Below are 72089 nucleotides of genomic sequence, written 5' to 3'. Positions count from 1 at the left end.
TACTAATCTAAGTTTTCTGTGAAGGTTTTTTTTTTTTTTTTTGAGACAGAGTTTCACTAGTTGCCCTGGAGTTGGGTGCTGAGATGTTATAACTCACAGCAACCTCAAATTCTTGGGCTCAAGTGATTCTCTTGTCTCAGCCTCCTGAGTAGCTGCCTGTCACAATGCCTGGCTAGTTTTTGTGACTTTAGTATAGATGGGGGTCTCACTCTTGCTCAGGCTGGTATCAAACTCCTGAGCTCAAGCAATCCACCTGCCTCGGCCTCCCACAGTGTTAGGATTACAGGGATAAGCCACCGTGTGAAGGTATTTTAAAAGTGTGATTAAAGTCTATAATGCATGACTTTATGGATCAAGATTATTCTAGAACATCTGAGTAGACCTGATCTGATGACTTGAAAGGCCTTAAGAGCCTTCCTGAGGCTCCCGTAATGGAGAAGCTATACCTCCTTTGTCCTGCCACTGTAGTGACAGGAGAGTTCCAGGTTGAGGTTGCTGTGAGCTATAACGCCTCAGCACCCAACTCCAAGGCAACTAGTGACATTCTGTCTAAAAAAAAGCCTTCACAAAAGACTTAGATTAGTGGCCTACCCTGTGGATTTCAGACTTGCCTGGCTGGCCCCCACAATTGCATAAGCCCATTATTTGCAATACATCTCTTAACATTTTAACATCTTCCACTGTTTCTGTGGTTGACTCCTGGCAGATATAATGCTCAAGTGCAGACGTTGAGGAGAAAGTAAGATAGGTGAGTCTGGAGTTTAAAGGGAAGAAACTTCAGTTTGTAGATTTTTTTTTCTTTATTTCAGAATATTGCAAGTTTTGGTATACAAATTTTGGTTACATAGTTTACTTTGTACAGATTAAGTCAAAGTTATAAGGATGTCCTTTACCCAGATAGTGTCCATTGTACCTGTGAGGTCTGAATTTACTCATCCTTTTCTCCCACCTGCTGTATTTTTGTTGAGTTTTATTGCCGTATATGTGAGTAAGTGTTGATTGATTAGTTCTAATTTAGTATTGAGTACATGTGTCATTTGTTTTTGCATTATTGCAGCACTTCACTTTGAAGAATGGTCTCCAGTTCCATGCAGGTTGTTACAAAAATTACAGAAGATGGATCACTTTTTTTTTTTTTTTTTTGCAGTTTTTGGCTGGGGCTGGGTTTGAACCCGCCACCTCCAGCAAATGGGGCTGGCGCCCTACCCCTTTGAGCCACAGGCGCCGCCCAGATCACCATTTTTTTAATGGCTGATCACCATTTTTTATACTCCATTGTATACATATAACACATTTTATTAATCCACTCCTGTATTGGTGGGCCCTTGGGATGTTTCCACATCTTTGCAATTATAAACATTATAAACATTTGGATGCAAATGTCTTTTGCTAAAATGACTTTTTTCCCCCCCCTTTGGTAAATACCTAGTAGTGGGACTGCTGGAGCAAATGGTAGATCTACTTTGAGTTCTTTGAGGTATCTCCATGCTACTTTCCACAGGAGCTATACTAGTTTGCTGTGTTATTTTTAGAATAATAATACATTAAAAAGTTATACAATTAGTGGTGATTAACACTAGCAGGGGAGAAATTTTTGTAAGAGCTTCATTCACAAAAGTGCTGGCATAAGTTTCTGCCAGCTTTGGCCACAGGATGAGCATGACTGTCCAGTTCTGGACTTTTTGAGCAAAGTACAGCATTGGGTGAGGTGAAAGTCTGGAATGATGAAGGTGGGAAAGAAAGGAGGGAAAGAGGCCAACCAGGGAGGGAATTCTATTGTCCATATGAGGTGGGTGCCATACAAAAAGACAGCCAGCGGGAAGAGTACAGAATTATATTCTACCTCCTCTAAACTTAGGGTACGTGTATAATTAGCTACCAGAAAGGTTAGACTATCTCTGGTGACCACACAAATTAGCATTGTCTCCCACATGTTGTGAAGTGAAATGGTGGATTGTACTTAGATTTGCTCCTTTGGACTGAATCTCAGCAAGTCAGGAAAATGGGGTTGGAGCTATGAAGTGATGGGAGAGAATGATGCCAATTGACTCTTTGAGACGGAAACAGCTGAATTAGACAACAGATGGTATGTGGAGAGACACTGGGTCTTGTCCTCTCAAGAGCCAAAGGGACATGGACTCATAGAGTGTTGTCCCTGGGAGCAGTCCTAGATCCAGGCTAATGGGAGTAAGTTTGTTGCTGTGAAAACAGGCTTTTGATATCAGGAAGAACTAGGTCAGAAGGGAGACTGCACCTAGGGGCTGAGAGGGGGAAAGCAGCATAAAAGAGCTGAGATTTGAAATCACAGGAGTATGATGCCTCCCAGGTACGACAGTGCAGAGGGGACTCTGGGTTTATGCCAGTGGTGGGCAGGGCAGTTGGCAGAGTTCCTACAGCTGGGGCAGTAGGTTTTCCCTTGGGTGGCCCTTTAGCCGTGGGCCCACACTCTGCTCTGCTGCAGAGGAAAACTAGGCATTCCAGGATCCCCTAGGTGAGACACGGGAAGCAGATTTCCAAGGAGACAGTGAATTTAGTTTTACCTGTGTGCAGTTCAAGGATCCACATGATGCCACGAGGGGAGATAGAAATGTACAACTGGGAAACTGGAGAGCATTTAGGAGTCTTATCAGCATCCCAGTTTCTCCAAGACAATGGGTAAACTGTTCATAATAATTCTATTTAATACATAAAATTTTGCAGCAGCAATAAGTAAAAACTTTACATGACTAGCATCATCTAAAAGACAAATAGAAATAGAAAAACTCCATACGGTTGGAAAACTTAGATGATTATCTGAGTTCTGTAATAAGTTGTGTGGACTTGCTCTAGTCATTTCTATTTTGTGGCCTGAGTTTCCTCCATCATCCTCTCTTCCATAGGAAGCTGTTGATAGGATCACATGATAAAAATCTAAAAGTTAGAAAATGGATTGCAAAAAAAATATTCATTATCATTACTATTTCTTTCTCTGGTTTCACCATTATGTCAGGACAAAACACACATCTTAGAAACAAAACAAAAAATAAAGAAAGTGATACTGGATTGATGTTTCAAATTAGATACCTACTGAATAAATTTATTGAATAATTACTCTAAGACCCCACTTGGTGAATGCTATTTAGAAATTAAAATCCTGTGTTTAACACAGCGGTAACAACTCCACATATTCAAACTTTATTTTTCTATTTTATTTTAACTTTCTCCCCCTAGTTGGTGGGTGGGCTAACTAAACAGAGGTCTTTTACATGGTACTTTGCTGTTTTCTAAACAGAGCTGCTATGTGTGCTTTCTGATTTATATACAATGTATTTGTTTTTTAAAGCAAAGGACTTTTATAAATACCATATTTCAAAGATAAAGCATGGTAGGAAATCATTACATTATTTTACATTTGCATTAAGTTTTCTACTATTTCTCATTTGTGTTTCCATGTTTTTTTTTTTTTAATTAACTATGCCTAGGCCAAAGGTTTGTGAAAATGGAAAAACTGGCTTTGGGCTGTTAAAGGATATTTTGTGTACATTAAATACACTATAAGATCTTCTTGTTTAAGAGGGTTTCAATGAACACTGAAAACAGACAAATAAAACTGCATGATTAAACAGGAATAAATAAGACAACTCTTTGATTAAAATAATAAAGAAATAAAGATTCATTTGCCACTTGGGACCTGCATTTCTTAAGATTAGAACATTATTACTTATTTATGGCAGTTATGGATACAAACAGAGGAGAAATAAGTTGATAGCCCTCAAAGATCACGATCCCTCTTGCATTCTGCTTTAAGAGACAAACCCAACTGAAAACAATTCATGCTTATAAATATCATTAAATCCTTGCTCATATATAGGTATAGTGTTGGCCTTATTTTCAGATGGTTTTAGAACTGTTTTCCTGAAGTTCTGACTTAGTTCACACAGTTTTGCCAAGACATGAAGGTGCCTCATCATACAGGTTAAAATACTGGGTTCCTAGAGCTGGAAAGGGTGTAGTTCAGAAAAGTGTATTTATTTAAAAAGCTGTCCTTGAAACATAAAATCTTTGGAACAAAACTTGGTCCAAATCTGTTAGAAAAAATGTTTTTAATGAGTGGGTAAAGTTTAGATTATACACTAATTGGAAAGAGTTTCATTTTTGCAGTATAAATAATTTTCCTGTCCCTTAGCAACATGAATTATTTAAAGTGACTTTATTCCATAGCGTTCTGATGTCCTAGACTTTGACTCCAATTCCACAAATGAAACCTATGTACAGAAAGAGGGGACCTGGCTTGACAGAAATGCCAGTACCAATGCATATGCTTAAGACAAATCAGTGCTGACAGGAGACTCTATCAATACTCAAAATGAGAGAATCATAGGCTGCACTCAAGACTATATTATCCAGGAATCAGCAGACTACGAAAAACCTACCATGTTCAGTGTTAGGTAGATACAAAGGAAACTCCAAGAGTCTCCTACGGGACTAAATGGGTGCTTTGCCTTGTGCTGCCTGGACTAGTTGCCTCACCTGGGAAGAAGGACCAGGGTAGGCTTGTTGTGGTGCTGATCCACCTTAATCCTATTCCAAGTAACTGACACATGTTGGGAGGAGAAACATCCTAGGGCCCGGTAGCCTAAACATAGGAGGATGTCACATTTTGAGATAAATTCAGAAAAATTCGAATACCTTGAGAAGGAAACAGTGTAAGTAAAGAATTCTGTACTTGATGAAAGAGAAGTCCACTATAGCTGTCCTTCTGCTGTTCAGAACCCAGGTAGTCTTAAAAGAAATCATTCATTCTCTCTGGGTCTCACTTTTCACAGAACATCTATACAACAAAAGAGTGGACTTGATGAATAATTTATAAGAAATTTTTTCAGTCTTAAAATTCCAGCATTTTTGGCAGGACATTTTGAGGTAATAACTAAGGTTTGACCTTCCTGCATTCCTGTCATTGCCCTCCCCCTTGGAGCCACTAGCTTCCACTACTGAGGACAACTGTAGATGCAGAAACAATGAGGTCATTTGAATTTTTGGTATTGCTTTAAACTTATGTTAGCCACAATCATCTTGAAATCCAGAGGCATTGGATTGCAAGTGTGAAACTATTTGATAGAAGGTTCCAAAAGCATTTTGTAGAAATGAGAGCCAAATTTTAAACTATGCCTATGTAAATATTGTGGCATGATTTAAGAGCTAGTTCTCTTCCAAAAAGAGATAAAGTTGACGTACTGGGAGGGGAAGAAAATAGGAGATGGGATCAGACCTTAGATGGTGATGAGCCTTTGAAAAGTAGCCCACTGCTCATCTCTTCAGCCAAGTAGCACAAGTGGAAGGGAACAATGAAAACCTCAAATTATTTTGAGGGTATCCCAGACCACAGAGAAGCACTGGTTAGCTTCCCAAGGAGGTTGCAAGCCTCATAGAGAAACCCAGCATTCATCATGGCATCTGAGCAGCAGAGTAGCAAGGGTACGTAAGCTGTCTAGGCAAAATGCCTGTGGGCAGCCTCACAGAATTTCATACAGCTGAGCAAAAGGGAAAGGAGGTATTGTATTCCTAAGAAGAACATAGAAGTGACTAAGAGAGGGCCAGAAGTGTAGAGATCTTCCACAGGTGGGAGAAGAGGAGAAAGCATGGACCTGTTGCTGGAAAACATGTTCATCCCGATTTGGATGCCATGGAACTAAATGTTGACAAGCAAGAGCGGTGCACTAGAATCCAGTGGCAGTGAGCCAGCTGCATCTCGCTCCATGATAGTAAGACTCCATTAAGTATGGTTCCAAAGAATTTATTGTCCAAGTTCTATGGACTGAACTGTACACTGCACCCCAAATTCATATGTTGAAATTTACCTCCAATGCGATTATATTGGAATATGAGGCTTTTGACAGGTAATAGGATTAGATGAGGTCATGAGGATGGCGCCCTCAGGACGGGATCTGTGCTCTTCTAAGAAGAGGCACCAGAGTGATTGGTGTCTTTCTGCGCCCAATGTGAGGACACAGTGAGAAAGTGGCTATCTGCAATTCAGGAGGAGACCTCTCACCGGGAACAGACCATGCTGGCACTCCAATCTAGATGTTTGCTTGAAGAACTGTGAGAAAATAGATTTCTGTTGTTTAAGCCACCCCGTCTATTATATTTTGTGGTGGTAACTTGAACAGACTAAGACACTAAGCTGAGATACTTTTGAGAATGAAAGTTGACATTAAAATTAATTAGAATTTTAGTCCCAGGCCCCAGTGGCTCATGTGTAATCCTACCTGGGTGGATTACTCTGGGTGGCCAAGTTGGGAGTATCACTGGGTGGCCAAGTTGGGAGGATCACTTGAGGTCAGGAGTTCAAAACCAGCCTAAGGAATGGCAAGACCCTGTCTCTACTAAAAACAAAAAAAAATTAGCTGGGAGAGTGGGTGATGAGAACCTCTAGTTCCAGCTACTCAACAGACTGAGGCAGGAGGATTACTTGAACCCAGGAGTTTTAGGTTGCAGTGAGCTATGATGATGCTCTAGCTCTCTAGCCAGGAGACAAAGCAAGATTCTGCCTCAAAAAATATTTTTTAATTTTATTTTTGAAATATTTGTTCATTTTGAACAAGCAACTGGGTATCTTATTTATATTGGGTGACATATTTTGGGGCAAAAATTATTTTCAAAAATAAAACTGTTTCTAAAAAATAAAATGAATTATTTCCTCATAAATTAAAGCAAAATATAAAAATTATTTATGTGAGACTTTCACCACTTAAAAATAGCACAACCATAACTTTCTCTAAAAATATTTGATATTTTTATATGTATAATAATATATTTTTCAATATGACTTTATTCTGTTTAACTTTATTCTTTTTAATTATTCAAAAATTTCTTGAAATTTCTTAAAGTTACATTTCAAATAGATACACATTTACTTTTATCTGTAGTCTGTAACAATTTAATTGAGAAAAATATTCTATTTATAGTGCCAGTATATCTACTAAGCACAGAGAAAATTCTACTAAGTGGAAGACATTCTCAAATCTGATTTTTATAAAAATGTGTAAATAGCCAGGCAAGGTGGCTCACACCTGTAATCCTAGCAATCTGGAAAGTCAAGGCAAGTAGATTGCTTGAGCTCAGGAATTCAAGACCAGCCTGAGCAAAAGGAAGCCCTGTCTCTACCAAAAATAGAAAAACTAGCCGGGATTTGCCAGGCACCTGTAGTCCCAGCTACTCGGGAGGCTGAGGATTGCTTGAACCCAACAGTTTGAGGTTGCTGTGAGCTATGATGCCAGGGCTCTCTATCCAGGACAACAGAGTGAGACTTTGTCCACAAAAAAAGAAAAAAATGTGTAAATGAATCAGTACATATATTTTTATAGGTACTGTACCTTTCCCCTCAATTTAGAGTTTCTCTTTTCCACAATATTTTATAAGGCAAAACTCATAAAATAAATTCTCTATTCTTAATTCTTTTTAATGTTTTGCCAAATAGATACTACAAAATCATAGGTCTTTTCAGTTTCATTCCATTTCAGTACCTAAATAATCCAATTACCAAAAAAAGGGGGGTTTGATCAAAAGATTTTTTCCTACAAGCCATTTCAAAGGCATTTACTGAATTTTCAAATTAAATCTTGTACATTGCTGGAGATCTCATCATTTAATTTGTTCATCTCCCTGCTTTTGTAGGGATAAATTTGCCTTTGTTTACAGTTATCACAAAACTTGAAGTTATCTGCATTATAATTCATCGAATATTTTGACAAAAGACTTCTAAACAATTAGTTTGTAAATCCAGAGTTATTTAAGAATATGTTTGGTGCCATTATAGGAACTTGCAGATTGATTTAAAAGTAGTTCTTCTGAAGGCTGAAATATTTCTAAAATCTGATTGAAAACATAAAGCAAGCAAGAAAGCATGTATGGCTTTGAAAAAGGTCCACTTGCTTGTTTTGTATTTAATATAAGATTTATCATAAAGCATTTGTAGTTAGTTACTTTAATGTTTATAATCTTGACATCTATAGTTTCTATTTCAACTGATAGATGATTGAAATTTCTTGGGAATAGTTATAACTTACTTGTGTACCACAAGTAAATTTCAGGAATGTTTTTCTCCATAAGTTTCTGAATTTCATAAGACCATTTATCCATGATGTGCTATTTTCCATCAAATTTGTATCCATATTAATATTGGAAAAAAGAATAATCAAAGAGAGACAAGATGGCAGACTAGAAGCAGCCTTCACACTCTGCTCTAAAGGAGAGGATTAAAGTTGCAGATGGTGCTCATCCATGGATGGGCCTTCTTGGAAAGAGAATTGTGAATCACCAGTGAAGTGACTGGGGATAATGAAAGTGATAAGGCAGGTGATGGGGTGAGCCACTTGGCAAGATCAGAAGGTACCTGGGGGATGCATCCACAGATGGGGAAAAACAGGAATAGAGAACCGTCGGGTACCACAATTCCCTGGTGCACTAAGGCCCAAGTTGTGAGGGGGCTCTCACTGTACTACAGATCTCTGGACTGGTCAGGGAACTGCTTGGAGTCTGTGTAACAATCCTGCACCAGAGAGTGGACTCAGAAGGAACCTGGGGCTCCCATTCCAACATTAATGAAACTGATGCCATTCTGAGCTCTAAGGTCTAAAATGCCAAGTCTATACAGAGCTCGGCCTTGATACAACCACTTCTGCTTGGACCTGGCCCATCGGGGTGGGAGCAGGGAGAATGGAAGCTCTCAGGTGCCCTGTGGCAGGCACCCAAGCACCCCTTCCCTCATGGGGAATCTGAATAGATCCGGTGCCAGAGATGCCACCTGAGAAGCCAAGCAGCAGATGCCTCTGTGGGAACCTGGTCAGAAGGAAGAGCTCCAGCAGCTCAACAGCATGGCCCCTCAGCCTTACCCTTGTGATCCCCAAGCTGCCACTCAAACCCACCCTCAAGGTTCCAGAGCCACTATCAGCCACATTCCTTATTCCTAGGCTTCCCTGCTGCCATCCGACCTTGATCTCACTTCCAAAGCTCCAGCACCATGTCCAGAACCTGCAGTTCTGCCCCTGAGGCTCCAACACCATTGCTGGGACCTCTGGCTCTGCCCTCAAGGTTCCAGCATGACACACAGGGTCTACAACCCCAGCTCCTAGGATCCCTTGCTGCCATCAGGCCCCATAGCCCCAACCCTGAGGTTCTAATGCATCTGTTGGGCCCCAAAGCTCTGTTCTGAGGCTTCAGTGCCACCAATAGGCCAAGCAGCCCTGGAACTGAGACTCCTTCACTGCTGTCGGGGCCCTTGCCCCACCCTTAAAGCTCTAGTACCACAGCTGGGCCCTGAAGCTCAACCCCTGAGATGCCAGCACTGAAACCCACAGCTATACCCCACACCTTCTGCAAATTAACTGGAGGGAATTGCCCCACAGTCAATGATCTGCTAGTGAGCCACTAGCCTCAGGCCACCATTGCACCTGTAGCAGATAAAGTGACCCACCCCCAGCAGCCCTGGCACCCATGACCCCTCCCCAGATAGTGTCACACAGCTGCCACTGTCACCACCACAAGGAGACCCAGGCAGGGCAATAACCCCAATACCAGCCTCTGTGGAGAGAGATTCACCTAGGTCCCACTCAAACTTCCAAAAGCAGCCTGGGGAATAATCCACTACTCCCTAAGATCATTTGGCACAGGCTTGGACTGTGACAGTTACAAGGGAATGGGATGACACAGATCAGCTGCATTACATGGTCTCAGCACATCAGTCCCTCCCCTGCTGGGTCAGTCTTCCAGAGCAGGTGACAAAAGCACTATGTTGGGAACTCTCCTTCCCACTAGGCAAAGAACAGGAGCACTGCAAACATCTCTGATCTGAGCTAAGAGAAGAGATTTCAGATGAGAAAAAACTAGCAAAAGAATTCTGGCAACATAAAAAAAAAAAACAAGGTAGATCACACCCCCCAAGAGATTGCAATGGATCTCACAGAAATGGATGCCAACTGAAAGAAACTGCTGAAATGTCGAAAATGGAATTGAGAATATAGATGGCAAATAAGATGAATGAGACTGAAGAGAATGTTGGAAACCAACACAAAGAAGCTCAAAATACGTTTTAGAACTTTTATTTTATTGATGAAAAGTACAAAAAGTCACTAAAGAGCTAGGCAATGTAAGAAAGAATATAACTGAACTTAAAGAAAAGAAAGAGTCATTTAGAGAATTTTAAAATACAGCAGAAAATTTCTTTTTTTTATTTTTTATTTTTTATTAAATCATAGCTGTGTACATCAATATGATCATGGGGCCCCAAACACTTGTTTCATACAATATTTGACACATTTTCATCTCATTAGTTGACATAGCCCTCCTGGTATTTTCCTAGTTACTTTGTCAGCAGTAGAAAGAATTTCAGAGCTTGAAGACAAAGCTCTCAAATGAATCAAGTGAGTAAAATATATAGGAAAAAAAACACAAAAGAATGTATAATCACTCAGAGAAATAAGGGACTCACCCTTATATGAAGCAAAACAATATATGAATTATGGGTATCCCTGATGGAGAAGAAGAAAAACAAAAAGCAAAGAACATTTATTCAAGGAAATTATTGAGGAAAATGACCCTGGTATTGCCAGAGATTCACATATCCAAGGAGATCTACCAGTGGATTCGACAATCCCACTGCTGGATATCTACCCCAAAGAAGTCGTTATATCAATAAGATGCCTGTCTTTTTTGATAAACAAAATATTTATTACAGAACAATTCACAATTGGAAACACATGGAGTTTTCAACCTACGTGCCCATTAACTCGTGAGTGGGTTAAGCAATGTGGTATGTATATATGTATACAGCACTCCAATGGTGTGCTGTATACATATAAAAGGAATCAAAAAATGCCTTTTACAGCAACTTGGATGGAACTAGAGATGATTATCCTAAATGAAGTATTTCAGGAATAGACGAACAAACACCACATGTACTCTCTTAACGATTGGGAGCTATACTATTGGTACCCACGGCTACAAAGAGATGAAAAGGCCATTTGAATCCAAAGAGGAGAGGGTAGGAGAAAAGGGGGTAAAGACTTACTTATTGGGTATAATTAACACTATTCTGGTGACGGACACACTAAAAGCCCCAGATTAAACTTTATACAAGGTATCTGTGGACAAAAATATTTGTACACTCCTGATATTTAAAATGAAAAAAAAACCTAAATGATTGCATATTCAGTGTTGACCCTCTTAACAGAAAATACAATAGATTTTTCTTCAACATATTGACCTTCCAAATGCTTGACTTTGTTACATGGACTTGATAATAAAAATCCAACCATAATACAAATAACTGATTTTTCTATGAAAAATTTTTATTTATTTATTTATATATATTTTTAGAGACAGAGTCTCAGTCTGTTGCCCAGCCTGGAGTGCAATGGTATCATCATAGGTCACTGCAACCTCTATCTTCCAGGGATCAAGCTATCCTTCTGCCTAAGCCTCCCTAGTAACTGAAACTACATGTGTCACCATGAGCAGCTAAGTTTTTGATTTTTTGTAGAGGCAAGTTCTCACTGTGTTGCTCAAGCTGGTCTTGAACTCTTTTATGTTCACAAGCAATCCTCCAACCTTGGTCTAAGTGCTAGGATTATAGCCATGAATCACCACACCTGGCCCACAAAACGTCATTTTTACAACTGTTTACAGATATTTTATTCTATGGTCTGTATGTTTCAGTCCACCTGAAATTGATATGCTAAAATATAATCACCACAAAGATATTAGAAGATGGGGCCTTTGGGAAATGATTAGCTACTGAGGCCTGAGCCCTCATAAATGAGATTCATGCCCTTATAAAAGAGGCTCCAGGGGGGCTACCTTGTCCCTTCCCTATGTGAGGACACAGCAGGAAGGCACCGTCTGTTAACCAAGATATACGTCACCAGACACTGAATCTGTTAGTGCCTTGATCTTGGAATTCCCAGCTTCCCAAACTATGAGAAATAAATTCATGTTGTTTATAAGCTACCTGGTCTATGACATTTTTATAGCAGCTCAGACATAGTGAGACATTTTCCTTTGCCAATAAAACCAACATATTACAGATATCATTTCACTATTCATGGGTGTACAGGAAACTTTTGAATCCCAAAATGAATCAAATCAATTTCGAAGGAGAGTTATATGACCTTTAAGAAAAGTTATACTTGAGAGTGATATATAAACACACTTTCTGCAGGTACCATTGTGAAACTGATACATATTGGGGCAGAGTTTTCTAAAAATAATGACTGTTAAGCATATGCTGGTATCTTCAGCATATTTTTTTCTTCCATGTTTGAGTGATTAGAGATATCTCTTTAGCTTCTACAGTGATCAGACCTAAGCCAGCTCACACACCCAGCTTTCTCTTTGATAGAAAGCTCCATTTTTCTTTCTTTTTTTTTTTTTTTGAGGAAGGAATCTACAATATTGCTATAAGTAACACTATAAGTCATCTTATTAGAAACCTTTAGCTATTTATGAGTATGACTGTGAAAGAAAACTGACATAATGATAATTTCTTAAAGCTCCCAATACCACTCTAGTTCATTAAGCAAGATAGGAATTTATTATGGTGGTCCAATGACTAACAGGACTCTTAAGTGTGAATCACAATGGACCCAATAGGTCCACAAAGCCACTCTGGTTATTTCCCCTGTTTCTAGATTTATAACTGGAATAGATACACTTGATAACTGGCAGAATTCCTACACTAGCTCTCTGACTCAGGAATTACTGAGCCAAGTGGGAGGCTTTGAACTTCTCCCTTCCAGGGCAGTAAATCAAAAGTAATATCCCATTCCTGGGTGCAAAGATGAATGCTACCATCTAATACTTGAAAGATGTAGAGGAGTGCTATCTATCACAACACCATTTTACTTGCTTATTTCTTCTTGGAAAAGGCAGTTGAATCTTAGAGGATGTTTGTGGATCATTGTGAACTTAATTACGTGGTAACTATAATCACAGTTATGCTTCAGATCTAATGTGTTTACTCAAGCAAATCAGTACAGTCTCTGGCAACTGAGATGAAACTGTTACTTAGAAAATGCTCTTTTCTTTACTCCAATGTGCAAAAACCTCAAAAGGCAATTTTCTTTTATCGTGTAACAATATAACTTCATGGTCTTATTACAGGGCTGTATTGACTTTCTACTCTCTGCCTTAATGTAGTTTGCAAGGATCTTGGTCATCTTTACATTCCACAGAACAGCCCACTGGCCCAATACAAAGATGACATTATCTGATTGCATCTAATGAGAAAAATGTAAATTAAGCCGTTCTCACCTCTAGTGAACTTTTGTAAGTTTCAGGAGTCTGAAATATGATCAGATATCCTGATATCCTCTTCAAGATAAAAGACAATTGTTTGTACCTTGTACCATCTTCTGCTAGAACTGAGGTACAATACTTACTTTTTTTTTAAATTTAATTTAATTTTGGAGTTAACACATACCATATTTAAGTAATTAAGCAATTTTTTATTTTTAAATTTAATTTATATTTAATCTTATTTAATAACCATTATATTTATTTTTATATCATAGCATCATTAATTTAACCCCCTTTAAAATTTCAGAATATTAAGGGGTGCACATGTTTTGCTTATATACTTTATTTTTGTACAGATTAAGTCGAATTTGTAAGTGTGCCCTTCACCCACATAGTGTGCACTGTACCCATTAGGTGTGAATTTACTCATCCCCTCCTTTCCCTTTCCCCCAGCTTTATTTTCATTGAGATTTACTTTCATATGTGCACTGAAGTATTGATTGATTAGTCTCAATTTAGTATTGAGTATATGTGTTTGTTTCTACAAACTTGGGAAGTTGTCACAAAAGATGCTAGTTTGCCAGTTTTTATGGCTGAGTAGTGCTCCATAGTATGCATATGCCACATTTTATTAATCTCTTCATGTATTAGTGGACACTTGGGTTGTTTCCATGACTCTGCAATTGTGACTTGTGTTGCTGTAAACATTCAAGTGCAGGGGTCCTTTTTATAAAATGATTTTTTTTCCTTTGGTTATATACTGAGCAATGAGATTGTTGGATCAAATGGTAGGTCTACTTTAAGTTCTTTGAGGTATCTCCATACAATTTCTATAGAGGTTGTACTAATTTGCAGTCCCTCAACAGTATATAAAAGTTCTTTCCTTTCCACATCCCTGCTGGCATCTGTTGTTTTGGGACTTTTTAATATGAGCCATTCTCTTTGGAGTTAGGTGAAATCTCATGGTCGTTTTGATTCGCATCTCCCTAATGGTTAGAGATGTGAGCAGTTTTTCATGAGTTTGTTGCCCATTAGTATATATTTTTTGAAAAGTTTCTGTTCATGTCTTTTGCCCACTTTTCAATGGCATTGTTTGGTTGTTTCTTGCTGATTTGCTTGAGTTCTTTGTAGATTCTGGTTTTCAGTCCTTTATCAGATGCACAGCATGCAAATATTTTCTCCCATTCTGTGGGTTGTCTATTTGCTTTTTTGACTGTGTGGAAGCTTTTTAATTTGATCAGGTCCCATTTATTTATTTTTGTTGTTGCTGTTTTTGCCTTTGGAGTCTTCTCCATGAGCCTTGGAGAAAAGAACCCCTATTCAATAAATGGTCCTAGAAAAACTAGATAACTACATGTAAAAATCTAAAGCAGGATCTGCACCTCTCCCCATCCACACAAATTAACTCATGATGGATAAAAGATACAAACCTAAGGCATGAAACTCTAAGAATCCTAAAAGAAAATCTTGGACAAACTCTTAGTGATATCAGCCTAAGGTAAGCGTCCTATTTTGACTAACTTGCCAAATAATTCATAACATTAACAATTCTAAGTAGAAACCAGAGCAAGAGCAGCTGCTGAAGCAAGTCCCAAATGGAAGTGCAAGCTGATTTATCACTGGTCCTTGTAATTTAGCACTTCCAATATTTATAATGACTTATGGCAACAGTTCCTGACTTATAACAAGGATGTGGTAGAGCCTTTACACCTAATCACCCAGAATCAAGTGACCCTGGGACATTAACTTCTCCTGAACTGAGTGTTTTTTGACCAGCATCCCATGAAAAGAATCTCTTCCTCAGAAATTTTAGTTTCCGCTCCTAGGGCCCCCTATTCCAAGTTTCTGTGTTTTAATAATTCCAGCCACTGTTCTTTGTTCCTTTGGCCTTAGGGTAGATAACTATTTCCTGTACTTTCTGGAGTTGCTATCACTATGTTATCTTATAGGATTTTTTTTTCACCCTTTCAATAACCTAGTTAACAACTCACATTTAGTTAACAAGTCTTTATATTTAAATACCTCTTCAGATAACTAGTGTGGTATTTGTCTGGTAAATGATACACCAAATAATACATTAAATAATTAGTTTTAGATTTATGACATACAGATAATAGTAAACCCACCATGGAAAGAACAATTAGAATACTAACAATGTATTCTAAAGCAAGAATGCTCAACTTGTAATTTCTGCAAATATTTCATGATAACCTAATACATACTTTTTGACAGTTGCCATTCTGTTCCCAAGGTCCAGTTCAAGGGGTTGTGAGTATGCCACAGGCAATGGATGGTACCCAACTGGGTATCACACCAAGTAAGTGACCAGCAGGTGCAACAGGGCACTACTGCTTGAAATATAATGAGTTCACCTTCCCTAGTTGCTCATGAGTCAGTGCATTTTATTTCACTATAAATGCCTCATGTATAACCCTTAAGAGGAATATGTTGTTCCCTTGAGTCTATGAAAGTTGAAAAAAACAGAGGGCAGATTATTACTGGTGATCTTTCAGATTTGCCAAATGTCAAGTGAGAAATCTGTTCATTGTGCGCATGTTGCACACACAATTAGGGGAGAACAAAGTAGAAGTTCCAAGTACAGGGCAGTGTACCAAATTCATTTCAGATTATTTTAATAAAATTAGTATTAACAACACTTCATTAAAATGTAAAACTTTGGAATAATTACTAAACCAGATTGAATCCTAGGCCAAAGAAATAAGCCAAGATCAGAGCAGGCAAATCAGGATGTATAATTTCTATATGTTGTGTATCAATGTATCTCTATCTATCTAGCAGATAAACAGATATATGCTTCCTTCTAACCTCTGCCTACTCAGGAGCATCAATCCTTAGAGATAAGAGAATAAGAATAGTGAAGGGACAACCTTCAAGTGACTGACTTTTTACTCAAAAGAAGTTAAGAAAAATTCAGTTGACAAGGTTTGGACTAGATTATTAAGATTAAATCTTTTTTCCATCAATGAATGAATGAATATAAAATTAGGAATAGAGAAAGTTTCAATTTATACATTTAATTTTTATGATTGCAAAATTTACTTCTGCTATAAACTCTAGAAGGATAAGGGATCTATAAATCTTTTCTTATAGAATATTTTTTCCTATCTATTTCTCTACCATTGTCTTAAATTTATATGTTTCAGGCTAATGGAACTACTACTATTTCTAAATCACGCCAATTTCTTTCTTACCTGAAGGTACTTATTCTTGCCATCCCCTCTACCTACCACTTCTTGGCATTCTGTTTGCCCTTTTCTCATTTTTTAGGTCTCTCAGGTTTAATAGAACTTTTCCAGAGACAGGCCTTTTATAATTATTGCATTTAAATTGGACCTTAGACTATTTTTCTTCATAAATAATTCCTTGCTACTTTATGGTTTTTATCATAATCTATATTTTTATATTTGTTCACTGCTTTATTGTCTCTCTTCCATTTAAGTGTAAGCTCTATCCAGGGGAAGAGAACAGGTGGAAACATGTTTTCCTAATGCACTTTTAGATCTCCTGTGCATGGTGAAGTACCCAGAACTGAGCAGATACTAAATAAACATTGACTGATTAAATAAATGCCCTTAAGAAATGATTAAAGGTGCTGATTTCTTCTCTCCTTTTCTTCTTCAGCAAAAGTTTCAAGAAATATTTTAGTCTAATAAAGAATTTTCTTACTTTATCAAGATCTATATATTCACGCCAGATAAATTTTCTGGGATCGCTAATAGTCAATATCCCAAAAGTGCCTCAAGGTCAACATATCTAAATGCAGTAATTTTTATGTCTCCAAACCTGTTTCTGTATTTCAAGTCATGGTACATGGCACTGTTCAAAAAGTCCAGCTATTGATTGGACTTTGTATTTGTCTATTTCTTATTTATTCCATCATTCCTCTTTTATTTAAGTTTCTCCTAATCTACAGTTAAGTTCTAATTAGTCTTTTGCTTCCACATTTTTCCTCTTTCTGATTGCTCCCTACGATGCCCTATAAAGTCAATCTTCCTAAAGGACAAAGCCAATAACCTTAACACTTTATAATTGTTTACCATTTCTCATAGGAACAAAGTAAAATTTTTTTACCCAGGTATAAAGAGCTGTCATGGTCTGATCCTTGCTCATCTCCCTAGCTTCAATTCTCAATACTTCCACTTCTTTCTATTTTCAAACATACCTTTTGCTTTTGTCCTACAGGACTACTTGCGATTCTCTGATCTTCCTATATTCTTTTATGTTCATATCTTGACTCATCTTTCCCCCTATACCGAAAATATCCCTTTTATGCCTGGTGAGAGATTAATTTATCTTTCAAGACTTGACTCAAACAATGTGACTTTAAAAAGTTTTGATCCTCTATGGAGAAACTGACTACAGTAAAAGGTAAAATGTGCTGTTTTCTTAGATGTTATATTACTGATGTTTAAGAATTAATGTTAAAGGAATGGAAGAGCCAGTTGGTAATCCAAATTTCTTTGTTTTCTTAGATTCTAGGAAATAGAGCATCAGCACATTGTCTCAGACTCACAATTAAAATAAGATGAGAAAAGGTATGAAGTGAACCTGTTCAAGCTTCCTTTTAAATACTGACTTAGAATGTTTGACAACACTCACATGGATGACCACCTTATTGCCCAATCAAATGAAAGAAATTTAATAAAATATAAAATCATAATAAACTTAAAATAAATAAAATAAATCTCCAGGTGGCAGAAAAAAATAATAAATTCAAATGAGGGTTTGATCTATAGATAAGAGGTCTATGTGCTGGATACTGGGGGGTTTAACAACCTTAATGGAATAACTGATGGAGTCTTGAGCCCAAGAGTGGTAGGAAGCTGGAATTAAGCTCCCTGCACAAAACCCAAAGCTGAATATATAGTGAAAAGAGAAATAAGAAAGTTTTTCAACTTTCTAAGAATCCAACAATAGAAGTCATCTATCTGAGAATGTAGGTAAGAAAAAAAGTACCTACAAAAAAACCAAAAGGCAGCATCTGGCAAATCTTGATAATTTGGAATGATAGTACCCTAATTGTGCAGAGTCTCAAGACAAAAGCTAATATGCAATACAACAGAACGTCTATAGTTGACCATCTCCCTACATTGACTACCACCTTAAGTTGACCTAATTTTCATAGATTATACATGCACTACACGTACCCAATGGAAAACTGACCTTTATATATTGACCACCTCTGTAAGTTGTATCTTGACCACTTGGACTGTGGAACACAATATTAATTCACCCTCTATAACATGACCAGCTGAATCTACTCGATACCAAGAAATAGAATGTGTGGGCTTAGCCCATTTATTGTAATATTTTCTCTTTAGTATACGTTTTTTTCATGTTTTGTTATTATCACACATTGGATCAACCTACTGTTTATCATATGTTGCAGAAGATTTTGTCAACACGAAGGACTGGACTGAATTGTAGGTACATCCTACAATTACTGAAAAATTTTACTGTTAATCAAGACATCCTGTCTCAAAGCAAAGAACTCAAAGAGCTGACATTGAGGGAAAAGGTTGAATGTCTACATTTTCTGCAAAGCAGCAGGCAAAGAAAAATGGTGGAACATTTTGTTGTTAGCGAGACCACAGTTAGCAGCATCCAAAAATGTAAACATAAGTACTTGAAGTGATATGGGAAGGAAAGTGGTAAAAAGGGGAAAACTCCCCCCCCCCTTTTTTTACAGGGGAAAAAGAGGAAAACTTCCTTGATGAAGTTAATGAAACAATATCGGGATGGTTCAAGCTAATGAAGGCCATTAACACCTGATTCTCTGGGCTGATGATTCAAGAAGTTGTTAAAAACATCACCTAGAAATTCAGGCTGGCAGGCATCAAGAGGTTGGCTTGAGAAATTTGAACTGCTACACAAGATCTCCCAGAACATCTTGCATGGTGAATCTGATGAAGTTCCAGTGAAGTTATGAAAGAGTTCGACAGAAAGTTCCTGGGCATCACAGAGGCTTCATAGATAACGATATCTTTAATGTTGACAAGGCATATTTTTCAAGGAAATACTGGACAGGAGCCTCAGCATGAAGGGTGACAACTTTAAGACTGGAAAACTTTCTGAAGAATGTTTCACAGTTCTGCTTTGTGCTAGCTAAACTGGAGAGAAACTAAAGCCCTTGGTAACTGGTAAATCAGCAAAGCTACGTACATTCAAGAATCTCAAACCCAAAGATCTCTTCATCACTTGGAGATAAACAAATGCACACAAATGACTGACACCCTATTTGAGGAATGGGTAAGGGATATTGGCCAAGAAATGAAGAAGAAATTGTCTATTCTACTGATACCCTGTTTCCCCAAAAATAAGACAGTGTCTTATATTAAGGTGTGCTCCCAAAGATGCACTAGGTCTTATTTTCAGGGGACATTTTATCTTTCCTGTGAGTAGGTCTTATTTTCAGAGGATGTCTTATTTTCTTTTTTCTTTTTTTTTAACTTTTTTATTAAATCATAACTGTATACAATGATATGATTATGGGGCATCATACACTCACTTCATAAACCATTTGACACATTTTTATCACAGTGGTTAACATAGCCTTTCCGGCATTATCTCAGTTACTGTGCCAAAACATTTACATTCTACATTTACCAAGTTTCGCAAATACCCCTGTAATGTGCACCACAGGTGTGATCCCACCGATTCCCCTCCCTCTACCCACCCACCCCCTTTCCCACTTCCCCCTATTGTTAAGTTGTAGCTGGGTTATAGCTTTCATGTGAGAGTCCCAAATTAGTTTCATAGTAGGGCTGTGTACATTGGGTATTTTTTCTTCCATTCTTGGGACACTTTACTAAGAAGAATATGTTCCAGCTCCATCCATGTAAACATGAAAGAGGTAAAGTCTCCATCTTTCTTTAAGGCTGCATAGTATTCCATGGTATACATATACCACAATTTATTAATCCATTCGTGGATCGATGGGCACTTGGGCTTTTTCCATGACTTAGCTATTATGAATTGGGCTGCAATAAACATTCTGGTACAAATATCTTTGTTATGTTGTGATTTTTGGTCTTCTGGGTATATGCCCAGCAGAGGAATTACAGGATTGAATGGCAGATCTATTTTTAGATCTCTGAGTGTTCTCCATATATCTTTCCAAAAGGAATGTATTAATTTGCATTCCCACCAGCAGTGCAGAAGTGTTCCCTTTTCTCCGCATCCACGCCAACATCTCTGGTCTTGAGATTTTGTGATATAGGCTAGTCTCATTGGAGTTAGATGATATCTCAAAGTAGTTTTGATTTGCATTTCTCTGATGATTAAAGATGATGAGCATTTTTTCATATGTCTGAAGGCCGTGCACCTGTCTTCTTCAGAGAAGTTTCTCTTCAAATCCCTTGCCCAGCCTGCGATGGGATCCCTTGTTTTTTTCTTGCTGATGCGTTTGAGTTCTCTGTGGATTCTGGTTATTAAACCTTTGTCAGAGTTATACTCTGCAAATATCTTCTCCCATTCTGAGGGCTGTCTGCTTGCTCTGCTTACTGTGTTCTTAGCTGTGCAGAAGCTTTTTAGTTTGATCAAGTCCCAGTAGTGTATTTTTGAAGCTGCTTCAATTGCCCGGGGGGTTCTCCTCATGAAATACTCACCCAGACCAATTTCTTCAAGGGTTTTCCCTGCATTCTCCTCTAGTATTTTTATAGTTTCATGTCTTAAGTTTAAATCTTTAATCCAATGAGAGTCTATCTTAGTTAATGGTGAAAGGTGTGGGTCCAATTTCAGTCTTCTGCAGGTTGCCAGCCAGTTCACCCAGCACCATTTGTTAAATGGGGAATCTTTTCCCCACTGAATGGTTGTAATTGGCTTGTCAAAAATCAAATAGCGGTAAGTAGCTGGATTCATCTCTTGGTTCTCTATTCTATTCCAGATATCTACTTCTCTGTTTTTGTGCCAATACCATGCTGTTTTGATCACTATCGATTTGTAGTAAAGTCTGAGGTCTGGTAGTGTGATTCCTCCTGTTTTGTTTTTATTTCTGAGTAATGTCTTGGCTATTCAAGGTTATTTCTGATTCCATATAAAACGAAGTAATGTTTTTTCAAGATCTTTAAAATATGACAGTGGAGCTTTAATAGGGAGTGCGTTGAAATTATATATTGCTTTGGGTAGTATGGACATTTTGATAATGCTGATTCTTCCTAGCCATGAGCATGGTATGCTTTTCCATTTGTTAACATTTTCAGCTATTTCTTTTCTTAGAGTTTCATAGTTCTCTTTACAGAGATCTTTCACGTCTTTTGTTAGGTAAATTCCCAAATATTTCATCTTCTTTGGCACTACTGTGAATGGGATAGAGTCCTTAACTGCTTTTTCAATTTGACTGTTGTTGGTGTATATAAAGGCTACCGATTTATGAATGTTGATTTTGTAACCTGAGACGCTGCTGTATTCCTTGATCACTTCTAGGAGTTTTGTAGTAGAGTCCCTAGTGTTTTCCAGATACACAATCATATCATCTGCGAAGAGCGAGAGTTTGATCTCTTCTGACCCTATATGGATACCCTTGATCGCCTTTTCTTCCCTAATTGCGGTGGCTAAAACTTCCATTACAATGTTGAAAAGCAATGGAGACAATGGGCAGCCTTGTCTGGTTCCTGATCTGAGTGGAAATGATTCCGATTTAACTCCATTCAATATGATATTGGCTGTGGGTTTGCTGTAGATAGCCTCTATCAGTTTAAGAAAAGTCCCTTCTAGACCAATTTTCTTGAGTGTTCTGATCATGAAGGGATGCTGGATATTATCAAAAGCTTTTTCTGCATCAATTGAGAGAATCATATGGTCTTTGTTTTTTAATTTGTTTATGTGCTGAATTACATTTATAGATTTACGTATATTGAACCAGCCTTGAGACCCTGGGATAAAACCAACTTGGTCATGATGTATAATTTGTTTGATGTGTTGTTGGATTTTGTTTGTTAGGATCTTGTTGAATATTTTTGCATCTATATTCATTAGTGATATTGGTCTATAATTTTCTTTTCTTGTTGGGTCTTTTCCTGGTTTGGGGATCAGGGTGATATTTGCTTCATAGAACGTGTTGGGTAGTCTTCCTTCTTTTTCTACATTTTGGAACAGGTTGAGTAATATAGGCACTAATTCCTCTTTAAAGGTTTGGTAGAATTCTGACGTGAAACCATCTGGTCCCGGGCTTTTCTTTTTAGGGAGGTTTTGTATAGTTGATGCTATTTCTGAACTTGATATGGGTCTGTTCAACATTTCCACTTGATTCTGGTTAAGTCTTGGAAGGTGGCGTGCTTCCAAGTATCGGTCTATTTCCTTCAGATTTTCATATTTCTGAGAATAAAGTTTCTTGTAATATTCATTAAGGATTTTTTGGATTTCTGATGAGTCTGTGGTTATTTCGTCTTTGTTGTTTCTGATTGATGATATTAGAGATTTTACTCTTTTTTTCCTGATTAGGTTGGCCAGAGGTTTATCTATTTTATTGACCTTTTCAAAAAACCAGCTTTTTGATTTATTGATCTTTTGTATTATTCTTTTGTTTTCAATTTCATTTAATTCTGCTCTAATTTTGGTTATTACTTTTCTTCTACTGGGTTTGGGGTTGGAATGTTCTTCCTTTTCCAGTTGCGTGAGATGTCCCATTAAGTTGTTAACTTCCTCTCTTTCCGTTCTCTTGAGGAAGGCTTGCAGTGCTATAAATTTCCCTCTTAGAACTGCCTTTGCAGTGTCCCAGAGGTTCTGATAGCTTGTGTCTTCATTGTCATTTTGTTCCAAAAAATTGGTGATTTCTTTCTTAATCTCATCTCTGACCCAGCTATCATTCAGCATAAGGTTATTTAACTTCCATGTTTTTGTATGGGTATGCAGATTCCTGTTGTTACTCAATTCAAGTTTTATTCCATGATGGTCCGAGAAGATGCATGGAATAATTTCTATTCCTTTAAATTTACTGAGGTTAGACTTGTGACCTAAAATGTGATCAATTTTGGAGTAAGTTCCGTGGGCTGATGAGAAGTATGTGTATTCAGTTTTGTTGGGATGAAATGTTCTGTAGATGTCTGCTAAATCTAAATATTGGATGGTTAGGTTTAAATCTAAGATTTCTTTGCTCAGCTTCTTTCTGGAGGATCGATCCATCACTGCCAAGGGAGTGTTGAAATCTCCAACAATTATGGAGCTGGAGGAAATCAAGTTACTCATGTCTGTTAGAGTTTCTCTTATAAATTGAGGTGCATTCTGGTTGGGTGCATAGATATTAATAATTGAGATCTCGTCATATTGAGTATTACCCTTAACAAATATGAAGTGACCATTCTTGTCCTTCCTTACTTTTGATGGTTTAAAGCCTACTGTATCTGCAAATAAAATTGCAACACCTGCTTTTTTCTGATTACCATTTGCCTGAAATATGGATGACCATCCTTTCACCCTGAGTCTGTATTTGTCTTTTAAGTTGAGATGTGACTCTTGTATGCAACAAATATCTGGCTTGAGTTTTTGTATCCAGTCAGCTAACCTATGCCTCTTTAGAGGACAGTTTAAGCCGTTCACATTGATGGAGAGTATTGATAAGTCTGGTGGAATTTTGGGTATCGAGTTTTTCAAAGGTCCAGTGGACATTTTTAATCCTTTTGCCAGTGTGGAAGTTGGAGTTTGATCCGAAGTTTCTGAGTGAGTTTACTTTTGTGGTATAGGATTGGGTTGGTCATTGTGGAGGATAGGTCTGAGAACATCCTGAAGAGCTGGTTTACTTATGGCAAATTTTTTCAACATATGAATGTCATTGAAGTATTTAATTTCTCCATCATAGATGAAACGCAGTTTAGCTGGATACAAGATCCTGGGTTGAAAGTTTTTTTGCTTTAGGAGATTAAAAGTTGATGACCAGCCTCTTCTGGCTTGAAAAGTTTCAGCAGAGAGATCTGCAGTTATTCTAATATTCTTACCTTTGTACGTTATAGTTTTCTTTCGCCAAGCTGCTTTGAGAATCTTCTCTTTCATGTTAACTTTAGTGAAGCTAATTATGATATGTCTGGGAGATGGCTTATTGGGGTTGAATCGTGCTGGGGTTCTGAAGCTGTCTGCTATCTGAATTTCAGATTCTGTAGGCATGTCTGGAAAATTTTCTTTCATAATTTCATGTAGAAGGGCCTCTGTGTCCTTGGCAGCCACTTCATCATTCTCCGAAATTCCTATAACCCTTATGTTGTTTTTTTTTCGAATTATCTGAGAGCTCTCTGAGTGACTGATCCGTTTTTGCTCTCCATTTCTCTTCCTCCTTGAGAGATTGGGAGCGTTCGAAGACTTTATCTTCAATGTCAGAAATCCTTTCTTCTGCTTGCTCCATTCTGTTACTGAGGGATTCTACTGTATTTTTCATATCTTTGAGGGCTGTAAGTTCTTGTTTCAGTGTGTCTAAGTCTTTGGTGGTTTTGTCTTTAAATTCGTTAAATTCTTGAGACAATTTTTGAATTTCTCCTCGAATTCCTAATTCCATTTTATTAATCTTGTCTGCAAACCAAATTCTGAATTCGACTTCTGACATCTCAGCCAGTTGTTTATGAATGGGATCTTCAATCACATCTGCCGTATCTTTTCTTGGGGGGGTTGATCTATTCTGGTTATTCATGTTACCAGAGTTTTTCCGCTGATTCCGCCCCATGGTTTACTCCCTTTGGTTTTTCCCCTGGGGTTTTATCGAGGGCCCGTACAGTGTTGTGGCCTGAGAAACTGGGGCCCTGTCTGGTGTGGTGGAGCAAAGTGGTTCTGTCTTGTTTTCAGCTGGTTTCTGTTCGATCCTATTGCAACTTGTACTCTGGCTTGAAGTCTCCGCTGTGTGGAAAAATCAGCAATTAAGTCACCCCGCCTGCCCACCTCTGGCCCCAGTTGGAAAAGGAGAATCAAACCTTCCTACAATCGCACACCCAGGGCACTGCCTGAAGAGTCCTCAGTCTATTAGCCCAGTTCAAAAGGTCTGAATCAACTGTCTCAATCGGCACTTGTCTCGGGTGGAAGGGTTCAAGAGGTCTCTGGGAACTGGATCACAGGGGCCTGGTGACTCCTCTGACACAGCTCACCCCAGTGCAGCGTGGAGTCAGGAGGAGCCACCCAGCAAACAGAGCAGTCTGGGAAGGTTGACGTCTCCTTCCCCACTTTGCCCCTCCGTCGGACCCAGTCACTGGTATCTCTGCAGATGGCTAACCCAGTTGCCTGCAGTGAACAGACACTCCAGGGGTTTGCACCTGCCTGAATCGCAAGGAAGTCTGCCAGGCCCCCGCAGACTGCCGCTATCTAGCAGGAGGAGATGGGGCCTGACATCTTTGAGTGTTTGATGCAGGTGATGGGAAGGAGGTGTTCACTCAGGCTTAGCCCCGTCCCTGATGCATGCTGCTAACAGAACAGAACAGAACAGACAACTTTGTGAGGTTCTGTCTCTGTTCCTGTCGTCGCCTACAGGAGACGGGCTGTTTTGAGTTCAAACATCTTTGTTGCTGGAGAATTGCGTCTGAACACCTCTCTGGGTCGGCCCCGCCCTGGAGGCTTCCGGGTTTGTGAGCCGTGTCACCGGTGGCCTCCTCTGGTTGCCCAGGGAGACAGGGGGTGTGGCCTCAGAATATCCAGAAGTGAGCGTTCTGCCGTTAAAGAAAAAACGGCTGTTGATCTACCTCCAGGGAACTGCTGCTCTGGTGTGGGCACTCAGGCGACCCTTTTCTCCTCTGTCCCGCGCCCCAGAGTCAGAACTGAGCGGCTGCAGTTTGTGCTGGGTCCACACCCCTTAAGAGATCCCCCAAGAATCAGAACTCTTGAGGGATGGGCCCCCAGACCCCGATTGGGAGTGGGGCGGGGGGAAGCTAGAGTTTCATTCAGTTTCACGCAATACTACGGTCCGGGGAGGGCTCCTGCACTGCACCGCAGGGAAGTGCCACCAAGGCTTGATTTCCCCTCAGCAGAGTGCCCTCTCCTCGCTCACGTGTCCCAGAGTCAGCGCTGACCTGACGCAGCTCAGGCACTGTGCACTCCCCTCGAGAAATCACCCAAGGAGCCGAACTCCTGGGGGATAGGCCCTCAGACCCCGAGTGAGAGTAGGGGTTCTCAGCTCTCAGCGGGGAGGCCAGAGTCTGATTCAGTCTTGGGCCCCGTATGCCCGGGGAGGGTTGGTGCACTGCACCGCAGGGAAGTGCCGCGAGGCGTGACTCCCCCTCAGCCCGGTGCCCTCTCTTCACTCGGCGCGCCTCAGAGTCAATGCTGACCAGTCGCAACTCGGGGACTGTCCACTCCCCTTGAGAAATCACCCAAGGATCCAAAGTCCTGGGGGACAGGCCTCCAGACCTCAGTGGGCGGGAGGGTAGCGCCGGGGATTCAGGGTTGCCGGCAAAGGATTCCCAAAGTTTTATTCAGCCCTATGTCCGGCAGGAGAACGCCACGGCACCCCAGTAGGGGAGGTAGGTCCAGTTTTTAGAAGGTCTCTCCCGTGGAGTGTAGTGGGAGGGCCTTTAATTTCTGCCCGCTTGTTCAATTGTGGGGCTCTAGAGCCGGTCTCATGGGGGAGGGGGACTCCCGTCCGCTTGGTGGTGGATTTTGTACCTTTTGTTTGCGTCCTTGTGATCACAACTTGCCTCAGCGGTGTTGATGTGCGTTCTTCAGCCTTCTCTCTTGGTGAGGCTCAAGTCCACCAGGATACTTACTAAATTCCTGTCCCTTAACTCTCCTTCTGGACGGCAGCCTTTGTTGAAAGCTGGCTTCAGTCCGCCATCTTGTCTCCCACCTCAGGATGTCTTATTTTCGAGGAAACAGGATAGTAGACAACTGTCCTGGCCACCCACAAGTGAATCATTTCACAAATGTGACACTGAAATTTCTGCCTCCAAACACAACCTCAACAATCCTACCTCTTAATCAAGCCATCATGAAAAATTTAATATGCACTACTAAGCCCAGAAGTGAGTCATTACTAAAACACAGCTCTGTGGTCCACCTGGGGAAGCAACTTCAACCACTACAACAGTTAACACTCTGGATGCTATCCTCTGGATCAGTTCTGCTTGCAATAAAGTTCAGCTAGAAAGGATACAGAAGTGTTTTACGAAAACTGGGTTTTTGACAACCCAAGAGCACAATGTTTTGGCTCGATCAGATAGCCCATCTTCCATGGCAAAATTCAAAGGAATAAATTTTGAAGGTTTTGTTTCAATGGATGATGAGATGGCAATCTGTAATGAATGCTACCCAAAAGCAATTTTCCAAGTGATATTGACTGAAGTATGGGCCAGTGTAAAATTTCATGAAGTAGCTGATAAAGTGGAAGAAGCAAGTGAGGATAAAACAGAAGTCGCAGAGAATCTAAAAGAAGAGGATGTCAGGCATCTAATAATGCAGTTGAAATCATCTGCAGTTGAAAAAGGCCAGGTATGCTGGGTAGCACAGGCAGCATTCAGAGTACTTTCTCTATTATGTTTGTAATAAGAATAAGACCAAGATTGAGTCTTTGGTCAGGCAGAATAATTAAACTATGAGAAAGCATTATTCTTAGTAAAGCATCACAAAAATGGAGAAGCATGAATCCTATGTACTCAATCTTGATATGAGGACAATTAATGACAATTAAGTTTATGGGGGGGAAGCAGAAAGAGGGATGGAGGGAGGAGGGTGGGGCCTTGGTGTGTATCACACTTTATGGGGGCAAGACATGATTGCAAGAGGGACTTTACCTAACAATTGCAATCAGTGTAACTGGCTTATTGTACCCTCAATGAATCCCCAACAATAAAAAAAAAAAAAAAAAACTATGAGAAAGCAGTAAATGTATTGATTTTGTATGATACTATATGTATGATTTTGCTGTATTTTGATTATGTATGATTTTATGTGATATTCTCTAATAAAAGCTATACAAAAAAGTAAAGTACATACATAGACCTACTCCCTTATGGTGACCACCTCCCATGTTGACTAGTTCGTTACAGTCCCTTGGGTGGTCAACTTACAGTTCTACTGTATGTTTTAAAAGAAATAATATAAAATAAAATATATAAGAAATTAACATAAAATATGAAATCACCAGACCGAGGCAACAAAAACTTGAAACCAATTTCTAGAAGCATTCACAGAACCCCGGGTGTGAAACTCTCATATCTTTGAAAAAAATAGAGAAAAGATAGAAAGGGAGTGAGTTCAGAGTAAAAATGTATGAATTGCAAGAAGATGTTTACACTATGAGAAAGAATTAGCCCAGACATTAGACAAGATAGTTAGCGAATTAAATGTAGTAGAACAACCTGAAGAGGATTATAAACGAAATGTGTTTAAATTATTGTCAAGGTAAAAAGAAAGAAATAGGAACTGTGATGAAAGAATAAGTCTCTAATGGAAAATATATAGGCAAACTTATAATAGAACCAAACTGAACATTTAGAATTTTCTTTACAAAAGTATATAGTCATTCAAATTAAAACTTATCATGTGAGTTAAGAAGTAAATTAGAATCTGATAATACCATAATAACAGGGGATTTTAACACTCCTCTTACAGAGCTGGACAGATCTTCTAAACAGAAATTAAACAAAGATATAAGAGATTTAAATGAGACCCTAGAACAACTATGCTTGATAGACGCATATAGAAAACTCCATCCCAAAGATAAAGAATATACATTCTGCTCATCACCCCATGGAACATTCTCCAAAATTGATCATATCCTGGGACACAAAACAAATATCAACAGAATCAAAAGAATTGAAATTTTACCTTCTATCTTCTCAGACCATAAGGCACTAAAGGTGGAACTCAACTCTAACAAAAATGCTCGACCCCACCCAAAGGCATGGAAATTAAACAATCTTCTGTTGAATAACAGATGGGTGCAGGAAGAAATAAAACAGGAAATCATTAACTTCCTTGAGCCTAACAACAATGAAGACACAAGCTACCAAAACCTGTGGGATACTGCAAAAGCAGTTTTGAGAGGAAAATTCATCGCTTTAGATGCCTACATTCGAAAAACAGAAAGAGAGTGCATCAACAATCTTACAAGAGATCTTTTGGAATGGGAAAAAGAAGAACAATTTAAGCCAAAACTCAGTAGAAGAAAAGAAATATCCAAAATCAAATCAGAGAATAATGAAATTGAAAACAAAAGAATCATTCAGAAAATTAATGAAACAAGGAGATGGTTTTTTGAAAAAATAAATAAAATAGATAAACCATTGGCCAGACTAACAAGGAACAGAAAAGTAAAATGTCTAGTAACCTCAATCAGAAATGATAAAGGGGAAGTAAAAACTGATCCCACAGAGATACAAGAGATCATCTCTGAATACTACCAGGAACTCTATGCCCAGAAATTTGACAATGTGAAAGAAATGGATCAATATTTGGAATCATACCCTCTCCCTAGACTCAGCCAGGAAGAAATAGAGCTCCTGAACAGACCAATTTCAAGCACTGAGGTCAAAGAAACAATAAAAAAGCTTCCAACTAAAAAATGCCCTGGTCCAGATGGATTCACTCCACAATTCTATCAAACCTTCAAGGAAGAGCTTATTCCTGTACTGCAGAAATTATTCCAAAAAACTGAGGAAGAAGGAATCTTCCCCAACACATTCTATGAAGCAAACATCACCCTGATACCAAAACCAGGAAAAGACCCAAACAGAAAGGAGAATTTCAGACCAATCTCACTCATGAATATAGATGCAAAAATTCTCAACAAAATCCTAGCCAATAGATTACAGCTTATCATCAAAAAAGTCATTCATCATGATCAAGTAGGCTTCATCCCAGGGATGCAAGGCTGGTTTAACATACTCAAGTCCATAAACGTTATCCACCATATTAACAGAGGCAAAAATAAAGATCACATGATCTTCTCAATAGATGCAGAAAAAGCATTTGATAAAATCTAGCATCCTTTTCTAATTAGAACACTGAAGAGTATAGGCATAGGTGGCACATTTCTAAAACTGATTGAAGCTATCTATGACAAACCCACAGCCAATATTTTACTGAATGGAGTAAAACTCAAAGCTTTTCCTCTTAGAACTGGAACCAGACAAGGTTGTCCTCTGTCACCTTTACTATTCAACATAGTGCTGGAAGTTCTAGCCAATACAATTAGGCAAGACAAGGAAATAAAGGGAATCCAAATGGGAGCAGAGGCGGTCACACTCTCCCTCTTTGCTGACAACATGATCTTATATTTAGAGAACCCCAAAGACTCAACCACAAGACTCCTAGAAGTCATCAAAAAATACAGTAATGTTTCAGGATATAAAATCAATGTCCACAAGTCAGTAGCCTTTGTATACACCAATAACAGTCAAGATGAGAAGCTAATTAAGGACACAACTCCCTTCACCATAGTTTCAAAGAAAATGAAATACCTAGGAATATACCTAACGAAGGAGGTGAAGGACCTCTATAAAGAAAACTATGAACTCCTCAGAAAGGAAATAGCAGAGGATATTAACAAATGGAAGAACATACCATGCTCATGGACGGGAAGAATCAACATTGTTAAAATGTCTATACTTCCCAAAGCAATCTACCTATTCAATGCCATTTCTATCAAAATACCAACATCGTACTTTCAAGATTTGGAAAAAATGATTCTGCGTTTTGTATGGAACTGGAAAAAAACCCGTATAGCTAAGGCAGTTCTTAGTAATAAAAATAAAGCTGGGGGCATCAGCATACCAGATATTAGGCTGTACTACAAAGCCATAGTGGTCAAGACAGCATGGTACTGGCATAAAAACAGACACTTGGAATCGAATTGAAAACCAAGAAATGAAACTAACATCTTACAACCACCTAATCTTCGATAAACCAAACAAGAACCATACCTTGGGGGAAAGACTCCCTATTCAATAAATGGTGTTGGGAGAACTGGATGTCTACATGTAAAAGACTGAAACTAGACCCACACCTTTCCTCGCTCACAAAAATTGATTCGAGATGGATAAAGGACTTAAATTTAAGGCATGAAACAATAAAAATCCTCAAAGAAAGCATAGGCAAAACACTGGAAGATATTGGCCTGGGGGAAGACTTCATGAAGAAGACTGCCATGGCAATTGCAACAACAACAAAAATAAACAAATGGGACTTCATTCAACTGAAAAGCTTCTGTACAGCTAAGGAGACAATAACCAAAGCAAAGAGACAACCTACACAATGGGAAAGGATATTTGCATATTTTCAATCAGACAAAAGCTTGATAACTAGGATCTATAGAGAACTCAAATTAATCCACATGAAAAAAGCCAACAATCCCTTATATCAATGGGCAAGAGACATGAATAGAACTTTCTCTAAAGATGACAGACAAATGGCTAACAAACACATGAAAAAATGTTCATCATCTCTATATATTAGAGAAATGCAAATCAAAACATCCCTGAGATATCATCTAACCCCAGTGAGAATGGCCCACATCACAAAATCTCAAAATTGCAGATGCTGGCGTGGATGTGGAGAGAAGGGAACACTTTTACACTGCTGGTGGGACTGCAAAGTAGTACATCCTTTCTGGAAGGAAGTATGGAGAAACCTCAAAGCACTCAACCTAGACCTCCCACTCGATCCTGCAATCCCATTACTGGGCATCTACCCAGAAGGAAAAAAATCCTTTTATCATAAGGACACTTGTACTAGACTGTTTATTGCAGCTCAATTTACAATTGCCAAAATGTGGAAACAGCCTAAATGCCCACCAACCCAGGAATGGATTAACAAGCTGTGGTATATGTATACCATGGAATACTATTCAGCCATTAAGAAAAATGGAGACTTTACATCCTTCGTATTAACCTGGATGGATGTGGAAGACATTATTCTTAGTAAAGCATCACAAGAATGGAGAAGCATGAATCCTATGTACTCAATTTTGATATGAGGACAATTAATGATAATTAAGGTTATGGGGGTGAGCAGAAAGAGGGACGGAGGGAGGGGGGTTGGGCCTTGGTGTGTGTCACACTTTATAGGGGCAAGACATGATTGCAAGAGGGACTTTACCTAACAATTGCAATCAGTGTAACCTGGCTTATTGTACCCTCAATGAATCCCCAACAATAAAAAAAAAAAAAGAAGTAAATTAGACATAGCAAAAGAGAGAATTAGTGAACTAGAAGCTAAGCTTTAGGAAATTATACAAAATAAATAACAGAGAGATGCACAGAGGTGGAAAACATTAAACACAGACTGATAAACATGAATAAGAGACTGATCAAATCCAATTTATGTTTAAGAATTTTAAAAGTGTAGATAATACAGAAAATCTAATAAAAGCAATATTCAAAAAGATGATTAGTAAGTATGATACAAAATTGAAACAAAACTCAAAAGGAGAGCTAAATTGTCTCCAGAGAAAGTGCTCTTTATATTGATAGTAGTCTTTGCATCAAGGAAAACAATGTAAACTTATTGTCTAAGTTCTGAAGGAAAATGATTTTTTGATTCAGAATTTACACCCAATGAAATTATTACACAATGAACATGAAATAAAGACATTTTTAGATAAACACTAAGAATTTTTATCACAGAGAAGATAGACCATTACTAGAAAATAAATTTCAGAAGAAAAAAGATGGATCTCAGAAAGGAGAACAGGAATGTGGATGCAATGAACTTATGTCAAGTATGCATGCTAACGATTTAATGGTAATCATTAAAAATAGATGTCAAATGTTTAACTTATCATTTGTTTCAGTAAATATTTCTAGGGGCAATATGGAATGTGTGAAATGGCATAAATAGATCTGAGTTGAATTACTAGCTGTGGGATTTTAAGTATTCAATTATTTTTCTATGTAAAAATGAGATTGTGCTAGATTTTGAATTAGTTGCTCTAAGGCCTTGTCTAATATAATTTTACTATCTATGACATATGAAATTTTTAAACGAGTATTTACGCTTGTTAAAAAAGAGGACTTAAAATTATAGATACTCAAAATTGTAAAGGATCTTGAAGGTCATCCAGTTCAAATTACTGTTCATATATTAATCTCATTAGTGGCAAATGCACATTAATCTTGAATAGCTTGCTTTCCATAACCCATGTTTTAATTTCATTCTTAACATACTCCTAATTGTTGGTTCTTGGAGAAGTGGTGGTGGGGTGGTTGTGGGGTCTTAGTGAAATCATTCCCCAAGTAAAAGAAGTAGATTTCCCTCTGAGTTAAATGAGGAAATCTTCTGCAAGGAATTTCCAGGGATAGGTTTGCACAATCACTTTAGGAGTACAATAAATAGCTTCTACACATGAAAGATTTTATTGCAACAAAATTGAATCTATGAATATGATTAATTTTCTAAAATATATGTTTGTGACAAAAGAGGAGTGAAAATATATGTTTATCATGCAAAAGGAGTGTCCATCCTTGGAAATCTAGAGGAAGTCCCTTAGTCTGTCCTCTAGTCTCATGCCTTCTGACATAATCCACAAAACTTCTAGGATATATGAGTACTTCAGTATGAGAAGTGAAATCTTAATTCTCTATCAGTCCCTAAGAGAATAAGACCAATGCAGGTGAATTTTAATAGTGAAAGAGAATTTAGGAGATTAGACATATGAAAGACTACAAAAGTCAGCCCTGTGTGGGTCTATGGTAGGCAACGAGAGAGCCACATAATGTCCTGCCCAAAGACTTTGCTCAAGGAGAGGTTGCTTTATATGTGGGCAGGAGAGATCCTAATGGTTATGCTTATGGACACCTTTTTAGAAATTTATCATACACTAAGAGAATAGTTTCTTGTCTTCACCTAAAAAATTGGGATCTTTCCTGATACTTCTGGCATGCTGGAGGATATGTGTATAATTTTAATAAAACAGTTGCTTTCTCCCAGGATATCACATAGGCATTTAATCACAATTTTGCTAATACTGCCTCCAAATATACCCTGTTTCCCCGAAAATAAGACATCCTCTGAAAAGAAGACCTACTTATAGGAAAGATAAGACGTCCCCTGAAAATAAGACCTAGTGCATCTTTGGGAGCACACCTTAAAATAAGACACTGTCTTATTTTCGGGGAAACAGGGTAATATCAGTGTGGCTATGCTTGAGAAAATAATTGTTTTTTTTTTTTAATGTCACTTTCCTCCACAAATGACATTATTCTTTCATATTCTTTAATCCTCTTGAGAAGATTCACCACTGAAATTAGAAAGGCAAATTGAGGGATCTTCTAAGACCTTTGCCCAGCCAGAAACATGGTGGCACATACACTGAAAAAGGACTTTTATTCAAAGACAGAGTCATTTAGCAGAAAACTTGAGTAAAGAAATAAACAAAAGCATACCAAAAACCAAAGAAACACTGATTTATTTTCCCAAAGTTACTCTGTGAAAAGACCTACCAACTGGTTTAAATATGGATTTGGTTTGCTATGGAACTAAAAGTTTTAACATTTTCTTGATGGAATCAATGAACTAAAATGTGTAAGGAGATAGCTTTTGTGTATTTTCAAAAGTAATCGACCTTGAAAATTTGTCATGAACTTGGTAAAATTCTGGTGGTTTGGTTATGAGCTTTTAACCAGAGTAACCACACGCTGCCTAAAATATGCAAAGACTATTTCTTCTAACCCAGTTTTCATGCTCGAGAATACTGGCAGTTTGGAATTTCAGAGTTCCTTTCTTCACCCTTGTCTATGTGTGAACAATGAAAAGTTTCTGTTTATCAATACTTTGAGAACCTGTTCCAATATTGTTCTTAAGTTTATCAAAATGAATTTGCCACATCAAGTTAATTTGTCAGAGCAAGATAACCAGCCTGAACCTAATTATGATACTTCTTGCCCATAGAGTTAGCCTGTTTCTTAACTTACAACTGAAAAAGAATGCAGACCCCGAGGAAGGTCATTTTTAATTTTCTCCCTTACCATATTTTAATAAATGATACATTCATTTTAACTATAAGGAATATTTAACATCAACAGAATGAAATGTCTGATTATTATTAATGCTTTTAAAGTGACTGTGAGTTCATAGCCGAGTTCATATTAGGCCGTATATAATACAAGGGGAAGATAATTGTTACTGCCCTCAGGTAGTTACATAATATGGAAAAAATCAGTGACATAAACATTTTGGAACTGTTTCACATTTGGGGGGAATTCTTTTTGAAACTTTCAAACTGAGCAAGATTGAAAGGAATTTAAGCGTCCTGATTTGCAACATTTCACATAAAAGTGTCATTGCTCTTTGGAGAAAGTACACGGGAAGTGCATTTCTTTGATGTTTCCCCATAGATCTGCTTTCTTTTTGCCTCTGAGTCTCTTAAGGAAAGGAGAATGATAGCCCCTTTATCATAACACTATTTTTGAACTACCGGATAAAGTGATATCTAGTCAAGAGTTTGGGTGATATATTCTTTTTCCTAAGACATGATATAAAATCTACAGAGAATGATATCCATTCTACTTTTACCGGTAGAGGGAAGTCTGTTTCAGCAAACAAAATGATGCCATGACTGATATGACATCATTTGGTCCCCCACAAAGTCAGCTCTACAAACTCTGGAGGTGGCAGCTGCAAGAGAAGTAAAAATCTTTCCAACCGCTAATGCTAAATTCATTCTTGCTTGTGAAAAATATCTGCAATGAGGAGGGGTGGGAGAAAGTATGCAGGGTTGATAATATCTGAAGTCCTCTACCTGCAGTAAGAGCTAAGGACTCTATAAATCCAGCATGTACACAAAGGATTTGATGATCTGTTTCTGAACACTATACACAGATTCCAACAGCTGACCAGGGGCTCTGGAGGGGTCTGCTCAGCACCATCCTTGGCAAACACCAAACTCAAGGGCACGTCTTGGGACACCATTTCCCTATGAGTGTCAGTTCAGGCACTGTTTCTTCTGCTCAGCTTTTCTCCCTGATTATTTAATTTATATTTCACCATCAATACTTGTTATACCCAAATGACTGACTGTAATTTGGGAGTAGGGAAAGGATACTTCTGCTCATAGACAAAGTCTTGAAGGCTCCCAGGATGCATGAAACCCAAATTAGGACAGGTACTCAAATCCTCAAGTGAGGTGATCTGCTTCTGGCAGGCACAGCTCCCTCTTCCTTCAGTTACCACTGGCCTCCCAGGAAGCTAGGAATTTCTTCAGTCTCCAGAATCTTACAGGGTTTCCACTCACTAATTCACTGTGGACCTTGGACCTGAACTGAGAACTCTCTTCCTGGCTCAGTTAGCATCTTGACAGAGGGTAGACCTGGAAGTAAATCTCCACCCAAGTCTTTTAGTAGCTCCAGAGGTTTAGTGGGAAAGGAGGATGAAATCAATGATGAAAATGAGGCTTGGGAATTCACAAAAGACCTCCATTAACCATGCTTTCCCACCTCCATCACTCTAGAAGGGCAGCAATTGGCTGGTGTCCCTTCCAAGGTCCCAAGGGAAACCAGAAATCAGGAGTTAGAGGGTTGGCATAGATGCTTTCTCATCCCTATCAAATTTCCCTCACATGCATTATACCCCCTGGTATTTCAGAACAGGAATGTCTTCTTATATATAGTTTCTAACAGAAGTGTGAGTGCTAAATTTTCACTTTTCCCTTCATACTGCTCCCTGGGTCTCAGGTCAAGTCCGGTCTTGAGATTCCTTCCTAAGCAGTGGACAGCCTGTTTTCTACTTATTCAAAGCATCTTTGTCATTGAGTCTTAGCCTGGGAGGAGTCTAGGTCTGGCAGAGAATAAATGAGTTTGAGCTGAGAATGCCATCTGGGTAGCTCCACTTAGGCAAGGTTGAAAGTGTGTGCTTAGAAGGACCAGTAGGTGCAGAGAGCAAGGAGATGGAGGAAAGGTTGAGGATCCTGGGAATGAGAGAGGTGGTGATGATGACTTCAGACAGGCCTGCTCTGAATGTGACAGCATTCTTTCTGAGTAACTCTAGTATGGTAATTGCTAATGGCCTTTGAAAAATTTAAACTACCTTTAACTTGTCTGCACTAGTTAGGTTACATCCAACATGAGCCTGTTCCAGAAAGTCAGCTAAGTGAACCATGTTAGTTCTCTTGGCAACAAATCACCAAAACTGATGAAGTTTCTAAAGACTCCAGAGAGACTGGATGTTCGGGCTGGCCTTGACCTGACTACCCCCTGGAACATCTGAGAGTAGTATGCTATCACAGATACAGAATCAGGGGGGTTTGATTATACACTTGTCACTTGAGTATAGTATTCAAGTAGTAAGTTTAGAATGGAAGTGTAGCAACACTTAGGCCATCCAGAGGTAGAGAGTAGTCCCAGGGGACACCTGATTGATCTGTTGGCTCTGTCATGAAAGTAATTAACTAAGACTCAAAGAATCTGAGTGACTTTTGCAAGGGCTTAGCCTCTCTCCCTCCCTCTGAATCTCCTCTTAGTTAGCAATTCCTTAAGGCCCTGCTTGAGAAAGTTTCCTGAAAACTGATGAAACTTGCCATTATAACAATTAAATTTTATCATGTTCCTACTGTGAATGTGGCTCAGGCAGGAGCTCTGGATACCAGTGTTCATGTTGAAACTCACAACAAGGCACAGGATAAGACATACACATGCATATATACATAGACATACACATACAGGGTTGGACAATTAAGTTTGTGAACTTATCCTGGGAAAGGGGCTACATTCTGCATTGCTGAATATCACTACTATCACCTTTGAAGTACTCCCCTTGGGAAGCTACACACTTTTCTAAGATGAGCTTAATCGTTAGATATTATACAACAACAGCTCTGATGGCCAATACAGAAAAAGAGTTCTAAAATTGCTTTGAAGGTGGACCAGGAGCTAGCATTGGTACATAGCTTCCCGGGGGGGGGCGTGGGGAGGTACTTTGAAGGTGACCATAGTGATAGTCATCAATGAGGATTCTTAGCACTTTTGCTAGGACAAGTTTGCAAACTTAATTGTCTAACCTCATATACATATATACACTTCTATATGGTAGCATAGATATACGCATATATGTATATATACCACATATGTGTGTATGCATATGCATATTACAGTAAATATATACATGTATGTATATAACTGCCACTATGTCAGCTTTGCATATGAATAGGTGTGCATTTCCTAGAAGCTTCTTCCTGAGGTCTTATTTTCTGATTACTATATTTTTAATACCAGTGAATACCATTGCCACAGGGGTTGTTCCCTGGCTCAGCTCCTAAATCTAGGCACTTAAATGTGATTGCTTCCTACATGTATTCCTTCCTTTAGTGGCTGATCCTTGCTCTTGGCCTCTCCCCTTGGAAGTGAAACTTTTGGTCTTCCTGAGCCTTTCTCTACCCATGTCTCAGACTTAGTTTCCCTTTCTTTGCACTGTAAGGCTGCAGGCCAACACTGTATTCTTCCATGTCAGTACACCAGCCCCAGAAGAGCAGAGTCTCAGAACTCCTCAGAGGAGACTCAGAGGAAGGGAGCTGTACAGGCCTGTTCAAAAGTCACTCAGATTCTTTGGGCCTTAGTAAGACTTTCATGATAGAGAAAACAGATGGATTATAATGTTAATCTATGGTTCCTTCCAATTCTAAAATATTGGAAATCTATAGAAGAAATGTGATATGGCAAAATCAGTGGTAGAAAAAGTCCTAAAGAAAATTGAGAGTGGGCTAAATCTCATAGGGCTGGGTCAGTTGGGGGCAGTGTCCACAGAGGCAACTCGAGCTTGATTTTGAAAGATGACTACACTGAAGAAGGGGGAGGAACTAGGGGAGGAAAGGAATGTTACACAGGCAAAAAGACGGTGATCAAAAGTAGACATGAGGCATGGTATGCAGGGATATTAATAAGCTAATGAATCTATTTGCCCAACACAATTTCAAGTAAGAACAGAGTTTGTGGTGGGCCCTGCACATCTGCATGGCTTTGGGGATTTATTCCTTTGGACCCTGACAATGGGGAGCTACTGGAAGGACAGCTGTGAACTGTTATGGGCACTGTAGACAAGGGTGACCCAGGATTGTGGAGAGTGAGATGCTTTCTTTTTTTTTTTTTTTTGAGACAGAGTCTCAAGCTGTCATCCTGGGTAAAGTGCCAGGGAGTTACAGCTCACAACAACCTCAAACTCTTGGGCTTAAGCAATTCTCTTACCTCAGCCTCCTAAGTAGCTGGGACTATATGAAATGCTTTCTTATTGGTGATATAGCATCTCTCCAAGTGATAGCATTCCCAGGACAAGAAACTGTAGGGAACAAGAACTCCACAGGGGAAATTACTGTGCCCACAAACAGATCCAGCTGGCGAGGTTGGCATCTCAGAACAATAATAGCACCCTGTAAGAAGCATGGGATTGCTTGGAATGTCATGACTGTAGTAGACAATGCGTATGATATGAGCTAAGTATGGCCCAACAGCTGTCGCTTATCGACAGCAGGTCAAAAAGGAAGACAGATGTCTAAAGGATGACCTCTCTTGAATGAGAACTTAGGAATTCCCTTGGGGGTGAACGGCATGCCATTGCTTGGCAATCACTCTGTACAGTGTAGCATTACATACCTTAGGTGCAAACAAGCCATAAAACTCTGAGAGGGTGGCTGAAGAAATCTAGCAGCCAGAGCAAGGAGGGTGGTGAACAGAAATTTAATTTTTTTGTGTGTGGAAATTAATAGGGTGATTGGCAAGGAATGGAGGAAGAAAGCAGCGAGGTGAAAATTCCCTTAGGGAGCATTATTAAACACAGAAGTTCACAGATTCAGAGAGAAAGACATAAGAGTCAAAGACTGAGTGTGAAATTGAAGAGCCGAACTGTAGAGGTAAAGCTAAGACAGAGACAGAGAGTTGTAAAGATCTTAGCTGCATTCACTTGAGTGGAATAAGATCATCTCATGAGGGAGCAGCATAAAAAAGGATGAGATTTCTTTAGCCCAAATTCTAAAAGACATTTTACGTTGTCCCACGCAATACTTTCACCTTAGCCTTGGCCACAGCCTGGGACAGCATCTATTTCTCATGCACCATGTCCAAAGGCTCTATGACCACAAGGGAAAGGAGCATTGGGTCTCCTGATCATCTAGAGATGCCAGAGCATCTAGAACTGAAACTGTAAATTAAGCTCCATTTATATTTATATTTCTTGATTCTACTTGAAATTCTATACACACACATACAACAAATCCAATTTGCAAGGTAATTCTTTACAAAAATGTGAAATTTTGTCACTTCACAGAAAGGGAATATTAATAAGTCTTCAATTTTCAAATATTCTGTTTATGCTTAACTTCTCAATAACATGTCTATTGTGAAAATAGTGTAAACTTAGATTTCTCTGTTCCATTTTCCTGAGTAAAAACTGATTTATAACAATAGTCATTTACATGCAAACATTTCAAAAGTAAAGTGCATTTATCATCATACTTATATTATTAAAGTAATATGGATTATTTATTATATATAAAGAGTTTTCATTCAATTTTTACTTCCCTTTTCAAAGAAGTGCTAATTTAACTGTGAATCAAGAACACCATGTAATCAGTATGTTTAATACTCCATTGAATGTCAAATTAGATTTCTTATTATCAGATAATATTGATACTAATTTATATACTAATTTTACTAAAAAAATGGGAGGAACAGTTTTAAGCTTTAAAATGACTTTCAAGTTTGTCAGTTGGAATTGAAAATATGTATAATAAAAATAAAGGGTATGAATTTAATAGTAAGCACCTACTATTTAGTAGGTTCCAGTTATTTGTAACTTTTTATACATAATGATCCACTTAAGGTTTACTACAACTCCATGAGCTAAGTATAATATTAATCCTTTCTGCAGAAGAAGCCATGGAGGACCAGTGAGATCGAATTCCTTCCCAAAGTTCACAGAGCCAGTAAGTGCCAGATTTAGAAGGCATATCCAGGGACTCTTGCCCTGACGTACATTCTCTTAGTCTTTCCACTCTTCTGCTTTTTGGAGTCTGTCTGTCTGTCTGTCTGTCTATCTATCTATCTATCTATCTATCTATCTATCTATCTATCTATCTATCTATCTATCATCTATCTATCAGTTTTGTTTAAAAAGTGGCTCGTTTTTTAAGCAGTCACATGGTTCCTGGGATCTCTTCTGCTCTGCATGGGGACAAATGCCATTATCTTTTTTCTTTTTAGAGTATAGAATGAAACTCTTGCTTATTCATTGCTTTCTGTAACTGAATTAACATGTTTCTAGCTTCATTCAATGTTATTTTCTAATATGTTTATCCTCTATTTAAGTCACTTTTTTATATAAAATGAGTAGACATGTAGCCAGGGTTAGTTGAAACAAGACCTAGTTCTTCTCCTCTATAGCTATTTCCCCCAATATTTCCTATATCAGAACAAATATGTTTAGGAAGAGTAAATAGCTATTTCCCCCAATATTTCCTATATCAGAGCAAATATGTTTAGTCCCAGCTACTCGGGAGGCTGAGGCAGGAGAATCGCCTAAGCCCAGGAGTCGGAGGTTGCTGTGAGCTGTGTGACACCACGGCACTCTACCGAGGGCAATAAAGTGAAACTCTGTCTCTACAAAAAAAAAAAAAGAAAAAAAAAAGGAAGAGTACAGTGTTGCTCCTGCTGTATTCCCTTCAATTTAAATTTTATAAAAGTCTTCCACATCCCTCAGGCAGTGGGATGACTACAAGTACAACTAAATGCCCAAGGCAGGTATGGAAGACTCTACTGTCTACCAGCAAAGCCAGCATATGCAAATCCTATTTTGATTGTCAAGAGTTTTCCCTGCATTCCTTCCTGAGTCCAACATGTGTGTTGCATCAAGAATGGTAATGTTCCGTGAGTCCTCCTCCCCAGGACACTGGTTTCCACTGACTGTAAGTAGAAATCTGTCAATGATTCTTTCCTTTTTCCTGCACTTTAATTTAGTCCACTGCCAAGGGAATAATAAAGATGTTGTATTTCATGGCAGGAAAATCAATTTCAAGGACATAGTTTGTGATACAATCTAGTGTTAGTACTGATATAGTCCCTATTTCAATACCTGTCATTGTACCTTTTAGTTTTCAAAATGTTTCTCATCAATTTTATTTCTGTATCTAATTAAAATGTGGAGCTCAGAATTCCCATTATCTTAGACTTTGCAAGCTACAATTCATATTCAGTTCTTCTGATTTCCAGGGTTCTTCTAGTAGTCTTTTATTTATTTTAATCTGTGTCTTAACTTCACTCTTTTTTAGTTTAATTTCTCCTTATTTTACTTTATTTTCTTTAGAAGAAAATGTGACATGAATTATCAATATGAGCAGAATATTCTATGTCTTCACATACATGTAAGACAAAACTTAAAAATTACCAATTCATAAGAATAGACATATAGGTTAGTGGAACAGAATTTAATGTCCGGAAACAAACCCTTACATTTATGATCCACTGATTGTTAGCAAAGCAATTTCAACAGGGAAGGGAGAGTCCTCTTTTCTTTTTCTTTTTCTTTTTTTTAAGAAGCCATGTATCAGCCACAGTTAAAAACATTTTAAATAATCCCACCATTTGGTAGGATATATAATCATGTTTTACATATTCCATTTGGTAGTCAGCTTTTTTTTAATTTTTTTTTATTAAATCATAGCTGTGTACATTAATGCAATTATGGGGTACAATGTGCTGGTTTTATATACAATTTTAAATACTTTCAACAAACTGGTTAACTTAGCCTTCACCTCATTTTCTTAGTTATCGTGTTAAGACATTTATGTTGTACACTTAGTAGATTTAACATGTACCTTGTACAATGCACCATAGCTGTGGTCCCACAAATTACCCTTTCTTCCCCCTCCCGTCCCCTCCCCTTCCCTTTTGTCTTGGGCTGTAGTTGGGTTATAGCTTTCATATGGAAGTGCGGGTATTTATAAATTAGTTTCATAGTAGGGCTGAGTACATTGAATACTTTTTCTTCCATTCTTGAGATACTTTGCTAAGAAGAATATGTTCCAGCTCCATCCATGTAAACATAAAAGGCGAGTCTTCTTTATAACAAACAGGACTAGGATTTGGATATCCACATACAAAAAGATGAACTTAGATTCTTATCTCACATCATACACAGATATTAACTCAAAATGGATTGGCTTCAGATGTAAACCCATACATTTATGGTCAATTTTAGATAGGGAAATGCAAAGGAAAATGAAGAGTCTTTTTAACAAATGGTGATGAAACAACATTTGTTAAAAGAATGAACTTGGAGCCCTGCCTCATTCAATGTACAAAACTTAATTCCAAGTGGATCAAATATCTAGATATTATAAAGTATATTACCTCTAAAGGAACGTTTTTAGGTTTGTTTTGGTTTTGGTTTTGCTTTTGGTTTTTGGTAATCTTTATTACCTTGCATTATGCAATGGTTCTTAGATGTGACATCTAAAAAACAGACCAGTTAGACTTTGTCAAAAATAAAAAAAAAATAGGGTATTTAAGTGGCGTTTTTTTAGACAGTTGAATAACATAGTAGAGAAGTTGAAAGTCTTAATATACCCATCACCTGAATAGTGTACATTGTACCCAATAGGTAATTTTTCATCCCATGTCCCCTCTGACCTTCCCCTTTCTGAGGCTCCAGTGTTCACTAAGTCACTCTGTATCACCATGCATATCCATTGCTTAGGTCCTACTTATAAGTGAGAACAGGTATTTGGTTTTTTGTTCCTGGGTTACTTCACTTAGAATAGTGGCCTATAGTTCCATTCAGATTACTGCAAAAGAGATTATTTCACTTTTTTTATTGCTGAGTGGTGCTTCAAGGAATAATATATACCACATTTTCTTTGTCTATTCACTAGCTGATGGCCACTAAGACTGATTTCATATCTTTGCAATTGTGAATTGTGATGTGATAAACACTGGGTTTATCAAAAAACCCGTATAAGTATCTTTTGCATGTAATGACTTCTCTTAGGTAGATATCCATCAGTGGGATTGCCAGATCAAATGATAGGTCTACTTTTAGTTTTTTGAGGACTTTCCATAGAGACTGTGCTAATTTACATTCCCACCAGCAGTGTATAAGCATTCCTTTTTCACCGCATCTATGCCAACATCTATTGTTTTTATTTCGTAATAGTGGCCATTCTGATAAAGGTAAGATGGTACCTTTAATTTGCATTTCCCTGATGATTAGCAATGCTGAATAGTTTTTCATATTTGTTGGCAGTTTGTATATTTTCTTTTGAAAACAATTTTTTCATGTCTTTTCCTCGGTTTTTGATGGGATTATTTGCTTTTTCCTTGCTGATTTGTTGTAGTTCTTTGTAGACTCTGGAAATTGGTTCTTTGTTGGTGCAGTTTGCAAATAATTTCTTCCATTCTATGGGCCGTTTATTAACCAAAACCACACAGCTAGCAATTGCTATCTGAGATTGAAACACAAGGCAATTTGATTCCAGAGTCACCCTCTTAACCCTTTTGAGTGTGACACAGATATACAGTTATTCCTTAATTCATGCTTGGACCTTATTACACACACAAATAAAACATAGTCTGTGGCTCAAATAATTTTAATATGATGGACTTATCAAGAATTCCCTTGGGCAGATCTCATTTCAGGGAAATTGAATAGTTTTCCAAATCATTAAAAGATGACCATAAAAATAATTAAAAAAAAATTAACCATACATACAAGGAAACCATGTGTTTAGCAGAGAGCAAGTTAGGCATGATGAGATGTGGTAGAACCCAAGTTGCCTTCAGGGAATGGCAATGCCCTGCAGTGGCCATTGACTAGGCCTCAGTATCCTCCTATATTGGTTTTTCAGTTTATTGTGATTTATTCCCAAAATTCTATTTGTAGAACATTTGTTGCAAAATTAGAATACATGCATACTTTTTCATAGAAATGATATAATACATGTTAACCCACCAGTGTGCATCAAACTATTTAAGGCATTGCAGATACAAAAGAAATGTATTATTACAGGTTTCATGTTTTAGAAAACACTATTATAAAACATAATTGAAATAATAGATTTTGAGGGGGGTGGAGACAAGATGGCTGACTGAAGCCAGCTTTCCACAGAGGCTCCCGTCCAGAAGGAGAGTTAAAGGACAGAAATTTAGCAAGTAATCTGGTGGATTAGAGCTACACCAAGAGAGAAGGTTGAAGAACACACATCAACCCTGCTGAGGCGAGCTGTGACCCCCAAAATACAAACAAAAGCTACAAAATCCACCACCAAGCGAACGGGAGTCCCCTCCCCCATGAGAACGGCTCAGAGTGCCCCACAAACAAACGAGCAGAGTTCAAAGTTCCTCCCACTACATTCCATGGGAGACACCCTCTAAAACCTGGACCTACCTCCCCTACTAGGGTGCCATGGCATTCTCCTGTGAGGCATAAAACTGTATATATTCTCTACCTGCAACTCTGAGCGCCTAGCACTCCCCTCCACTCTCACTCTGAGGTCTGGAGGCCTGTCCCCCAAGAGTCCAGATTCTTGGGTGATTTCTTGAGGGGTGTGAACAGGGCCTAAACTGCAGCTGGTCAGTGCTGACTCTGGGGCACTCCAGGAGAGGACGGTGGGCTGATAGGGAACCACACAGGGGCGGTGGAGGCCCAAGGCACAGAGCAGCAGCCGTCTTTTAGCAACAATAGGGCTCACTCCTGGATATTCTGAAGCCAAACCCCCTGTCTCCCTGGGCAACCAGAGGAGACCGGGAATCTACTCAGGTGGCAACCACCATGGAACAGATCTGAAATGGAAACGCAGTTTCCGTAGGTAAAGGGCTTGCATGAGGCGGTACTGGCCTGGGTGGAGCGCGGGGACTAGAAACGCACACGCAGAGCTGGGAAGTTCCCAGGTGGGGCTGACCCAGAGGACCACTTTATTGAGCCTAAGACGCACCTGGCCCTCAAGGGGATTGTCAGTCTATAGACAAAGGAAAACAGGAGGCTAGAACTGACAGGTAACCGAATACAAACCTGCAGTAGCAAAGACAGGGCCTGAGGCGCAGGCTCTGGGAACTCAAAACAGCTTCTCTTCTGCAGGGGAATTTATCAGGGACAGAAACAAATTCCTGAAAAGTTGTTCTATTCTGTTCTGTCAGTAACATCAATCAGGGTTGGGGCTGGAACTGAGTGAACACCCCCCAGCTTCCATCAAGCCCCCGAGGTTGTCATGCCTCACCTCCCTCTGCTAGATAGAGGCAAAGCTCAGCAGTCTGGCTGAGCAGAAATAGATTTCCTTGTGATTCAGGCAGGTACAAACCCCTGGAGTATCAGTTCACTGCAGGCAACTGGGTCAAAGCCCTGCAGGACTATGAGTGACTGGGTGTGACAGAAGTGCAAGGTGGGGAAGGAGGCATCAACCTTCCCAGACTGATCTATTTGCTGGGTGGCTCCTCCTGACTCCAGAGAGCATTGGAGCAAGCCATATTAGAGTAGTCATCAGACCCCTGTGATCCAGTTGCCAGAGATCTTTTCAACTCTCCCTCCTGAGACAGGTGCTGACTGAGACAATTGATTTGGACCTTTTGAACTGAGCCAATCGCCCAAGGACTATTCAGGTGGTACCCTGGGTGTGTGGTTGTAGGAAGGTTTGATTTTCCTTTTCCAATTGTTGCCCATGGGGGGCAGGGTGACTTAATTGCTGGTATTTCTCCACAGCTGAGATTTCAACCCAGAGTAACAGTTTCACTAGAGTTTAACAGAGACCACATGAAAACAAGACAAAACCACTTAGCCCCACCACACCAAACAGGCCCCCAGTTTCTCAGGCCATAGCATTGTATGGGTCCTCGACAAAGCTCCAGGGGAAAAATCAGACAGTGTAAAACAATCATGGGGCAGAATCAGTGGAAAAACACTGGTAACACGAATGAGCAGAATAGATCAATCCCCCCAAGGAAAGATATGGCAGATGTAACTGAAGATCTCATTCATAAACAGCTGGCCGAGATGTCAGAAACAGAATTCAGAATTTGGATGGCAAACAAGATTAATAAAATGGAAGAAAATTTGGCATTAGAAATTTGAGGAGCAATTCAAAAGTCAGAATTAGAAATTTAAAGAGAAATTCAAAAGTTCTCTCAAGAATTTAACGAATCTAAAGACAAAACCATCAAAGATTTTGATGCACTAAAGCAAGAATTTGCAGCCCTCGAAGATCTGAAAAATACAGTAGAATCCCTCAGTAACAGAGTGGAACAAGCAGAAGAAAGGATTTCTGACATCGAAGACAAAGCCTTGGAATGCTCCCAAACCCTCAAAGAGAAAGAGAAATGGAAAGCAAAAATGGATCATTCACTCAGAGAGCTCTGGGATAATTCGAAGAAGGCTAATATCCGCCTCATTGGAATCCCTGAAAGTGATGAAGTGGCCTAGCGAAGCACAGAGGCTCTTCTCCATGAAATTATGAAAGAGAATTTTCCAGACACACCAAGAGATTCTGAAATTCAGATAGCAGAAGTTTCAGAACCCCAGCATGACTCAATCTGAATAAGACTTCCCCCAGGCATGTCATAATTTACTTCACTAAAGTTAATATGAAGTAGAAAATTCTGAAAGCAGCCAGACATAAGAAATCCATTACATACAAAGGGAAGAATATTAGAATGACTGCAGATCTCTCTGCTGAAACCTTTCAAACCAGAAGAGAGTGGTCATCGACTTTTAATCTCCTAAAGCAAAATAACTTTCACCCCGGATACTGTATCCAGCTAAACTGAGTTTCATTTGTGATGGAAAAATTAAATACTTTTAATTCATACGTTGAAGAAATTTGCCATAACCAAACCAGCTCTTCAGGATATTCTCAGACCTATCCTCCATAATGAAAGCCCAATACTCTACCACAAAAGTAAACTCACTCAGAAACTTTTGATCAAACTTCAAATTCCACAGTGGTGAAAGGATTAAAAATGTCCACTGGAGTTTCGAAAAACTCGATACCCAAAATTTTACCAGACTCATAAATATTCTCCATTAATGTGAACGGCTTAAACTGTCCTCTAAAGAGGCACGGGTTAGCTGAGTGGATACAAAAACTCAGGCCAGATATTTGCTGCATACAAGAGTCACATCTTACTTTAAAAGTCAAATATAGACTCAGGGTGAAAGGATGGTCATCCATATTTCAGGCTAATGGTAATCAGAAAAAAGCAGGTGTTGCAATTTTATTTGTAGATACAATAGGCTTTAAACCAACAAAAGTAAGGAAGGATAAGAATGGTCACTTCATATTTGTTAAGGGTAATACTCAATATGATGAGATTTCAGTTATTAATATTTATGCACCCAACGAGAATGCACCTCAATTTATAAGAGAAACTCTAAAAGACATGATCAACTTGATTTCCTCCAGTTCCATAATAGTTCGAGATTTCAACACTCCTTTGGCAGTGTTGGATAGATCCTCCAATAAAAAGCTGAGCAAAGAAATTTTAGATTTAAACTTAACCATGCAACATTTCAATTTAGCAAACATCTACAGAACATTTCATGCCAACAAAACTGAATACACATACTTCTCATCAGCCCTCAGAACATACTCCAAAATTGATTACATCTTGGTCACAAATCTAACCTCAGTAAATTCAAAGGAATAGAAATTATTCCTTGCATCTTCTAGGACCACCATGGAATAAAAGTTGAGCTCAGTAACAACAGGAATCTGCATACTCATACAAAAAAATGGAAGTTAAATAACCTTATGCTGAATGATAGCTGGGTCAGAGATGAGATTAAGAAGGAAATTGCCAAATTTTTAGAACAAGATGACAAAGAAGACATGAATTATCAGAACTTCTGGGATACCGCAAAGGCAGTCCTAAGAGGGAAATTTACAGCACTGCAAGCCTTCCTTAAGAGAATGGAAAGAGAGGAAGTTAACAACTTAATGGGACATATCAAGCAACTGGAAAAGGAAGAACATTCCAACCCCAAACCCAGTAGAGGAAAAGAAATAACCAAAATTAGAGCAGAATTAAATTAAATTGAAAAAAAAGAATTATACAACAGATCAATAAATCAAAAAGTTGGTTTTTTGAAAAGGTCAATAAAATAGATAACCCTTTGTCTAACCTAGAGGAAAAAAAGAGTAAAATCTCTTATCTCATCAATCAGAAATGACAAAGATGAAATAACACCAGACTCCTCAGAAATTCAAAAAATCCTTAATGAATATTACAAGAAACTTCATTCTCAGAAATATGAAAATCTGAAAGAAATTGACAGATACTTGGAAGCACGTCACCTTCCAAAACTTAGCCAGAATCAAGTGGAAATGTTGAACGGGGCCATATCAAGTTCTGAAATAGCATCAACCATACAAAACCTCCCTAAAAAGAAAAGCCCAGGACCAGATGGCTTCACATCAAAATTCTACCAAACCTTTAAAGAGGAATTAGTACCTATATTACTCAACCTGTTTGAAAATGTAGAAAAAGAAAGAAGACTACCCAACATGTTCTATGAAGCAAATATCACCCTGATCCCCAAACCAGGAAAAGACCCAACAAGAAAAGAAAATTATAAACTAATATCACTAATGAATATAGATGCAAAAATATTCAACAAGATGTTAACAAACAGAATCCAACAACACGGGTGGCACCTGTGGCTCAAGGAGTAGGGCGCCGGTCCCATATGCCGGAGGTGGCGGGTTCAAACCCAGCCCCGGCCAAAAACCACAAAAAAAAAAAAAAAAAAAAAAAAAAAGAATCCAACAACACATCAAAAAAATTATACATCATGACCAAGTTGGTTTTATCCAAGCGTTTGAGGCTGGTTCAATATCTGTAAATCTATAAGTATAATTTAGCACATAAACAAGTTAAAAAACAAAGACCATATGATTCTCTCAATTGATGCAGAAAAAGCTTTTGATAATATCCAGCATCCGTTCATTATCAGAACACTTAAGAAAATTGGTATAGAAGGGACATTTCTTAAACTGATAGAGGCCATCTACAGCAAACCCACAGCCAATATCGTATTGAATGGAGTTAAATTGAAATCATTTCCACTCAGATCAGGAACCAAACAAAGCTGCCCATTGTCTCCACTGCTCTTTAACATTGTAATGGAAGTTTAGCCACTGCAATTAGGGAAGAGAAGGTGATCAAGGGTCTCCACATAGGGTCAGAAGAAATCAAATTTTCACTCTTCGCAGATGATGATTGTATATCTGGAAAACACCAGGGATTATACTACAAAACTCTTAGAAGTGATCAAGGAATACAGCAGCGTCTCAGGTTACAAAATCAACATTCATAAATCAGTAGCCTTTATATATACCAACAATAGTCAAGTTGAAAAAACAGTTAAGGACTCTATTCCATTCACAGTAGTGCCAAAGAAGATGAAATATTTGGGAGTTTATCTAAAAAAGGACATGAAAGATCTCTATAAAGAGAACTATGAAACTCTAAGAAAAGAAATAGCTGAATATATTAACAAATGGAAAAACTTACCATGCTCATGGCTGGGAAGAGTCAACATTGTTAAAATGTCCATACTACCCAAAGCAATATACAATTTTAATGCAATACCTATTAAAGCTCCACTGTCATACTTTAAATATCTTGACAAAATAATACTTCGTTTTATATGGAATCAGAAAAAAACCTTGAATAGCCAAGACATTACTGAGAAATAAAAACAAAGCAGGAGGAATCACACTACCAGACCTCAGACTATACTATACATTGATAGTGATCAAAACAGCATGGTATTGGCACAAAAACAGAGAAGTAGATGTCTGAACAGAATAGAGAACCAAGAGATGAATCCAGCTGCTTACCGTTATTTGATTTTTGCAAGCCAATTAAAAACATTCAGTGGGGAAAAGATTCCCTATTTAACAAATGGTGCTGGGTGAACTGGTTGGCAACCTGTAGAAGACTGAGATTGGACCCACACCTTTCACCATTAACTAAGATAGACTCTCACTGGATTAAAGATTTAAACTTAAGACATGAAACTATAAAAATTCTAGAAGAGAGTGCAGGGAAAACCGTTGAAGAAATCAGTCTGCGCGAGTATGAGGAGGATCCCCCAGGCAATTGAAGTAGCTTTAAAAGTACACTACTGGGACTTGATCAAACTAAAAAGCTTCTGCACAGCCAAGAACACAGTAAGTAAAGCAAGCAAACAGCCCTTAGAATGCATGAAGATATTTGCAGGTTATGTCTCCGAAACCACAGAGAACTGAAACATATAAGCAAGAAAAGAACAAGTGATCCCACCACAGGCTGGGCAAGGGACTTGAAGAGAAACTTCTCTGAAGAAGATAGGCGTGCGGCCTTCAGACATATGAAAAAATGCTCATCATCTTTAATCATCAGAGAAATGCAAATCAAAACTACATTGAGATATCATCTAACTCCAGTAAGATTAGCCCATATCACAAAATCCCAAGACCAGAGATGTTGGCGTGGATGTGGATAAAAGGGAACACTTCTACACTGCTGGTGGGAACGCAAATTTATACATTCCTTTTGGAAAGATGTTTGGAGAACACTTAGAGATCTAAAAATAGATCTTCCATTCAGTCCTATAATTCTTCTACTAGACATATACCCAGAAGACCAAAAATCATATCATAACAAAGATATTTGTACCAGAATGTTTATTGCAGCCCAATTCATAATTGCTAAGTCATGGAAAAATCCCAAGTGCCCATCGATCCACGAATGGATTAATAAATTATGGTATATGTACACCATGAAATATTATGCAGCTTTAAAGAAAGATAGAGACTTTACCTCTTTCATGTTTACATGGATGGAGGTGGCACATATTCTTCTTAGTAAAGTATCTCAAGAATGGAAGAAAAAGTATCCAATATACTCATCCCTACTATGAAACTAATTTATGGCTTTCACATGAAAGCTATAACCCAGTTATAACCTACGAATAGGGGGAAGGGGGAAAGGGAGGGGAGGGAGGGGGGAGGTGGATGGAGGGAGGGTGATTAGTGGAACTACACCTGTGGTGCATCTTTCAAGGGTATGTGTGAAACTTAGTAAATGTAGAATGGAAATGTCTTAACACAATAACTAAGAAAATGCCAGGAAGGCTATGTTTAACCAGTGTGATGAAAATGTGTCAAATGGTCTATAAAACCAGTGTATGGTGCCCCATGATCGCATTAATGTACACAGCTATGATTCAATAAAAAAAAAATGAAAAAAAGAAATAATAGATTTTAAGGTAAAGCCTTAAAGCTTAAGTAGTAACTTGGTAGCAATAGCAATTTACCTAACTTCTCTGAGAGTTCCTCTTCAAAAATATAAAGGTGGGGGAGAGAAACAAACAAACAAACAACAACAACATCAAAAGAAATACACATCTGCTTTACCAGGTTAGGATAATGATGTACTTTATTTAACACACCATTAAAAAAAACACACACACACATATGGTGGGTAAAGTATATAATGCATCTAGTCCAGTGGTTATAACAGAAAACAGAGCTATAATAAATGCGAGCACTTTTTCTTCCTTTTTTCCAAACAATCTCATATGATAGAAGGAGGATTAAGCTTGAAGTCAAAGGACCTGAGTTTACATCCCAACTCCATAAATATAAGAAAGCTACTTTTCCTGACTAAATCAGTTTCTCCACAAAACCTCTCCGGAGAAATTCATCTTAGATTTCAAATTATCTCTGGATTTTTTTAATACACAATGTCCAACATTCAATGCAAAGGCATATATCCTATAGCTTTGCACTAAAATATTTAGAAATAAATGATATGGGACTAGAAATTTACTTGAAAATAATATAAGTAGTAGCGAAGTGGGGGGAGGTCTGACTGAAGTAAGATTAGTCATGATTTTGTAATTGTTAAAGCTAGGTCATGGGTAAGTGGCTTTTGAATATTAGCAGGCTTATTTTTGCATGTTTGACTTTTTTTATAATAATATTTTTTCCAAATAGCCAAGCATTTTGAACCCAAAGCTTTCTTTTTCTTATTGTGAATAAGTATACTGCTAGCTCTTTAGATGACCAGGCATGACTGTGTGTTTTCCTAATGGAATTAAGACATAGTAATTCCATTTGGAAGGTAAAATGACCAAAAGCCAACATCCTATAAATCCAGACCAAAGTTTCTCTCATTCTCTTTCAGATTTCTGCTTTCCATTCTGATCTGTTCACGATCTCTATTTCATGTGTCTCAGACTAACTCCTCTGGGCTGATGATGTCCATGTATCTCCAGTTGGGTCCCAAGGAGCACCTCCTGATCTAAGCTCAAACTGTTCCATGTTTCCTACTCGACTGCATGATGAGTTTGGGGCCAAAGACAATGGTCAGGGCATAGAACTGGCCCACGATGGCCTCCAAGTGACCACAATGAGTCAGAGACCTGACTTGTGACACAGAGGGCTCAGGCTTTCTGTCCATTCCTCACTCAACCCAAGTACTCCAAGAGGAAATCCAAGAGAATGGAGAAAAGTCGTTTAGACTCTTTGAACCTCTTCGTTCATTCATTTGTAAGATAGAAATGATAATTCTACTTTCCCAATATCGCAGAGTTTATGAGCATCAAAAAACGTAACCAGCGTGATGTTCTTTGAAAACTATAAACATTGTAAAAACTAAGTCGTGAGGATTAACGTGGAATGCATTTCATGGACATAATTTGAGTTTTCTCTAGACCTCTACTACACACAGATTTTCCTTTCAAGCTATGTTTAAATTCTGCCATCAGCATAACTGATCATCAATTTTATAAAATCAGACCTTGCCAAAATCATTGTTGTCATAATTCAAAACTTTGGAAAACTAAATAATTTATGGCATTGAAAAAAATAGACATTGAATATTTCATCAAAGTCAGATTACCTACTTGCCAACAAGACAAAATTACCTACAAATAAGTACCTCTTAACCAAGCATTAGTTTTTCTTTAAAATAAGTTGAAAGACATTAATATTCCAATATCAAAGGGAAAACTCAATATTCCTTAAATACTAACATCTCAGGTAAGCTTCTTTTGGTTTTCTTTGTCTTCTAAGACATACACCTGTGTTTAGTGGCTGTGTTTTCCAAGGCTTTTATTACTAAGGTAAAGATGACTTTATTTGGCTTTTGTTCTTTGAGGGGAAAAAGAGAGTTCATTTCTGGTATCTGGAGAATTTTAAATCTCATTCTTTTATTTTTTTTCTTTTCTCTAAAACATCAGTCTATTCCCTTGTACCTTCTTAACCCCTTCTCTGTGGAACCCTTGTGTGATCACACGAGTGTTAGAACTTGTGTGGCTGCCCCTGCTTCAGATTACTCAGTGCACATTGCAGAACCTACGTGTGTATTTTTCTTGCCCATGGGTCATTTCATTGCCGCATACCTAAACAGCTCAAGAGCACTGACACTCCATGTTGGTAATTCAGCCTACATAATGTTTGCATTCGTGTCATTTCAGTAATTTAAAGGCTAATTTGGGGTTCAATGTCAATTTTATAAACTTCTTTTCAGCCAAATTTAATGTGATTTATCTGTTGCTTAATATACTTAGCTTATCTTTACTTGTCATTTATTCAGTCAAAAGAAATACTCTTCATTAAAAATATAGATTATTATGCATATTTTAGCTGAATTCTGAGAAAAGTGTAGCACAGAGACAGATCAGAGAACAAAGCTACAAATAAGAAAACTAGGTCAATATCAGATCAATACAATTTTTTTCTTCGGTATTGTGTTTTAATCTCTATTGACAGTTACAGGTAGACCAGGAAATCTCTTTAGCAAATTTAGAAACAAAAATTAAAGTACATAGAATTCAATTTTGAGGCAGATTTTAAGAGGAAGTTTTCTTTTTTTTTTTTTTTTTGTAGAGACAGAGTCTCATTTTATGGCCCTCGGTAGAGTGCCATGGCATCACACAGCTCACAGCAACCTCCAACTCCTGGGCTTAAGCGATTCTCTTACCTCAGCCTTCCGAGTAGCTGGGACTACAGGCACCCGCCACAATGCCCGGCTATTTTTTGGTTGCAGTTTGGCCGGGGCCAGGTTTGAACCTGCCACCCTTGGTATATGGGGCCGGCGCCCTACTGACTGAGCCACAGGCGCCGCCCAAGAGGAAGTTTTCTTATAAAAAGCAAAATAAAGCAGAAAAATAATTTTCAGTTTTCCAAGGGATGAATTCTTTCTTAAAATTTAATCACCATCAATTTTCTTTTCTGCACATATATATGATATATGCATATACATAATATATTTAATGTATATATATTCCTCTGATTTTACTTCTGTTGTAAATCACTTCAGGAAGGCAATATTTATAAGAATGAGCACCAATGAGCATTAAGGAAACTGGACGTGGAATTGCCCCAGGTGTTCCTGGGCTTTCTCTCTCTCTCCAGCCAACAATTTGGGTCCTTTTTGACTGAGTACAGGTCAATTCAATCCAATCATTTGACTTATTTTTTCACTAAATTGACAAGCTTATGTTCCTTTCTTTTCTTGAAAAATGTAATTGCTTCATTTAATTAAACAAATAGATTGCACAATCTACACTGCAACCTATACAATTTAAGTATTTTTGGAGGGAACTGGTTGCCAGGGTTAGGGACGAGTGAGATATTTCCCGAAAGAAGAACTCTGAGCTCTGTCTCTCCCTGTCTCTGTTCTTATAGCAGTTCCAGTTTCTGGGAGACAGTGATTCTGGAGGAAGCTTCCAGAATCCAGGCTAATATAACCCTATTATTAGTTGAGGCAGGCATGATTTCACTTGTACATACATCTCATTCTCCAACTTTATTCTCATTTCAAGTATCTCCTGTTCCAAGTTTCAGACAAACCCATAGAGCCTTGCTGACTTATTTATCAACCCAACACAAATCTTCAGCAAGTTGTCTTTGATTCTTTGACTTGTGACATTTTTCTTTGCCAAGTCTGAAAAGCATTCTGGAAAGTTTATTCATAAGCCAAGCAATCAAAACTGTGTCTTTTTAGCTTTGAGTGGCTTTTGTTTTCATGGGGCAGAACTGCCATTAAAAAAAAAAAAATTCAGTTTCAAACAGTTTTCTTCTGTAGTAAAATATCTGTTTGCCCACATGCATGTACAGGTAATTACCAGGATTAACCGGTAATGTTACTTAAGTAATCATTTTTTATTGCATAATTATGTAATTGTGATTATATGTGGCATATTATTATAGAGATTTCCAAAAGCACATAGCTTTTTAGTATAGAAAGATAAATCCTAGCATGACAAGGTAATTGGAATCATCCGACTTCATGTGAAATTGACTCTCAGAGAACTTCTTTTTCTTCTCTTTTATTCACTTTTTAATGTTTCTATGACCCAGAATATCTGGAAAATGTACCCTTCACTCAAAAAAGAGAAGGGAGATTCTGGATCCTTGCATGTTTCCATTGACACAAACATGAAAATTAGCAGAAATAGATAAAATTTGACAAATGTTTCTAGACATTCATTTTCTACTCTATAAAACTTAATCAAAACTTTAGACAAAATCAGTGACATCAGAATAGACAAATGAAGATAGACCTGAGAAATAATCATAGATTCTTAAGCTAGAAAGCTCTTTTTCTATATTTTAACTTCCCATATCTTTAGCCAAGAAGGTGGGTATCAGCTCCATGCTTAAAGAATTCCCACCCTAATAATATTTCCCATCATCACAGGTGTTTCTCTACTAAATGGGTTTTTCTTCTGCTGTAAGAGCCAGCTCCTCTACCCATCCCCCTGACAAAGCCCTTTAGGAAAATAAAAATTTTACTAAGAGCATACAACACCTTAAAACATAATTGTGAAGCATTTGGAAAAAGTGATTTGAAAAATGATTGGTATCTATTCTTTAGTTATTTTTTTACTACACAATAGAAGTATTTAATCATGTATTTTCCTATAAAACATAGTCTCTGAAAGTTTTTTAGGAATGTGCTTAAAACGACACCTTGTGCCAGAGTTTTAGTGAACTTATCAGCTTAAAGTATAAATTTATAACTAAGCAGCACACATTTCCAGTTTTAAAATATGTTTTATGAAACACACATTTCTAATCATTACAACACCTCAAATTCTCTAAATTTCTATAGTGTGGTTTTCATAACCTTTAGGCTTTTTTCCAAATTTCTGTTCTAGCAGAGTTTTATTATATCAACTTTAAGGAGGAAAAAATTAACTCTCACAAAACAGAAATGTCAGGATCCGAGAACTGGATTAATGAGGACACTGATTTCACTTTTTCTTTCACGTCTATCTGATTATTCAAAAATATTTATAACACTCCCAGTATAGCCTAGAGATTAAGGTCTGTGTTTAAATCCAAGTCTTAACACTTACCAAGCCTGGGCAAAATATATAAGGTCGCTGAGTTTCTGTTTCTCCCACTGTGTATTAGGACACGAGTGAGTTTATCTTGCTTCATGGGTGTACTGGAAGGAAAAAAATGAGTCAAAGGATGGAAAGTACTAAGTAATGTGTCTAAACATAGTTTTAGATACATTTTAACATTAAAATGATGGTATTTTAACATGGTAATATTTTTTCCAATTAACTCTTGAACCATATTTAAAATCTGAGTCACGGATTTTGTGGCAGGGCACATACTAAGGAATGCTTCCTGCCTCAGCTGCTCTTTTCTCTATTTTTCCTTCAGTCAAGCAAAGCATCTCCTCCTTATTTGCATGTGCGCTGGTTACCCCAAGTCAGTGCCCCTCCCTGGCATTCAGTTTTCTGTCTTGCACCAAACCTGTCTTACCCTTTTTTGAGGACACAAAGTATTTCATACCTGTTCCATAAAGTTTCTCCAACAGGTAAGAAACTAAGTCTTACCTACTTATTGTTCTATTTAATAGGACCATTGCAATTCAATTATGTTCATATTTGTTTGATTATGTGTGTGTGCATATAAGATATGTATTTGTATAGGATTATGTGTCTTGTTTCTTTATCAATCTAGCAGGGCAATGTTTCTACAGACCATGTGCAGAAGCGACATTCTGGATGTCAAACTAGATCTCTTGTGTGGTCTGTGGATTGATCTCCAGAGTAGCCTTAGAAATTAAAGGAGCACCCAGATACCATTTTTAATATTTTTTCTATTTATTTATTTATTTATTTATTTATTTATTTATTTATTAAGACATAGTCTCACTCCTTCACCCTGGGTAAGGTGCTGTAGCATCATAGCCCACAGCAACCAAAAACTCTTGGGCTTGAGCAATCCTCTTGCCTCAGCCTCTCAAGTAACTGGGACTATAGGTGCCTGCCAACTCCCAGCTAGTTTTTCTATTTTTAGTAGAGATGGGGTCTTGCTCTCGCTCAGGCTGGTCTTGAACTCCTGAGCTCAAGCAATTCACCTGCTTTGGCCTCCCAGAGAGCTAGGATGATAGGTTTGAGCCACAATATTTGTGGCCTTCTAATTCCTTAAGTGTGGCCTTTTGACTGAATCCACATTTTACAGAACAAATTCCTTTCTTAAGAGGGGTGCAGTGGAGAAAGATGAAACTTCTTTGGTGCTTAAAAAAAGAACAATCTTGAAATCAGAAGGCCCCAGGATCCCCCTACCCATAAATGCCTGGAATCCACTGCCAGGGATGAACCCTTTTGTGAGGAGGCTTGGGCATCAGCATTTTCAAAACCAGCCCTGGCAATTCCAACCTGCAGCCAAAGCTGAGAACCTGAGTGATTCCTCCTTCTCTTTACCTCAACTTTGAATGACCTTCAAAGATGAGTCAAGGCTGTCGACCATAAATAAAAGCTAGGCAGTGCCTTGCTGTGGAGTTTCCCACCAGAGTCATCTGCTCTGATTTCAAATGATGCATACACTGCAATTTCAGAAACGCTGGCCTAGTTGTTCTCTCTCTGTGTGCTCTGTTCTGCCTCGTGGCCTGTTTCTTCACACCGCCTGCCTCATCTTCAGAGACCATCATGATTTCAACTTGTCTCATGAATTTCTCCTGTGTATTATCTTCAACGTCATGTCTCTTAGCTCAAGGTCCCCATTATCTCTTTATTTTCTAGTATGAAGTGCCGAGAGGAACTGATTGGTGTAGCTAGTTGTCTCTGCAGTTGTTCTGTGCTGCTGCGGCGTCAGCATTGGCAGCATGTGGATGCCAGCTTCTCCCACACACTGCCAGGGGGGCAGGAGGTGAAGCCTGGCTCTCCAGCAGTGCTGCCTCCATGCTCAGGCCTAGAGACTCTCTAAAAGGGCTTTACCCCACTTGGCCTGGATTGGCTTGGCCTACACAGTGTCTCCTACACCCAGCTGATCATCAAAGTCCACACAGGACCTTGAGAGTTTTGGTTCTATCCACCCCAATTCTCATTCAGTCTGGAGGAAGACCTGACTTAAAGAATTTGTATTTTTTAATGGTTGCCAAGAAAAATCTAATGATCTCTTTGGCTTGAGAACCACTGGGTTAAGTGATCTCTACGATTTTTTATTCTACAATTTTATGGTTCTATAATAACCTCTCCAATCATGATATGATCCTTCCTTTCTGAAAACAAAGACCAGTTCATTGAGATTTATGGAATGCTATTTCCTGGAAATGTTCATTAGTGCCTGGATAACAAAGGATAACAAAAGTAAATGCTGAATATTAAATCCTCCTCTTGGATATCAATAATCTATTAGAAAATTAGTGTCTCTGAGGCCTGTGGTAAAAAGAAGCCCATTTTTTAACCATTGAACTAACTTATTTGCAAAAGTGACAACTTTGTCTCAAGAAGCCTATTAATGCTCCTTCAAGTTGTTTTTCCTTCACACAGGGATTGGAAGCTCCAGGTCTGTTCCATGTCCTATATATAGTGAATTTTCAATAAAAGCTACTGATGGACAGATGACCAGTAGAAGAAAAGCAAAAGACTGAAATGCAGATGTGTCCATTTTGTTAATTATTAGCAGCCTGGGTAAAAGTTTTGATAAGGAGGTCAGAACTGATGGTTCCAATGAGGGTTTAGTATTAACTAAGGTTTCATTCATCTTAGCAGTCAGTATCTTTGATTAATCTACACTAGTATCTCCCCCCACGCAAAAAAAATAATAATTTTGTTTCTATACAACTGTAGACTGCAAGCCATTCATCATCCATTTAGAGTTTTAATTGCATCATCCATGCATTTTAGAGTTTTAATTGCACTAAAATTAATATCCATTAATTATACATACTGCTTACCAAATACCTGTATGTTAACTGGTGTCCAATCAATGTTTGTTAAATGAATCACAGCTAACTTGCATCTTTGCTTTCTGGATTTTCTTTTTCAATGACGCCTAAGCCAGATACTGCAATCAACTGGGCAAATGTGCATTACTGATACAAAGGAGAGGGAACCAGTGTTTGCCAGAAGTTGATCTTTGTCGCGGGTGGATTAATCACAGCTGAGGTCAAATGAATAAATCTATGTTCCAGAATGTCCTGGTAACAGCTCAAGACAAAAAGAAAACAAAGGAAAGTTAGAGGCTAGAAAGAGGAAGGAAGTGAAAGACTCTCCAAAAGAAAATACAGATGTTCTAAGAGTCTCATGATTGTTATAATTCAACTTTGTAAAAAGTCCGATCAGACTTAGTGATGTTTCATCTTAACAACATGCTCCGTTGTGTCTATTCCAGGATGTGACAATAAATTTATTCTTATTAAAATTTATTTACATACGAAAAGAAAGAGGTACTTCTAATACTTTTGAATTAAAGGTAATATGTATAATATGTATTTATGCACACACGTACACAGAGTTGCTATAACACTTATTCTTTTCTGCAGAAAAAAATGACTATTTTCCTTTGAAATTTTTCATGCTGCTACTCTTCAAAATAAACTTCGACTGTGAATAGCTATATATTTTCTTAAAGTCACTGGTTTAGGTAAAAATGGCTTAAATAGCTACATGCTTGCAAATGCACTTAAAATATGTTTATAATATAGAAGATTCATTTCCAGTGGTATTCCACTAAAGCAGTTGCTTACATTATCGGAAATGGGAAAATTGTTGCTGCTTGGGTCAGTCCATTTTCACCCCTGACTACCCAGAAGCATATGTGCCTATTAACCCTTCAAGAGCCTGCCCAGACTCATTATCCATGGATGTCAGTTGAATGGAGGTAGGAAATTTACTTGTTACAAAGCTTCCAGTCTGGGTGTCTAGAAAGCATGGTGATAAGCATCATATAAACAATGGGGGGGATGGAATTCAACTTACCTTTATCTCCTTTCATACACAGTATGTGTCATAGACAGACACCAGTGTCTCATTACATGACCACCCACAGAACATTACCCAATGTGACATTCTTCAGCGGAAATTAACAGAAATGTTTTACCACATCAGTCTCTTCCAAGAACACTGATTCAATAATGTACTTAAAAAGTGACCAAAGGTCCATGGAAGCTTCTTCCGCCGTCCACTGTTTTGGCTAGGGGGCACGATAAATACTTCACATTCTAAAACTACTCAAAACAGAAGGATAAAGAAGGAAACACAGTCACATACACAAAAACACTCACAGACACACAGACACACACACACACACCGGGATGTCACGCTGTTATCTGCTTGGTATTTCTAGCTCTCCAGTATCTCACTATAGGTATGTAGCCATTCTTTTTCTTAGTCTTCAAATTTTCCTACCAATTGTTATACATAATCATAGCAAACTCAAAAGAAAATGGTTCTTTCTTCTTTAAAAACATTTTTTAAAAAGCCAAGAGGCTCATCAAGTTTCACAGAACAATGATGATTACAAGTGAATCCTAAGCAAGAAACGTTTAAGAGTACAATTAGTATTGGAAATCTTCAGTAGGTGGATTTTTATTACCTAATATTTCTCGATGAGTCACCATGGATCAAAAAATATTTGTCTGTATTTCATAGTGATTGTTTTAAAAAAAGATAAAGTGAAACTGGTGTAGATTTTGACGCCTATTACTTTTCCAAAGAAGCAAAACTGATTTGGGGGCTGACATATAAGGCAATAGTTAATTGGAATATCCAATTCCAATATCCAATTCCATCCAATTGGCAGGCATGAAAGACCACCTTCACTCTCATTTTTTTTTCATGTAGAGAATATGAAGATCTTAGAAGAAAACTGTATGTCCAGTTTTATCTTGTTTTCAATAGCAGGTTACAGAATTTGGTGATTAGGAGGGGTTAGATAAAAGGGGAATAACAAGAATAACTCTGTAAAGAGAGTGGGGTCTGGTGGAAAGGAGGAATTCAGAGGAGGAAGATATTAAGCACAGAACCACCACATAGTCAACATAAACTGGGAGCAGACCATTAAGCTTTTTGTGTGTGTACTTGTGTTTGTGGGGATGAGTAGGTGGGTGTTACATGCACTAGAAGATGGGACTGATTCCAGGACTTCATGTTGGCCAGTTCCATGAGATGCTCAGCTATTGCTACTTGTAAGAACTGGTAAAACAGTGTATGTGTGGTGGCTCATGTAATTCTAGACTTTGGGAACCTGAGCAGGGAAGATTGCTTGAGGTCAGGAGTTCAAGACCAGCCTGAGCAACATAGTGAGACTCCATCTCTTAAAAAGAAAAAAAAAAAATTAGCTGGGTATGGTGGTACACACCTGTAATCCCAGTTACTTGGGAGGCTGATGCAGGAAGATAGCTTGAGCCCATGAGTTCAAGGTCGCTGTGAGCTATGATTGTGCCACTGCACTCCAGCCTGGATGACAGAGTGGGATCTTGTCTTAAAAAAAAAAAAAAATTGTAAAACAAGCTAAGCTATCCAATACCACACTGAGTTGAATTAAATTTACATGAACTATGAAGAATTTTGAAAGTCCATTTGGTTGGATAAAGAGTTGAAGTGTAGTTTCTTCTCCAAATAAGTTTGTAAGTATAGCCTCAACTTGGGGCTATCACTTGTGTTTTTTATCAAGTAGTTTTTCACTCAAAGTATAAAACAAAGGGCAAATAGGAACTATAAAGACAATATTTTTTGGCCTGCTGTTATTAGCCTTAAAATAATTGATAATCTTATGAAATATATTTCTTTAAAATCGAAAATTCCTCAAGTTTAAAAAAAATACTCTTAAACTACTTTGGGGGTAAAAGTATGTTAGCAAGAAACTATTTTGGCTGTTTGTTCTCTGCACGTAAGTAAAGTAATCTTTAGAAGAACAGGAGGTGCTGATAGAATAATTGTGTTTACTCTTCCCACTTCATGATTTCTCTCTTATAAACATTGTTTTGCATTATTGGGCTCCACGTTCCTTTTTCTCATCTGATGTTTTACAAATATTTTTCTAATTGCTTGAAACAGTGTGGTCCAATAAAGTTAAATTGACTTTGGGTTGAACTTGCTTGTCTGATCTCTTGCCAGAGGTTATAGTCACTCACTTGAACTGACTTTCACTGTGTTTGTTGGTCTCCATCTCTTTCTTTCTCCCTTTTATGTTCTTTCGCACTAGTTATCCTTTTTTTCCTATCTCCATCCTAATGTACAACCCCTAAACTAATTATCCATGTTTCCATAAATGGAATGATTTTTGAAAGCATTTCATCTATCCATCCATCCATCTGTCCATCCATCATCCACCTAAATACTTTGACCACCTAAATCAACAGATCAAAGTTTTAAACCAAGTCACTGGAGGAGGTGGACTAAATGCTTAGAAATCAAGAGTGCTTGGAATAACCCAGTTGTTTGACGTCTGGAAACACTTTACAAACAACCTCCAGGAAAATAACAAAGCAAATAGTGCTGGTCTACCGCAATAGAACAGATACCGTGTGTGATCAGTTAGCTGCAACCCGCAAATAAACACAGACAGGCAATCGAGTAAGCCAAAACAGAAACCACATTATTGTTCATCACATACTGAAGACTTTAAAGTAAACTTAAAGCCTCATATGTGTGACTTCTAGACTCTGAAAAGGAGGTTAAAAGCTTCAAAGAGTCATCCTGGTTTTGGATAGTAAGCTCCTGACTTTTCATTTAACCCCAAAGATCAACATTAATTTTAACATCTACCCACTTTGACCAAAACCTAAGTCTTGGGAGTCCTCATTCCTCTAGCTCTCTCTGTTTTAGAATTGAACTGATGCACTTCAGACTTTGCCTCATGTGATGCAGTGATAGTTCTGTTGTCATATTTCAAGCAATTAGACAAAAATGGCACCTTGAGACACAAACCATTTCAGTGCATTCAACTTATTTTTCCATGAAGTTGAAATACTTACGTCATGATTAATAAACATTCTCTGCTTTGGGGGGAAATTCTAAGCAGCCTTTTTCTCCTTTCTCTAAGTTGTGCTTGTTGGATCTGCCATAACTTTCTTTCACTCCATCTCTAAGAATAGGTGATCATTTTCATCTTTGCATCATATTCCAATTAGAAAAGTGAGTTACTCACCTTGATTCTTTTTCCTTATCCCTAATTATTTATCTATTCTCATCTGAACTTATTTGTGAAGTAAGATTAACCACGATTTAGGAACAAAGATAAACCATTTTTGTTTCTCTGAGCCTAGGTTTATAATATTAATAGCATGCCCTTTCTCCCAAAGTTTCATCTTTCTTGTGTAAAATTTTGGTCCCTTTGATTTCTCCTGAGAAGACTACCTGGTTACTACACTTCTATTTCTTTTTCCATGACCCGAGGGTAGTACCACATTTATAAATTGGATTAATAAAGGTTAGATTAATATTGCTTTAGACATTCAGCAGAAGGAAAGAGAACACATTTTATCTAACATGTGAAGATGAACTGAGGCTCTGGTTAAGTAGAGAAGAGGATTCAAGGTGACTAACTAACCCATTTGTAACGAGGGGTGTTTGACCTTTTTTTTTTTCCTCTGCGCACATTGGAAAAATAAGAGTTGTCTTGGGCCAGACATTAAATGTGCAAACAGTAATGAAAGCTAATGAGGAAAAAAAAAAAAAGGTACATACATCATTTTTGCAATATCCAGCAAAATAGGCCTCAAAAAATCTGCATGTGGCCTAGGGGCCACAGGTTGGACACCCCTGATTGAAGTTAGATGCAGACATCGAGCTAGTCATCAGCATTTACTTTTCTTGATGCTTCTTTTGCAGAAAAATACAAAATGACCAAGATCCTACATGTTGAGGTGCCAATAGCCAACAGTAATCTAGAGAGAATAAATTATAGATAAACTACCCTCTGACCACCCTCAATGCTGTTCTGGTAAGAAATGGCAGCACCGCATTTTTTCTATTCCCCCACAAATTTACCAGAACGTATCAAAAGAATTAATTGGAGCCATCGTCATGCCCTGGCTAACAAAGAAAAGAGACATTAAAAGTCTATGTTCAGAGAGAGGAGAAAAGAACCTGACACTCCCCAATCTAATTACGAGAAACTGTGAAATGTATTGGGAAGCACCAGAGTTCTGCAAACAAGAGAAATTATTCTTTCTTCAATGTGCTATTGACTGAAATGATAAGTAATGCTTATCTTAAAAGAATTGCAAAGTAGGTCTCAGTTAGGATCTAAGATGTGTGTACTTTTCATTGTGGAAAAATTGACACAGAAATGCGAGTTCCGTATATTTTTGCTCATGAATTGGAGTTAATACCTTCCACTATTATTTCTTTCCCAACCATTACTTTAACATGGAATACAGGTGAACGTTAGTCCTCATTCTGTGAACACATAGGGTGCTTCCATGCTCCAAAAGACTTTCCCCAAGGGGTGAGAGATCCTTCTTGAAAGGAGAAGGAATGGAGGTGCTGGTGGAGTTGTAAATTAGAAGAAATGCTTGTGGACAAAGCTAAAACAACAACTTATTATTTCTCACAGTTCTTTTGAGAGCCAGAGAACTTCCTGAGGACAGGAAAGCCAGGTCAGAAGGGGAAGTAGCATCGAGAGGAATGTCCTCCCTCAGAAGGACTGCACCATAAAATGACTGTTCTTTTTGTCAAAATGACTGCTGTTTATTTTATTAGCCATTCCTTTATTCTACCACTATGTACTGAAGCATTCCTATGTGTCAGACATCATTCTAAGTGCTGCTATGAACAAAGACAATATCCTTGCACTCATGGAAAGGTTTCTTTCACAATTCAATGAAAAAAATGGAAAATTTTACACATACACACATATGTGGCTTCAAGTTGCAGTAGATTTTATGAAGAATTAATAGGAAGCATTAGGAGCTGGCAGGAGTGTCGGGGAGGAGAATGGCAGAGATGACCAACTGGCTCACATGACATCTATTCCAACCTCTTCCACCATTCCTTCTAGCTGCAAAGATCATAAACTTTGAATTGTATTCTTAGACTCCCTTAAAGCTAGAGTTCTGGATGTGATATGAATCCCACCAATCATACATACTTAGAAAAGACTTGAATTCAGGGAAATGTTAAGTGGAAGACAGTGACTATGAGGCATAAATTTTACTGCTAAGATTTAGCAGGTGCAGAGTAGGTTTTGAACTAACAGTTATACTAGGTATGTTCCTGTAGGTAATGGTTGCAACCCTCACTTTCTGGGCCCTGGATGTCTGGCCAAGCATGATTCAGGAGCTGGCAGTTCTGAGAGTGCTTGCTGATCACCCAGTTTCCAAAATGTGGCAAAAGTAACAGTTAATGTTGGTAAATGTTTTTATAACCGTTTTGGGGTCTAACATAGAACCTCCTACCTTGGTCATTCCAAAAATTTAGTTAAGCACATAATGGCTTCAATTTAATATAGCAAAAGTCACTTTCGGTGCTTGCAATTGACTCTGACTGTAACAAGAATTGACACCGACTTTAACAAGGGCCTCCTTGACTTGTGTGGTCAAGAATCATCTCCCTGAGAATAATTTGAGCTGAGACCTTAAGAACACAAAAGAATTAGCCTGAAAATGGCCAAAAGTAGAGTGGTCTGGGCAGGAGGATTAGCAAGTGAAAACATATTACCGTTAAAAGAACTGGCATGTTGGGAACCAATAAAGGAGACTTATAGTACAAGAAGAAATTGGAGAGAGAATGGCAAAGGATTAGAATGTCATACTATATGTGATAGGAAGCCATAAGATAGTATGAAGCAGGGAAGTGTTTATGAATTTTTTTTTGAAGCAGAGTCTCACTCAATCCCCTTGAGTAACGTGCAGTGGCATCATCATAGCTCACAGAAACCTCAAACTCTTAGGCTGAAGTGAGCCTCTTGCCTCAGCCTCCCATGTATGTGGAACTATAGGCACCAGCCACAATGCCCGGGTAGTTTTTCTATTTTCTTTTTTTATGTTTTTCTATTTTTTAATAGAGTTTCACTCTTGCTCAGGTTCTTCTTGAACTTGTAGGCTTAGGCAATCCACCAGTCTTGGCCTCCCAGGGTGCTAGGATTATGGACATGAGCCACTGTGCCTGGCCCTGAGAAATGTTTTTAAAAGATCACATTAGCTAGTGTATGGAGAATGGATTGGGCATGGAGGAACAGGAACATCCCCTGAAAAGCTACTTTGAGAATTTGTGTAAGAATTGTTGATATTTTAGAGGATAGTGGTTTAAAAAACTCAGAGTAGTAAAAAGCATGTATTTAAGACATACATTGAAAGGTGAGAGGATTAGGAATTGCAGATAGATTGAACAGGGGTATAAAATAAGGATGATACCAAGGTTTTTAGCTTGAGCAACTGAGTAGCATTAAGAGGGAGAATATGGGATGAGAATCAGATTTGAGGGAGTGAATAAAGAATTTATTTCAGGGCGGCGCCTGTGGCTCAAAGGAGTAGGGCGTTGGCCCCGTATGCTGGAGGTGGCAGGTTCAAACCCAGCGCTGGCCAAAAACTGCAAAAAAAAAGGGAATTTAATTTGGTACATGTTAAGTTTGAGATAGACTCTGTATCAGTTATCTTTTACGGCATAGCCTGTCACTCCAAAACAGTGGTTTAAAACAACAACTTATTATTTCTCACAGTTCTTTGGGCTGGTTGGGTGGTTTTTCTGCTGATCTCACTTGACTTCACCCATGTCACTGCAGTCGGTTGGATGATTTTATGATCTGCAAGATCTGGGAAGATTTCGTTCACTCACATAGCTCAAAGTTGGTACCTGCTCTTGTCTGGGAAGCCTCAGTTCTTCTCCTCCTAGTCTCTCATCCAGACAGTAGGTTAGACTGTCTTCTGATCCTCCAGGAGTGGAAGGGACATTATCTTGTCCAACTTAGAGTGGTGGCTGGCACACAGACTGACTCTGTACATGGCTGTTTTTCAAAGTAACACCCTAAGAAAATAAAAGCAGAAGATATCAGGCCTCTAGACCAGCCCTGATGCAAGGGAAAGAAACAGACTCTATTTCTTATAAGGATGAACACCATGGTCACAGGGCAAAGGATCATGGGAAAAATTGTTACCTCCATATTTGAAAGAAATCTGCCAGAGATATCCTCATGGAAATATCATGCAGACAATTAGATATGAGTCTGAAACTAAAAGAAGTCTCAATTCATCTACATGACTTTATTGCTAAGTATAACAGTTATCCAGGAACTGGCTACAAACTCAGCTATTGATCTATTTGGTTGAATGTTACTCTTTGCAGACTACCTTTTCTCCCTTTAATGCTGCTGACTTTTTAGCAATGTATAGAAAGTCCTGTACTGCTTGTCTATTACATGATGGCAAATTAACCCAAAACTTAAAATAACATTTATCTGACATGCTCAATGGTTCTCTCTTCCTGGTCTTTCATGAGGCCGAAATCAAGTTGTTGGCCAGGGCTACGGTTACCTCAAGGCTTGGCTAGGGCTGGAGAGAATCCCTTGGTCCCATGGCTATGGATAGAAATTATTAGTTCTTTGTCACATGAACCTCTCCATCAGAGTGCTTGAATATTTTCATGTCAGCTGACTTGTCCAGGACGAAGAGTAAGAAGGAGGCCACACTGTTCTCTGTAACCAAGTCTAAAATAACACACTGTGACTTCCATCATATTAAGTTGCTGGAAGTGAGTCTAAGTGCAGCCTACAGGTAAGAAATGAGAAATTAAGATTTTTCTCCTAAAGAGAGGAATTTCAAAGGATTTTTGGAGAAAATTTAAAATCGCCAAAAGTATAGATGTAGGAATATAGATCTGGTTAGAGCAAGGTAAAGTTCCTTTTTTATTGTTACTTGTCAGACTTCCTGGGGCAATGCAAGGGAAAATCCAAACTAGCTGGAAAATTTGTTTCTTTTATGTTGTCACAGCCTTTTGAGATCTCACTTGCCATAGAAGAAGGGATGTTTATATTTTGCAGCCCAGAATGTTATGCTGGTAGGAATACTGGGACAAAGAAGCAAAAGCAGTGGGCGATACTGAGAGTTGGCTGGAGGAGCTTTAGCCTGAAAGCTCCTATGTGCCACTCTAGTGAAAGACAATAAAAATACCGTTCCTGGGCTCAGTGCCTGTAGCTCAAGCGGCTAAGGACCCAGCCATATACAGCAGAGCTAGTAGGTTTGAATCCAGCCCAGGCCTGCCAAACAACGACAACTACCACCAAAAAATAGCCAGGCATTGTGGCGGGTGCCTGTAGTCCCAGCTACTTGAGAGGCTGAGGGAAGAGAATTGCTTAAGCCCAGGAGTTGGAGGTTGCTGTGAGCTGTGATGCCACAGCACTCTACCCAGGGTGACAGCTTGAAGCTCTGTCTCAAAAAAAAAACAAAAACAAAACAAACAAACAAAAAAAACTGTTCCTGCTCTGCCCATGTATCCTGAAGACACCTTCCCTAGGTCCCTTTCCCACTCCCATTTTTTTTTTTTGTCAGATTTCCACTTCTATGCTCCTTCAGTATAGACATTCTGGAGCTGCCTGTGGGTTCAGGAAAGGGGGCTGTACTGGAAGTTCAGTCTTGGGCTCCAGTAAGGAAGGGGGTCTTTAGTTCCTCAAGAGAGCCCCAACACCAGTCACAGGCAGTCCTTAGTTTCAGCCCTGATGCTACTTTTTTGTAGAAATCTGAGATGGTTCACAAGAGGGACAGTAAGAGCAAACCTGACTGCCCTATAAATTATGAGAAGCACCTTAAATATCTAACATTTGCTCTACATCTGCCCCCAGTATTAGTCTGGGTGCTGTGGTACCATATCTTCTGTCCTTCAAGACCTTATAGCATACATAGGGAACTGGAATACATAGTGTAAGCATCATAGTAGGTATCTCTGTGGTGAAAGAATATGAAGGTGGAGTTCCCAGGAGATTGCATCTGAGATATTCTTGAACAATAAGAGAAGGCCATTCGGGCAGAGGAACGGCAGGATTAAACATGAGAAAGAATTGAGATAACTTCAAAAGGTATTGTGGGTGATAAAGACTTTGGAATCAAATAATTTTGGGTTTCAATAACTGCTGCTTTCAGGATTTAACCAAGGGAAGAAGGAGGGATATTCATTAGATGATTTTCTATGAAGAGAGATATCATTCTCTATTCCAGTGGCTGCTTTTGAGGCAAGTCCATTCAGATCAAAAGATACCCATTCAAATGGTTATCTTTGAGATGCATATTCAGGATTTTTTTTAAGAAGAAAAGGAATAGCCCCTTAAGTGGGGCCTATTAATTGTGAGACTGAGATTTTGTTTTTCTATTTTAGACATATATCTGCTGTAGGTAAACCAAATACCTTCACTGACATTCCTCTCATTCCCAACAATGAGTAATATGACACTCAAATAAAAGGGTTTAGGAGTAAGTTTTCTACTTATGTTTAATGACAATAGACATTCCATGAGCCAAATCCATGAAAATCAGTGAGTAAAGAAAATACGAAGAGAAGAGTTTCACATATGTAGAGAATGTTCCTGATTAAATTTCTCTAAGAGTATTTTTCAAAGCCACCATTATTACCATAAAAAAAAAATCAAATACTGTTAAAGAATGTGAGCCTTCTTAAAAATTTTAATTTAATTAAAGAGCATTGGGTGGTGCCCTGTGGCTCAGTGGGTAGGGCACTGGCCCCATATACCGAGGGTGGTGGTTTCAAACCCAGCCCCGGCCAAACTGCAACATAAATAAATAAATAAATAAAGTGCATTCTAGTAGATTTATTATATCTTATATATTTATATATATTATATCAAATTATTTTTATTATTAAATAAGAATAGTTTCTTAAAGATATCTTTGAGCTTAAGATGCAAATCCAGTGTAGGTTCCTATCTTTCTTATGATCATCTTCCTTCTGATTGGTGTTATATTTCTTTCTTATACCACCACATTTTTCTCATCTAAGCAGTCATGTCCCTGCTAAGTAAGAGTATGGCCTGGGAACTAAATCCAACTCATTGCTTGTTTTTTGTTGTCTATCAGATTATTTCTCTATTTTTAAAATGGTTGAAAAGAAGTCAAAAGTAGAATGATGTTTTTACAACACATGAAAACCACATGATATTTAAATTTCAGAGTCCATAGGTTTTATTAGAGCTCAGTCACACTCGTTCACTTACATGTTGTCTATAAGTGCTTTTGTGCTATAAGGGCAGATTGAGTCATTGGAAAAGAGACCATTGGCTCGCAAAACTTGATATATTTATGTCTAGCCCTTTGCAGAAAGTTTACAGACCCTTGCCTTTAATCCTTAGATAATAGGTGAAAATGCATTTCCACAGTCACATTTAATATTTTTAGCTATTCAGGTTAAGTGTTTGAAGTGTTTCCCTTCCTGGCTTCAGAGAACAGAGAACTGGAAATATAAAAAAGGAAGTTCCTTGAATCAAACTTTTTAATTCAAGTTTTACCATCTGATGAAACATCATCTGCTGAGGCTGAATCAAAAATTATAATCTGGGACTGTGGCTTGCATTTTCTCTGATTGCAGCACACATCTGTCGCGGGCCCACTCTTCGGCCTGGGTTAGTGTTTTCCATCCTGTCATAGTCTGAAATTCTATAGTGCAGTAGATGAGGTATAATATGAAGAGTTTTGGCATTTTTCATTGAGAGCTTCATGCATTTACACAACTGTGTCTGCAACAAGAAC

The sequence above is a fragment of the Nycticebus coucang genome, chromosome 1 (assembly GCF_027406575.1).
Source record: "Nycticebus coucang isolate mNycCou1 chromosome 1, mNycCou1.pri, whole genome shotgun sequence".
NCBI lineage: Eukaryota > Metazoa > Chordata > Mammalia > Primates > Lorisidae > Nycticebus > Nycticebus coucang.
The sequence above is the reverse complement of the archived record's forward strand: the minus strand, read 5'-3'. Positions refer to the sequence as shown.